The sequence below is a fragment of the Manis pentadactyla genome, chromosome 19, assembly GCF_030020395.1.
Source record: "Manis pentadactyla isolate mManPen7 chromosome 19, mManPen7.hap1, whole genome shotgun sequence".
Lineage (NCBI taxonomy): Eukaryota > Metazoa > Chordata > Mammalia > Pholidota > Manidae > Manis > Manis pentadactyla.
The window spans coordinates 20,481,828-20,553,916 of NC_080037.1; positions in this window are offsets into that span (position 1 = coordinate 20,481,828).

Below are 72,089 nucleotides of genomic sequence, written 5' to 3' on the forward strand. Positions count from 1 at the left end.
TTTTGGTTTGGTTATTTGGGGAATGGCCCAAGGAAGCCAGGGTTTGGATAGGATTCAGGGATAATTACAGTTGAGTATCTCAGTAAATCTTGCTCTGAGGAGAACAAGCTAGAGTGAAACTAAACTATAATTTGTAAAGACTCATCAGTTAACCACTTATACTATCCCTGAGAGGGGATCTTGGTATTTTGTATCTTGGAAAATATTTAATATTTATTTTTTCAGACATAATTACAGGGAGCTCTAGTTTGTGTCTTGATCCATCATGGTCACAGAAAGGTCATTTCTGATGCTGATCTTTTGTGAAATTATTTTTGACAGCAGAAAACAAAACCTAGCTGAAGTACCAGGCCACCTCCTAGATCTCAGGGGCTGCTTTTCTCTTTCTAAATAACATAATTTAAAACAGTAAAATCATATTTATTTTTGTTGCTAGAAATTGCTCTTGACTAACACTGCACATAACACCGATGTGCTCAAAAGTGAATCATTTTTTATCTGAGAGATATAAATAGAAGGTAATTTTGAATGTAGTAAACAGAAACATTTATTTAAAAAAATAAAATTCACAAATAATTGTTCTTATTGCATAACTATCTTTACAAAGCATTCCTCTTAAAGCCCCTTAGGTGGACTCATTCAATATGTAGAAATAACAACAAATTGATTCAACAGCTTGCATTTTACACTTTTGTTCGAGTAGTATCTTATAATATAGATTTAGCCATAGAAAATGTATTTCTTCCTAAAGGCATGTTGCTGTTTTGATGCTTAAAATTAAATCTGGTATTGTATTTATGTAGCATGGGTTATTATTCTGATATTTGGAATGAGAAAACTGAGGATTAAAACAGTTATATATTTTGCTACAAGACCCAATGATCTGACAACAATCTATTGTTGATTTGCTTTATATATTCAGTCTTATTAAAGAGTTTCCATTATTAAAAGTGAAAAACATTTCAAAAATATTGTGAAATTGTTAAAGACTAGTTAAATTAGTATAATAGAAAAATAATTCTGTGGCTTTAGAACCAGTAATAAATATTTTCCTGTGCTTTATTTTTATATACGTACAGAAGTGACATAATGAGTAGGCATACTTAAAATTTAATTATCAAAATTATTTCCTTTGAAAGGGTGTATATAATTTTACAACTTGATATTGTTCACTATCCATTAAGTGTCTTGTATTTGAAATCTTGGAACCAATGATTACATTTTCCTAGGCACTGTGATTTGAGGATGAATATTTTCACATTTTTTTCAGTGTAAATGCATACGTACTTTGCCAGTGACCCTCATGCAATACCCTTAATCTTGTCTCACAAAAAGTTGATTTTAGAATCAACACTGCATTATTTAGAAATCAATGAATGAAATAATTGATAATTTTCAGAACTACCTCTCAAAATAATGATCTACTGTATATAAGTTCACACATAATTGTAAAGTATAATAAGATTTCAAGATAATTGAGAACTTCATATTTGATTTTAAAAAGCCAGTAGATTCAACTACATTTAATTAATAATAGTATACTTGAACCAATGGTACAATGTTTAGTATAAATTAATAATAACACACATGCTAAGTAAAACTCCAAAAGAAAAGATATTGGAATATTTAGCACTTATAAGTGTGGGGTATATATAGATAGACATATCATCTACATGAAAATGAATTACTTTGTTCCTCATTCTCAGTCCAGTTTTCTCTAAGTCAGGAAATGTCCCCATTATCCATTAAATTGTTGAAAGTAATTCTGTGTGTGGGGTCATGGGGAAGACAGTGTAGCTCAGAGAGGACAAATAGGGGATTCAAGAAAGATTTTTGATTAACATTTTACCTACACACATCCAAATATATTAAGTCTAACATTATATATCCAAAAGGTATGTGAAATCTATCTCCTTCTCTATACACTGTTGTTTAATACAGGTCACTATTTTATCTGGCTGATCTATTACAATCTTATCCTAACTTCTTTTTCTGCTGTCTTCTTATCCACCTGTTCTCCTCCACCAGAAACATGAATGGCCTATTAAGGTATAAATCAAGTGATAGAAGTTTTCATCCTAAAACCCTTCAATATAATTCCATTCAATTTATCACAAAATCAAATATCTTACCGTAATCAACAAAGGCTACTGTGATATGCCACCTGCACATTTCAGAAACCTCATTTTACTTGCCTTACACTTTTCACTACTATTCAGGTACATTATTGTTCTGTTAACTTCTCAAGTAAACCAAATTGAAATTGAAATTTTTATTGAAAGTGGACCCAAATTCAGTTTAATGAAAAATTGTCAGAAACTCATAGTCTTTATAAAAAGCAAAAATACCTCAAAGGTAATATTATGCAAAATTATAGTATAATGTCACTCTAAAAAATGATATTAATGTAATCCACCACTGTGTTGTGTATATTTAGTTATATACAGTTTTTATTGTGTATATAAATATGTGCAACCACCACAGAAAAGATACAGAATAGTTCCATCTACACAAGCATACCATATTTTACCCTTTTATAACCAAACCTACCCCCCTCCCACTACCCCATATTTAATCACTGGCAAGCATTAATTTTGTGTCCACTTCAGAAATTTCATCTTCTCCAAAATGTATGTAAGTGGAATCATATAGAATGTAACATTTTGGGATCATCTTTTTCACTAAACACATTTTCCTGGAGATTCATCTAAATTGTGTGGACCAAAGCTTTACTCTGTTTTGTTGCTGATTCAATTGAGTTATTATAAAATTTAAAAAAGGCTATGAACATTCATGTATAGGTTTTAGGGTGTTTTCATTTCATGCAGGTAAGTATCCAAGAATGCAAAATCTGGGTTTTATGGTAATCATGTATGGATTTATTTTATTTTATTTCTTATTGAATTATAGTTGATATGCAATATTATATTCTTTTCAAGTGTACAGCATAGTGATTTGACAGTAAATTATTAAATGCTCCTCCCAACTAGTGTAGTTACTACCTGTTAACATAGAAAAATGTTATAGAATTATTGACTATATTCTCTGTGCTGTACTTTCATCCCCATGACTAATTTATATTACAAGTAAGATTTTTTGCCTCTTTATTCCCATCAGATATTTCAGTCACACTGCCACCCCTACCCCGTGGTAACTACTAGTCACTTCTCAGTGTCTCTGGGTTTATTGCTCTTTTGTTCATTTTATTTTGTTCTGATTTTAGATTCCACATAAATATGAAATCATACAGTATTTTTCTTTCTTTACCTGACATATTTCATATAGCATAATGCCCTCTAGGTCCATCCATGTTGTCACAAATTGAAGGATTTTTTTTCTTTGTATGGATGAATAATATTCCATTGAATATATATACCACCTCTTCTTCATACATTCATCTATTGGTGGACACTGGTTGCTTCCATATCTTAGCTATTGGAAACAATGCAGTGATAAACATAGGGGTGCATATATCTTTTTGATTCAGATATTTGTTTTCTTTGGGTAAATTCCTAGAAGTAGAATCACTGGGCTGTACTGTATTTCTATTATTAGTTTTTTTGAGGAACCTCCATCCTGCTTTCCACAGTGGCTGCACCAATTTACACCACCACCAACAGTGTTTCTCTTCTCCCCACATCCTCTCCAGCACTCGTTATTGCTTGTCTTTTGGATAGTAGGCATTCTTACTGCTGTGAGGTGATATCTCATTCTGGTTTTGATTTGAATTTCCCTGATGATTAGTGATGTGGAGTATCTTTGCATATGCCTGTTGGCAGTGGTATGTCTTCTTTGGAAAAATGTCTGTTCTTTTTAATTTTTTTTTTGGTGTTGAGTCATATGAGTTCTTTATATATTTTGGATGTTAACCCTTTTCAGATATATAATTTATAAATATATTCTACCATACTATAGGTTGCCTTTTATTATGTAGTTTTATGATAAACTACTAACCTGTTTTCCAGAGGAACTGTACAATTCTCACCAGCAGTGTATGAGTGATCCAGTTTCTCTGCATCCTTGCCAGCATTTAGTATTGAGACTACCTTTTACTTTCAGTTATTCTGATAGGTTTGTAGTATTTTCTTATTACAGATACAGTTCACAATTTTCTCTTGGCTAATGATATTTAAAATCGTTTTGTGAGCTTATTTTAAATCTGCATATCCTTTCTTTGAAACTGGTTGTTTGCTCTTACTGTTTGTTGAGTTTAAAGAGTTCTTTTTGAATTCCAAACATGTCCTTTCTTAACATAAATGGTTCACAAATAATTTCTCCCATCGTGTTATTTCATCCTCTGTCATCCTTTTTATCCTTTTTCTTTCACAAAACAAAAATCTTGAGTTTTGGTTTTGAGATTGAGTTGAGATTTGACTCGAGATCCAATTTATCAAATTTTCCTTTTATAGAGCATGCTTTGGTGTTAAATCTAGGGAAATTTTTTGATTTAAAAAATTTGTAAGTTTTCAAGTTTTGATTCCAAAGAGTTTATCCCCCAAAAATTAATTTTTACATTTTACATTACTCTATGATCCATTTTCAGTTGTATTTTTGGCATTAGGTAGGAGGTTTGAGATTTTTCCATGGCTTATTTAGAAGTTAGTTGTTTATTTTTCACACGTTTAGAGATTTTCTATTGTCTTTCTATTATTAATTTCTAGTTAGATTCCATTATGATCAGAGAATTCACTCTGCATTACTTCAATTTTTTTTGTGTGTGTATTTGTTGAGGTTTGTGTTGTGGCCTAGGATGTGGTCTATCTTGGCAAACATACCATGAGAGCTCAAACCATTCTGCATTCCTTTGTTGTTGGGTGGATTGTTCTACTATGTTAGATCCTGTTGGTTATTGGTGTTCTGATCTTCTATATGCTTATTTTCTGTGAAATAGATTTATGTTTTCTAGAGTGAGTTATTATAGTCACGAACTACAATTGTGTGTGTGTGTGTTTTATATTTCTACTTTTAGGCCTAACCGCTTACACTTCCTGTAATTTGAGACTCTTTTGTGCCTAGTAGAGGATTGCTTTGTCTTTCTAATGGTTTGGTTCTTTTGCCATTATGTGATAGTCCTCTTAACTCTAGAAAGTTTATTTGTTTTGAAGTTTACTTCATTGATATTAATATAGATATTCTCATATTCTTTGATCATTGAAGTTTGTATGACATGCCATTCCCTCTTCTCTGGTTCATCCTACCTGTGTCATTGAATGTGAAGTGAGTTCCCAGTAAACAGCATATAGTCCTATGGCGTTTTTTACTTCATTTTATCAATCTCTGCCTTTTTGTTGATGTATTTAGACAATTGGCACATAAGGTAATTATTTGTATATTAGAGCTTAAGTGGGTCCTTCTGTTCCTAGTTATATTACTGTTTCCTCTTGTTCTCATTCCTCTGTTTCTCTTTTCTTACATTCCAAAGGGTTATTCAAACATGTTTATTACAACTCCATCTTGACTTATCTATAGTGTTCTTGAGTATATCTTTTTGAGTAGTTTCATAATTATTCTATGCATGACAATATACGTATATGACTTATGTATTACTGTCAACATTTTATTGCTTTAAGCAACTTTTGAAATTTTATTTCCCTGTGTCTCTTTACTTTTACTACTTTTAATAATCATTGTCAAGTATATAAGGTAGTTTTGTAATCTTTGTCTCAACTGACAAATATGCTTTTTAAAGTTGATAGAGATAAGGACATTCTGCTGTATATACCCATATTTCCTTCCTAATTAATCAAGATTTCTTCTTTTATTATTTCCTTTAGTTTGAAAGTTTCCTGTTAGACCTTCTTTAAGAATATATTTGCTAGTGATAAATTATTTTAGTTTTTCTTCATTTTAGAGTGTTCTTTTAAGTCCCTTTCATTTGTGAAGGATAGTTTCACAAGCTATAGGTTATGTGGTTGATGTTGGCTTTCTTTCGGTATTTGAAATTGTTGTTCCACTTCCTTCTGGTCCTTGGGTTATTCTCTCTGTCTTATACTAGATGTTTTACCTATTATTTCTCCATTGAGATTTTGGGGATTTTTTTCCAGTTGTTTCAAAGAACTTAAAAACAATAATTGTTGAAGCATTTATACGATGGCAGCATTAAAATCCTTGTCAGATAATTCCAAAGTCAGATTTACTTTGGTGTTGGTGTCAGTTGATTATGTTTTCTCATTCAAGTTGTGATTTCCTGATTCTTGGTAGGTTGGCAACATTTTTATTGCATCTGGGATATTCGTTTATTATGTTAGAAGACTCTGGGCCTTATTTAAATATATTTAAACATGCAGTCACCTGTTTAAGTTTAGCATGCAGGTCTTGACCTATTTTGTGTACTGTGGTTCCAAAAAGGGTATAACTTTCAGAGTATTCGTAGTATTATTTTTGGACTGCTTAATTTATTTGATGTTTCAGTGGTTCCACTTGCTTTTACTGATGCTGCCTGAGGGATGGAAGGTGTTCCCCAGGCTGAGCCACCAGTTATCTCTCAATGAGAGAGCGGGGTCTTGGATCTGAGTGGACCTGCTTCCCTGGCCAGGCACTTACTGTGTAGCATGTCCCATGCCTGCGGGGAACAAAGAACACTTCCTGGTCATGTGCTTGTTGTAGTCAGAGTCCCTTTATTTCTCCCCCCAGTCGCCTGGATGTCTCTGCATAAGGTAAGTGAATCTTGAGGACTAGATAACAAAGTGACTCCCAGGAAAGGGGACTTGTTGTACGGGTCGTTTTAGAAGTTGTCACCCACTTACTCCAATGTTTCCCAAGCAGAGAAGGATAGCTTCAACCCTGAAGGAAATCAGAGGCTTCTTGAGTCACCATTCTTGTGGCATGTTACCCAGTGTCTCTTGATGGCTGTACATTTTCTGGATGTGAGGAGTTTCAGATCTATAGAGACAGTGAGATTTCTCTGGTGAAGTTGCTTATTGCAGCAGGGTTCCCCTTGCCAGCCTCCTGGATATGTCTTGGAGCAGGAGTGTTAGGACTGGTGGGGATTAGAGAATACTTCCTCTGGATACATATTGTTATCAGGGTGCCAGATCTACCCACCCGGCTGGTGGAATCAAGCCTGCCTGGTGGGACTCCTGTTCTGTTCAAACTTCCAGGGAATGTCGAGCCTATCTGGGCTGCCCTTGGTGTTTGGGGAACAACAGGCCCTGGTTGCCTTCTTATTGAATCAGGGCAAAGTGAGGTGTCCTGCTACTGGGTTGTTCCTCTAGTTCTGAGGTCCCAGATCATCGGCCTCCTCTGAAACATCTTTTGGACTTCTTCTTTGGTAACCTCTTGGTTTTCCATAGTTTTACTCTGGCATCTATCTTCTCCTGAACAGAAGTATAGCTTCTCTTTTGGGCACACTACCTGGCATATGGTTTATGTCTGCTTGGGATGCATTTGTACCTGTGCTGGGTCACCTCCTATTCAGTGAGCTATCAACTGACATCAATGATTGACAAATTAATTTTGTACTTACATATGTAAAATTTAAATTTCTATTATGTAGGAACTCTGAGGTAAAATAAGTGATTGTATGTCTTTTAAAAAATTTTAAATCCATTTTTCAAAGGAAAACTAATTTTTAGATTCATTAATTAGACTGACTAAAGTTTCTTCAGGAATAAAATGTGAAGCTGGATTTGACCACAGCCATTGTTCATAATCATTACTCCTTGAATTTGACCAAAACCAATTTGAATGAGTAGATCAAAATTCAATATTATTTCTTAATGAGACTATTAATTTTATGATATTCTTACTTCTCAGATAATATTAATGGCAATTTTATAGCATACATTGTTTCTCCAAAATTGAACATTAGCATAACTTGCAACAAAAATATTTTTAATTTTTTCTCTCTTTAAGTGCAGATATGCTCCATGAATAAAGCATCTGTTCTTTATTCTTTATTTCTATGTACTAATTCTATCTCTACAGCAAATAATTTCAATCTTCCCTATCTATTCATTATGACCCACTAATTTTTATTTGATGCAAATCCACCAAGACCAAAACAGACATCACATTTATCCCAAACCACTATTTCTAATATTCCCTTTATAAGGTAATACTATCATTATCAATTCCATTATGCCGATGGCAAGTTTTAACTCTTTAAATACTTTCGCTAATATAGTATTTAAACTTGAACTTATTCTTAATTTCTTTCTGTATTTTTTAGATCATCAGCCACTCTTTTTTTATACAATTCCGTATCTGAGATGTGTCTCAGGTTTGTCATTTTTCCCTGCCCTGAATTATTCATATTTAAGAATATTATTGTTTATTTCCTAAACTTTAACCATTCATTTAAAACTGTCATAATTTTGTATAACAGCATTCTTATGTAATGATATACCTGTACTTTAATCTTTATTAAGTAAATCTATTTTATTAAATAAAATATTCAAATTTTGAATATTTCATTATTATAATTAATAGAAATCTGTTTCAATTGCTTTAAAATAAACTGAAGTCTTTACTCCCTTTAAGAAAAGTCTTTCTTTCCCCTTTACATATCTCACCTTTTATCTCCTTCCCTCTATCTTATTTCTCCCCAGGGGAGGTGAATTGATGGGTTTAGGTTGAAATGCAGAGCAGAAGTTCCTTTCTTCCTCCTTCTGAACAGAGAAAACATATTCTTGCCTTGCTACCTCCAAGCCATAAACTTAACAAGGACATAATCTCACCTGGAGGGAGATCTGCAGAATTTTGAGTGTTATTTTCAAATCAAATGGATATTAGGGTCTGGTTCATTGGCCTGAAACCTTAAGAAAGAGACTAGAAGTGGAATCTAAAATAAGAACTATGAAGTTAAATGTCCTAGGACTAAGCTAATACATGAGTAATGGTCATGTTAAACTTAGGTTACCTGTAAAAAAACTCAGGTACACAACATTCAGGTATTCAGGATTATGTTTCATGTCTAAAGAATGATGAAATCTTTTGAATTAGATAAATTTGTACACTTAGAATAGGTAAAATACTGTAGACTGGTCAGTAGATACTATACCAAGGTTTACTAGAGTGAGTAGCTGTTTTTAGGTAGACAAGGAATGATTTGCATAAACAAGGCTGCACACAAAGGACATTAATCTCACAGGCAAAGTATGCCTGGGATTTAGTAAAACTCTTGTCACAAGGAATCCAGCAATTAACCTTGGGTTAAGGGGTCTTTAAAATATAAGTTGATGCATTTTGACCTTAAACTTCTGAGGCACAACTTGCTTTGATATGTAAGAAAGGCTGAGGTGAGGGAAGATATCTGTACTCCTTTTATTTGTGTGTATTATTTTCTGAGGCAGGTCTGTATTCAGATTCTTTGGAGTGCAGCAGTGATACAGATTGCTAACGTGTGACAGTTTCACATTCAACAGTTAGTGAGAGTTGACAAGCCCCAGAATAGCTACCTCCTAATCTGTTCTTGTTTTATGTTATTTTGAGCTACATTCAGAGTCAAGTAAGGTAATTCCTTGATTCATATGTTTATATGCAGGATCTTTATGTCTTGGCCACCACACTTGCCTCAGGGTGGTTCTGGCCAGGAGTTTAAACTCCTAGGATGCAACCTGAAGTTTCTCCAATAGAATGGTAATAAAAATATAAAAATCATTAGAAATTCTTAATTAAAGGGGCATATATAATATAAAACAAGCCTCTTGGCCAGAAAGTAAGAGAAATTAAAGTGAAATTTGCATTTAATTTTAGAAAATGCCACTATCCTCAAGTACATTGGAAAGATACCAAGTTATTCAGTAAACAGAACTCAACTTTTGTGAAAGAAGTTTTCTGACATTATAGAAAAACTATGTGCCAGGATGTATGTTGTTACAAAGAAAGAAAGAAAGAGAAAAAAATAATACAGATGATAAATCAAATATAGCCTGCATTAGAGGCTTCCGTAAGCTGAGTAAAGCGTTAATTGGGTAAGTTGCAAAAGGAGTCCTCACTAGACTCTGAGAAGTCGTACTTCAAAATCTGTCAACTTCAATTTAGAAATCAGCTGCAGTTGATTTTCCAGCTGAAACAAAGTTAGAACTTGTTTAAAATCATATTTCACTTGTCTAATGTATTTTAAAGCAATGTATGTATCACTAAATATGCAATGCTTACTAGTGCACTGGAGTACTAGCACTAAAAGCAAAAAATGTAGACGATCAATTAGTTTTTCAATATTCTGGATAAAAAAGAATGACTCCTTGAATAAAGACTTATCGGGACTATGGCTGTTTAAGATTTCTTTACTTTGAAAGAATTTTGAAAGTCTTAAATACATGTCCTTGTACCTGGAAGATTCACAGACGTATGTTTTTGCAAAGCCAGCAACAGAGAGAGAAACAGGCAAGACTGGTGCATTATATGCATATGTGATTGTGTATGCACAATTGCATATATCCCATCATCTTTGCATAATTCTGTTGACTAAAAGAAAGGCATAGTTCCTGACCACAATGTGAGAGGGTATTACTCTGTGAGTGAACTCCAGGCCATGGGAAACATGTGTGCCACTTTAACATCTGTTCATTCTATCCTCTATACTTATCTATAGTATAATGATCTCATCTGCATATTTAGTTATCATTGTTTGACCTGACATCAAAAACCTGACAAATTTTGTAATGTTTTCCTAGAGAAACTTATACTTACATGAGTTTTCTTTTCCCCAGATTACAGTAATTTTATATAAAAGTATTAATTACTTAAATAGAAACAGTGTAGAATCTTCAAAGAGGTAATATTTAATCTTTTGTGTCTGTGTGAAAATGTAAAATATTACATTTTAGCTGCAAATATACATATATGTATTTTTTGGACTGTTTTATTTATTCTTATATTATAGCTAATTATAGAAATAAGAAATAAAACAGTCCAAAATGTTTTCTTTATATGCCTGTTTAGTTAATTTTCAAATGAAATATAATTGCACAAAAGCTGAAACATGTATTGCTTCAATATCTATTAAAATTTTTTGAAAATTATTATTATTTTTTAGATGTCAGATACTTAAAGACCCAAGTAGCACAATTCTTTAGTGTGAATAAAAGTACGAAAGGAATTAAAATGCTTACTGAAATATCCCTAAGGCTTAAGTGATTTTAAGGGCATGTTTTTTTAATGCCACTTTGGAATTAACATATTGGATAGAATTGGTAGAGTTGTAAGACAAATTGCACTTTGTCATTCTTAAATTAGAAAAAAAAGAAAAAGAAAAAAACCATACTTACATGCTTAAATTTTTTATGTGTAATTCAGCCCAAGATTTTATAGTGTATTGGGCTATACTTGATAACATTTATGTGATTAACACTATTATAATTTCAGGCAATTATATGAATGTTGAATCAGAGGTAAATACTAAAAATTTTATTATAGCTAATTATAGAAAGAGGAAATAAAGCAGTCCAAAATGTTTCTTTATATGCCTGTTTAGTTAATTTTCAAATGAAATATAACTGCAAAAAAACTGAAACATGTATTGCATCATGAATAAGGGTATTATTTGCACTAATATTAAATAATTTCTAAGTTGTTATATTTAAAGATCAATTAGTAATTAATTTTATACTATAATTAATATGTTTATTTCACAGTACAAAATGTAAAACCATTTAGAAACATTATGAAATATAACCCTTATAATAAAGAAACAAATATCTTTCAAAGTCAGTTCTACTTGACAGAAAACAACCATACTTCCACAGTAATTGTAATATGAATGGTTGCTAATGAGATACTGGGATGTCATATGGGTTAAGTACCATTAGCTTTAACAATATGAAGTGAACCAATAAAGAACAGCCCTGTAATCACAATCATTAATAAAATACATATATTTTAGCCACCAGGGAAATTACTGTTGAAACATTCTAGTACGTTTAGAAAAATATAAGTAGAAAATCAGGGTGATTTTAAGAGAATGAAAAGACAAACCATAAATGGGGAGAAAATCCTTGCAAAACACATATACCATAAAGAACTGGTTTCCCAAGTACACAACTTTTCATTCTCAAAAGGAAGAATATTTTTTAAAATATTAAAATGGTAAAAGATTTGGACAGGTACTTCATCAAAACAGGTATGAAGATAGTAAAAGAGTATATGAAAAGATGTCCAGGATTACATGTCATCAGGAAATTACAAATAAAGATAAAAGGGATAACACTACATGCCAATTAGAGTATTAAAAAAAATGATAATATTTAATACTGGAACAATAGGAGTTCTCACTTGCTGTTGACAGAAATGCAAAATGTTGTAGTCACTTTGGAAGACAGTTTGGCAGTTTCTTACCAAGTTTAACATTCACTTATCATATCATCCAGATATCACACTCCTTGGTATTTCCCAATGAGTTGATGACTTATGTCCATGCAAAACTTGCACATGAATGTTTACAGTAGTTTTGTTCACAATTGTCAAACTTGGAAGTAGCTAACATGCCCTTAAATAGGCAAATGGATAAACAAATTGTGGTACATACTGACAGTGGAATTTTATTTAGAAAGAAATGAACTATTAAGCCACAAAAAGACATGGAGGAAGCTTAAATGCAGATTGCAAAATGAAAGAGGTCAATCTTAAAAAGTTCCCTGCTGTATGATTTCAACTATTTGATATTCTGGAAAAAGCAAACTATAAATACAATAGAAAGTCAGTGGTTACCAGGAGTTCTGGAGAGGGAAGAAGGGCTGAAGAGGGTGGCAGGGGATTTTTAGCCCAATTAAACTATTTTGCTTGATATTGCCATGATAATACACGTCTTTATACAATTATCAAAACCCACAGTATGTACAAAACAAGAATGAATCCTAATGTAAACTATAGGCATCAGTTAACAATAATGCATTAATAATGGTTTATCAATTGTAACAAATGTGCCACACTAATGCAAGATATCAGTAATAGGGGAAACTGTGAAGGGTGGGGGATGAGAGGATTACATATGAATTTTCTATACTTTTGGCTCAATTTTATATAAACTTAAAACTTCTCTAAAGTTTATTAATTATATGGAAAAGGTTGGCATGATGAGAGTTTTCTAAATTGCTTTAATAAATATACATCATATTTATTTCCTTTTTTAGCCATTTTAATGAGACTAAATTATACTGACTTCTCAACTATAAAATAAGAATCTTATCATGATAGAAAATTGAATATAATATAAGCATACTTTATTTAAAACTATTAAATAATTTTAAAGTTTTTCAAATTTACATCACTTATCTCAATGTTAGCTCAAATGAAAGACTATTTTATATGTATAGGAGCTGAAATATTTATCACCTAGAAATAAACTACAGGAAGTACTAAAGGAAGTATTCAGGCAAGGTGGAAAACTGCACATATCTGGGTACATAAGAAAGATTTTCTCTAATATATAATATTTCTTTAAAAATAATCAATGGTGAAAACATATATACAATAATAACAATATGTTGTGTGTTTTATAAGATATATATGGTAATCTTGACATCAGTATCTTAAAAGCTGATAGGTAGAAAATGGAAGAATATTATTGCATTGTTTTTTGAAATAGTACACTAGCAATTCCAGGTAGACTGTGATATCTTAAAAATATAGGCTATGAAACCCTAAACTAACCACAAAACACTCATATGTACAGATCAAAAAGTGTAATTGTTAAATCAAGAAAGGAGAGAGATACTTAACCCTAACAAAGTTGGAAAAGGGGGGAAAAGCAAACAAAGAACAGGTAAGGAAATTAAAAACAAATGGGAAATCATAGAATTAACCCCAAATATATAAGAAATACATTAAATGTAAATAGTTAAAATTTACTAGTTTAAAAGCATAGATTATCAGAAAAATCCAATTTAATGCCACCTAAAAAGAAACCTGAATGTACATATCCATTATAAGTCAAAAATTGGGAAAAGGTGCACTGTGTTAGTACCTATCGATATGAACCTTGGGTGGCTATATTACATTAGACAAGTTAGATTTCAGAGGAAAGAACTTTACTATGAATAAAGTGGCCATTACACTGAGAAGACATAACAATCCTCTACCATTATGCACCTAACAACAGAGCTTCAAACTACATGAAATGAAAACTACTTGAATGGCATGGAAAACTTATTAATTGCCTTTGACTGCTAAAACAAATTACAACTAACTGGGTGGCTTAAAACAACAAAAATTTATTCTTGCTCAGTTCTACAGGCCAGAGGTATAAAGGGAAGGACTGCAAGGAAGAATCCTTCCTTAGACCTTCCAGGTTCTGGGGGCTGAAGGTGTTTCTTGGTTTGTGGCAGCATGTCTCCAATCTCTGCTTCTGGCCTTATATTATGTGTGTCTGTGTGTCAGATATCCTTCTGCCTTCTTCTTATAAGGACATTTGTTTTTTGATTTAAGGCCCATCTAGGTGATCCAGGATGATCTCCTCTCAAGATATTTAAGTAATTTATACATGTAAAGATGCTTTTTTCCGGTTAAGATCAGCATTCACAGGTTCACAAACTTAGGGTATGGATTTATTTGGGTTGGGGATAGGTAACCTGAGAGACAGAGAGAAACAAATCCACAAATATAGTTAAAGATCTCAATGTTCCTCGCTAAAAATTTGTAGAATAGACATATAGTCAATAAGCATATAGAATACTTAACTAAGATTATCATCCAACATGAAATAATTGTCATTTATAGAAAAATTGACTCAATAGTAAAAAAACTGTGTACATTCTTTATAAGAACACCCAAATGTTAACCAAGAGTTTTTCCTGAGTCATTAACCAAACATCAATAAATTAAAACTAAAAATAGTTAAAATTCATTTACATGAAAATAAACTAAAAATCAGTATCAAAAGGAACTGTAGAACATTTTTGAGGAATTATAAAATAAAGAACACATTTCCAAATAACCAATATGCAAAAGGACATACAAAAATGATAATTAGAAATAATTCTGCTTTGAATGAAAAGTAAACATAACACTTCAAAACTTGTCAAAATAACAAACATGTTTATTTCAAGAAAATCTATAGCCCTGAATGTGTATCTTAGAAAGGAATAAACATCAATATAGTTTATTTGTGTGTATATATGTCAAATGATATAGACAGAGACACCAAAAAGCAAGGTAGACATCTTCGAAAAATAGAAACAAAACAGAAACAAAATAGTAAATGGCACTACATTTAGATGGCTAAATGCATTGAGTGATAGTCTATGAGAGAACAGTTCAAATTTCAATTCCTGCAAAATAACAGAGGCTAAAGTCCTGTTTGTCACATAAGGAGTAGAGCTTGGCTCACTTTGTAAAAACCATTAACTGGTGCAAGTCTTCTTCATTCATTTACAAAAACTGTGATATACAACTCCTTTTCAGATATTATTATTGAATTATATGACTGAAATGTGGTTAATGGGAATAAAAACCATCAAATAGGAGGCATTTATATGTGAAATTGCTTTTTGGCTCAAGGACTACATCTGAGATACACCTGCAATTTCAGCAAACTAGAGCACAAATGCAAAAAGACGTTTGGTGCTGTCTGCAGGGTTCTGTGGGCCTGCGTGATAGCATCTCTCAAGCCATGAAATAAATTGATATGAATACAGAGATACAGAACCCTCTAAAGAAAGACAAAAAAACAGTAAAATTTATCATTTGAACAAAGACAACCAAGACAAATTTCCAAGTGCAGAACTCATAGCTAATGACATAATCTAATGTTTTGGAAAATAGCAATCTCAAGAAAAAAAGTGTACCTTCATTCTCAAGGGAATAGATATTTTTAACTATGAACAGGAAGTTGAAAGAAGAGATGACTGAGCACTATGCCTAAGTTGAAATCTAAAGGCATGAAAACATTTGAACAGTTAAAGACAGATATACTGAGATTTATCAACTAATAAGGTAGTTCTGCCTCCAAAGTGCCCTGAATGTAACTTCAATCTCTTACTTCAAAATGTTAGCCACGAGTAACACATGTAATGGAGTAGACATTTTGTGTTGTTTAAGACACACTGCCCTCAAATCTTTTAATTTCTGAATTTCTTTAAGATGTAATTTAATATAAATCAAATTTTAATGGGCAACTTAATAAAATAATCATTTTTTATTCATACACAATAGACTAAATTATTTGGGTTACCCATATCATTCAAATATTTGTATTTGTATTATCATAACTATGTAAGTGTTAGATGTGTTAGTGTTTTATCAATATAAAACTATTAACTCATCTTTTAACCCAAGAATTCTAATAGTGACAGATCATCTGAAATGACACTGTTAACACTATGCTTCTACTCCTATTCAAAGCAAACAAACTATTGTCTTTTAAGTAAATGTTTTCAATCTGACTTAAACAGTTCTCAGATCTGGAACTACAGTTCATCACAGGTCTTTCTACTAGTAGTTTAAAGGATAAAAATGTTTCTTTGAATTTAATAATTTATATTTGAAAACCAGTGAAGAGTTGTTTCTATATGAAACATTATTAAATCAAGAAATTTTATGTGGCAAATGGAGCTTCAGCTGGGAAAATAGCCTTCCTAAACTTAAAAGAAATAAGTGCCTGTGGTGATAAAAAAAATATATCTCTAATCATGACACAGTTTGTTAAACAAGACTACTAGTTTAATTGCCAAAGAGATGATTATATTGTCTCTGCATATGAGGTCAAGATCAAATTTCAGGTCAGAAGAAAATCTGTAACAATTAAAATATTCAATTGAATTTTCAATGCTTTAAATCAAGACATAAATAGAAGCTTTACATTGTAAAGGCAGAATGACATGGACTCAAGTACCACTAGTTTGTTTGTCTTTGACGCTTGAAAACAACTGAGGTCCAGAATCCTTTAGAATTGTCACTAGGGAAAGTGTACTCAAAAGAAAATTTATATTATTAGATAATGCAGTTTTTTCTGCATGTCATATATCACATTACCTTGATTTTGTATTTTTCTACTCTTTTAAAATCATAAATATTATCCATGCTGTTAAATATTTTGCTAACCACTTAAATATTGTTTAAATTGGCATAAAATTTCCCTTATTCCAATAGTGCCTAAGGTGACTAGAAGATTATTTTATTTAAATTATAAGATCGAGTACCATGAATAAATATTCATCACTATTGAGTACTTATTTTGAATAATGAGTGTACGTCATTATAATTGGTTGTAAATGTAGAAAAAATGGAATTAACATTGACAATGAGAGTAATCTAAAATAGAGTCTTGGGGCCACTGAGAAAATAGGATCTATGCTTGACCTGTTCTCTGAAACTGACTGTTCTCTGAAGAACTTTAAACCTTGTATTCTGTCAAACCATAAACATCCTGGACAAACAGCTGTTGTCTGCAACAAAGTGGACTTTTTGCCTAGTGAATAGCCTCACTACCCAATTACATATAGCTAAATGTAGATTAAATAGCTTTAGCCAATCATTCTTTGAAAACAACTCTTGTAAACCTCTTCCACGTTCTCCTTTTTGCATTTAAAAGTCCTCACCTTTTTTCCCTCTTGGGAGTATATATTTGGGTTTTCTCCTGAATCAATGTTCTCTATACAATCTCTAAAACCCCAAATAAACACAACTAATTGTTTTAGAGCTTTGCCTTCTTTTGGCCAATGTGATTTTATTAAATTTTGAATAGTCTCAAAATATTTAAAAAATTTTTATAATCACTAAAATTAAATAATTAGAATGTAAAAATAAGTATGCTCAGACAAGTTTTTTTAAGAGCTGCTACTGAACCTAGTACATTTAGAGTTGCCTGTGATTTTTTAGTGAAAATTATCAGTGACGTTTCAGTGGATAGTGAAAACTTTTTTTATTATTATATATTAACTTCACTATTTCCTTAGAAGTTACTCCCAATTTAATGCATGTCTAAGAAACAATGCATTTCAGGTGTTCTGTCAGATCAATTTATCAGAAATTAAGAATAAGAGATTTTATTTTAACATTAAGCAACCATGAATAATTATCCACATATTTCTTCTTACTGTTCAAAACTCTACTTCTGTACAAAATATTGTGAAAATTCACCATATTTTTCCCCAGGTAGCATGTATAGATCATAGTTTTGCCCAAGGATATTTTTATAATCCACATTCAAAGATTTTCTGAAATATAGTTTGGACTGCTGAGTTACTCACAACTACAGAGGCTTATTTGGAAGCTCTCACATCCAGATCCAAATGATTCAAATGCAGGCAGCTATCACTTCAGAGAAAAAAAAGACTGTTTACTACATAAGATTAAAAAATACATTTGTAGAACCTGCTGACTTCACAAGTTGTAACATGTTTTGGGGCAAGGGAAAAGTCAGGCAAAAAATAGGTGAAACAAAATAATACTAAAGTTGGTATGATTATAAAGTGGACTTTGGTAAAATATAACAGTGATATGTGGAGTGAACCAAACCTGATACCTGAGAGCCTGTGGCTATACATTGACTAAACTTAATAACCTAGAACTCTAGTTTGATTAATGGAATGGATGTTAAAAATAACTAGGATATATTTCATATAAGCTTCCTTCATTTTTCTTTTTCCAATTTCAATAATTGTGACTTTAGACTATTCATTTGGGATTGTTCTTCCTTCTTTAAATATGCCTGGATTGCTATATGCTTTCCTCTTAAGACTGCTTTCGCTGTGTCCCACAGAAGTTGGGGCTTTGTGTTGTTGTTGTCATTTGTTTCCATATATTGCTTGATCTCTATTTTAATTTGGTCATTGATCCATTGATTATTTAAGAGCATGTTGTTAAGCTCCATGTGTTTGTGAGCCTTTTTGCTTTCTTTGTACAATTTACTTCAAGTTTTACACCTGTGTGGTCTGAAAAGTTGGTTGGTAGAATTTCAATCTTTTGAAATTTACTGAGGCTCTTTTTGTGGCCTAGTATGTGGTCTATTCCGGAGAATGTTCCATGTACACTTGAGCAGGATGTGTATCCTGTTGTTTTGGATGTAGAGTTCTATAGATGTCTATTAGGTCCATCTGTTCTAGTGTGTTGTTCAGTGCCTCTGTGTCCTTACTTATTTTCTGTCTGGTGGATCTATCCTTTGGAGTGAGTGGTGTGTTGAAGTCTCCTAAAATATATGTAATACATTCTATTTCCTCCTTTAATTCTGTTAGTATTTATTTCGCATATGCTGGTGCCCCTGTATTGGGTGCATATATATTTGTAATGGTTATATCCTCTTGTTGGACTGAGCCCTTTATTATTATGTAATGTCCTTCTTTATCTCTTGTTACTTTCTTTGTTTTGAAGTCTATTTTGTCTGATACTAGTACTGCAACACCTGCTTTTTTCTCCCTGTTATTTGCATGAAATATCTTTTTCCATCCCTTGACTTTTAGTCTGTGCATATCTTTGGGTTTGAGGTGAGTCTCTTGTAAGCAGCATATAGATGGGTCTTGCTTTTTTATTCATTCTATTACTCTGTGTCTTTTGATTCGTGCATTCAGTCCATTTACATTTAGTGTGATTATTGAAAGATATGTACTTATTGCCATTGCAGGCTTTAGATTTGTGGTTACCAAAGGTTCAAGGTTAATTTCCTTATTATCTAAGAGTCTAACTTAACTCACTTAGTATGCTGTTACAAACACAATCTAAAGGTTCTTTTTTTTTCTCCTCCTTTTTCTTCCTCCTCCATTCTTTATATATTAGGTATCATATTCTATATTCTTTGTCTGTCCCTTGATTGACTTTGGGGATAGTTATTTTTATTTTGCATTTTCTTAGTAATTAGCTGTTCTACTTTCTTTACTGTGGTTTTATTTCCTTTGGTGACAGCTGTTAAACCTTAGGAAAACTTCCATCTATAGCAGTCCCTCTAAAATGGACTGTAGGGATGTTTTGAGGGAGGTAAATTCTCTCAGCTTTTGCTTATCTGGAAATTGTTTAATCCCTCCTTCAAATTTAAATGATAATCTTTCCAGATAAAGTAATCTTGGTTCCAGGCCCTTCTGCTTCATTGGATTAAATACACCATGCCACTCCCTTCTGGCCTGTAAGGTTTCTGCTGAGAAGTCTGATGTTAGCCTGATGGGCTTTCCTTTGTATGGGATCATATTTCTCTCTCTGTCTGCTTTTAATAGTCTGTCCTTATCCTTGATCTTTGCCAATTTTATTATTATATGTCTTGGTGTTCTCTTCCTTGGGTCCCTTGTGTTGGGAAATCTGTGCACCTCCATGGTCTGAGAGACTATCTCCTTCCCCAGATTGGGGAAGTTTTCAGCAACTACCTCCTCAAAGACACTTTCTATCCCTTTCTTTCCCTCTTCTTCTTCTGGTACACCTATAATGGGAATATTGTTCCATTTGGATTGGTCACACAGTTCTCTCAATATTCTTTCATTCTTAGAGATCCTTTTTTCTCTCTGTGACTCAGCTCCTTTGTATTCCTCTTCTCTAGTTTCTATTTCATTTATCATCTCCTCCACTATGTCCAACCTGCTTTTAATACCCTCTGTCATGCTCTTCAATGACTGGATCTCCTACCTGAATTCATTCCTGATGTCTTTCTGTACCTCCATTAGCATGTTGATGGTTTTTATTTTGAACTCCCTTTCAGGAAGAGTCACGAAGTCCATGTTATTTAAATCTTTCTCGGGAGTTGTATTAATAATTTTACTCTGGACCAGGTTTCTTTGGTGTTTCATATTTGTATATGGCGCCCTCTAGTGTCCAGAAGCTCTATTCTGGAGCTGCTCAGCCCCTGAAGCAATGTCGCAGGGGAGTGTTATTGGTGCCTGGGGAGAGGAAAGAGCTGTTCCCTGCTTCCTGGCTGCTGTGACTGTCTCCACTGCCTGAGCCAGTGGGCAGGTTACACAGGTATAAACTTTTGTCCCAGAGCAGCTGGATATGGATCCCTGCTTTCCACAAGTGGCTGGAATCTCAGTCTCTCCAGGAATTCTGCCTGTATTAGCTTTCCTACCCTATAATCACATGAATATCATGAAAGCACCATGAAATGTAGTTTTGTGATCCCAGAGCAGATCTCTGGAGCTAGGTGTTCAGCAGTCCCAGGCCTTCCACTCCCTCCCTGTTCCCTTTCTCTTACTCCCGCTGGTGAGCTGGGGTGGGGGAAGGGCTTGGGTCCCTCTGGGCCACAGCTCTGGTACGTTACCCTGTTCTGTGAGGTCTGCTCTTTTCTCCAGATGTGTGCAGTCTGGTGCAGTCCTCTTTCCTGTTGATCTCTCAGGATTAGTTGCACCAACTATATTTTCTAATATTACAGTTTCAGGAGGAAGCCTCTGTCTGTCCTCTCACACCGCCATCTTTAATCCAATCACCTTCCTTCATTTTTGCATAAGTATAACCTATGTTTAACTATTCTTCAAGGATGTTTATAGAATAAAAGACAGATTCAAGTATACATTACTTTATAGTTGCCTGAGAGTATTTAATACAAGGAACTGTATAACAAATTGATAGATATCAAGGAATTGGATATTGTTTTTGCAAAGAGAGTGCTGTTTTCACAAAGTTTTGGAATTCATGACCATAGATGTTTATCTTCCAAATAGACATTATTATGTCTCAGTAAGTATGATGCTTCCACCCATAGTGATCAGCATTGTGAAGGTTGAAAAATAAGCCTCAATTTGCAGCATATGATTTTAAGACTGCTGTTAAGATTAAATGTGAGTGTGTATGTCTGTACTTCCCACATTAGAGATGAGCAGCCTTTTTCACAAAAATTATATTGTTTTTTTAACTTCCACAAATATTTGGGACTTTTGTAATAACAGAGATAGTAGCTCATGAAATAAGTCTTTTGAAAAAGGAAATGGAATGTTACAAATCATTTCTCAATGAAAACATTATTGGCATTTGTACAGGCCAATTATTTTGTTTTTCACTTAAAGATCTTCCTATCAGAGTATTTAGCATTAATACTCCTAGATATTTATCTAACTGGTTTGAAATTACATGTATGCACAAAAGCTTATACACATTGGTTTATGGAAACTTTATAATTACCTAAAACTTGTAGTAACCAAAATACAGCTGGATAAGTGAACAGATAAATTAAATGCATGCAATTGAATACTACTCAGTAATAAAAAAGAATGGAGTATCAAACCATGCAAACACAAGGACAGAAGAGTGGAGGAAAAGGTGCTGCTTTAAGTTAACTCTGGAGCTGAGTGGGAACTACGGTTAATGACAAAAGAAACTATGTATAAATATACTCTGGTACTCTGGTTGGTAAAGTTGTTTTTCACTTCAAGGGTGGAAAAACTGACGTGTGGTGCATTAGTTAACTCTGAACTAATATATTGGAATTGAACAATTAAATAAAGATTGTGGGTTATGGACGTCAGCTTTCTTATGATTTGAATTAGAGATTATGGACAAGCAAGGAAAATGGCTAGAATCATCCACATGGAACTGAATCAGACATCAATATGAATTTCAGCTTAGCTTAATATAGCTACATAGAGAAATATTTATAGATAATATACAATTCCAACAGCTGAGAGAGCTTAGAGCAATCATTATTTGCATTACCAATGAACATAACTAGTGCCCAGATCTTGTTTTGTAATACCGTTCATGAATAAGAGGAACCCCAGGACTGCTTGAAGAAATAGCTGATTCTAGGGTTGGGGCAGTTAAAATTCAAGATGAACCTGAGTATATTTAGATCTGGAAAGTGAGGAAGTGTTCAAAAATCCAGTGACTGTGTATGTCACAGAGTCATAGTATGCAACTGAATGATCTCCCTAGAGCCTAAGCAGAAACATTTGAGCAAAAATAAATACCATAACCAAAATTCAAAAAAAAAATCTGTAAGCCCACAAAATACAAATATAAGCTTGAATAGATAGATGATAAATAGATAGGTGGCCAGATAGATACATGTATTGAAGAGATTAGATAAATATCCCAAGCAGAAGAATTCAAAATAATTTTGTAGACACACAGCCCTCAAAGAGATGCAGTATAATATCCTACCCCAGAAGTATGGGCTATGCACAGCAACTGATATCCAAAGTATGGTAAGGGAGAAAAAAATATAACTTTACCATGGAGAAATCGGACAAACAGGTGATCAGGATAAACATGCCATAAAAGTCATGATGGTTGATATGAATCTTTAGGAAGTGATGAGAGTTGGCACTCTATTTATTAGATTGTCTCATCTCTGATTTTTCCATTAAATACAATTTGAAATATAGTTAGCAGATTTCAACAGAATTGACTTTTTCTGGAGACCAAACCAGGAACTGGCTGCATTCTCACTAAGGAACCTGAAGTTTATGCCATGGTACATGTACAGCCTATGAAAATAGTCACATAGTCCTTGGAAAGCACCATTTTGGAGTATGCCATAGGGCCATCTTCAATTCTGGGTGATCATGTGTACCTGGAGAATGTTGTAGAAGATGGTTCCTGGCTTTTGACCTTCAAAGTGAGTTTAGCATGCAAGTGGGGATGTGTCAAATGTTTGAGAACCTGTAGGATTGTAATTCATTGAGACCTAACAGGTGACTGTGTTTTCTGGAGTCACTCTATATAGCAGATAGTGTACTTTTCCCAACCTATTTCATTAGCACATAGGGAGGAATAAAGAAGGGCACAAATCTAAACCTCTGAATGAACCTTTGCTTCATTCGTACATGACACCCCACCTTTCTAGGCTCAGCAAACTTCTGCCCATTTAGTGGTGTCCTGCAGTCCTAATTTTAGACTCTGGGATCCTTTTACTTTCCTCTACTTCTGGACATATCCTGTGTATTTAGAGGACAGAGCCAGCTTCCCATATTGGTTTACTATTTTACCACTACTGTACTCTGTACATGAAAAATTGTGAATGACTTTTAATAAATTCAACTATATTTGATTTAGAGGAGGATATTGGGTTGATACTTAGTTTTACTATGTCATAGCAGAGAATGTAGCCTATGGATATACTTGTTTATTTTTCAACTTTTTAAATGAGTTTTTCTTCAGGAAAAAGCATAGCTTTGCAAATATCATTAAATCAATATGTACATAAAATAATTTAAGTACACTATGTGTTTATACATGGACATATTTTCCCTTACTTTTCCTTTTCAGTATGTAAGTTAATTCTTCTTAATTTTGCTGTTCAGATCTTCTATACCACAGTTCTCTTGATTTGTCTTTTTAAAGTCATTGTTAATTCATATTGGCTTAAAAATTAATCAGAAATATTTCCTGTTTGTTTTTGTCTACATTCTGGTAGCATGACAAAACGCATTTAAATAGATTTCAAAGCAGAATCAAAATAGATTTACCATTTGCATAAATGGTATAGGTTTATTTACAATGTGGTTAGTTAATATTGTATTAGAGAAGAAATATTTGAGTCAGATTTCAATGAGTATAAGTAGGAAAATAGGTGAGGTGTTCATGGCAAAACAAGTGAAGAGAGAGACAAGGAGAAAATTGCAAGGTCTATGGTGACATTTATCTTTTTTTTTTTTGGTGTTAGTAAAAGAAAAACTGAACCATGTATACAATAAGGAAAGCTATTGATTATCACATGTCAAAGTTCATTGCTAGGGTGGATTTCAGTGCTACTGCATTTAGTGTCTTTACTTTTATATTTGGACAGGTCCTGTTACAGACACTGAAGGAAGTTGAGCTATTTGGAACAAAAGAAAGTAGTTTTCACGTCCCAGTTGTTTTTCATAAGATGAAGGGAAAATGTTCTGAGGTATCTCCATTAAATGTGTCTTTGAAGTCATAAGCCCATATTGAGTCACATATGCATATTAAAACAATTCATGACACTATGTATCTGACTCTCCTTGGAACAAGGCACCTTATCTTTGAGGCAAGGTCATATCTCTAAATCACATCTTGCTGTTGAGGGTGAATGGATTTTGGAAAGTTAACTACAGTGTCCAACATTATGTCTTTTGGGAATTGTAAGTTTTGATTTATCTCACTAAGTTGCCTTTTTAGATGCATTAATTGAATATATGCTATTAGATGCGCTATTTTTAATGATCTAATGCATATATGAAGGGTCATTTAATTCCCAAGATTTCATGATTCCATGTTTTTAAAAAACAACAAATAAATGTTGATTAACTTAATTTAATTGAAAATACTATAAGAATCTAAGTCAGAGAGTCACTGAGATGTGTTTCTTGGGAGTTCACTGATTGGTACTTGTTACTGTTGTTCAAATAAAACTAGTTCACAGGGTAGGTATATCAACTGATTGTAGAAGTTCTTGTTCATCTTTTTTTTTTACTTATATCAAAGGCAACTTATTTCAAAAATCATTTAACTGCATGAATAAATTTCACTTACATTTTTGTCTTGATTAACTTTTTCCATTATACTTATGAAAAAGAAAGTGTTAAACTGTATTTTATATGCCTGTATCACTATCAAACTCATTTGGCAATCACCTTCCTTAAACTGACACATTTTAATCCATCAAATAAGAAATTATTAACTAATCTGTACTAGTACAGTATCTATTAAACACTTGTTTACTAACACTAGGAAAGTGGTCAGTGTACCTGGGGAACTGAATATTTAATTTTATTTAGATTTAAAATTTTATTTTAATTTTTTAAATCAAAATCAAAAGAGCCACACATATGGCTACATTACAGAATGAGCAGAGACTTAGACTGAAGGGGAGATGTTGGAATGCATGCCAAATAGAGTACTGTTAAGAATGCCCAACCACCAATATATTGAAATGGCATGTGTAATAATATTAATGATCTATGGAATTACTGATCTAAGGAATAACATAAATAAGCAGATTTATGTTATTCCTTATATGGAATTAATGATCTAAGGAATAACATAAATAAGAACGGGATTATATTATGCTTTTCATTATGGACCATATTTTCTGAACATAACAAAACATATCATTAAATTGTATATTATAATAGCAACATATGACCAGCCAACAGTAATTGAATCCACAATTGCCTGCTACAAGTATAATAACATGCTATCTGCATCATTTTTAACAGGTACAGTTACTGTTTTAAAAATGTCTTCTGCTTACTGTCTTCATGTATTGTGACTGTCATGTTATTGAATTGACAGTTATTCCAAGTAAATAAAGTTATTAATGTACATTAACATGGGAAAAAAAAATCAATCTGCTATATTTAAGCAGACACCCAATTGCTTGCCAGAAGTATTTAAATAATGTTAATTTTGTCCTATGCTACTGTGTTTACAAATATTCACATACTTATGTTAGAGTACTACATTCTGTTTTTCAATGAAAATCATTTGCATCCCAAATGCTGGTCTCATGACAGATATATAGCATGTGTTCATTTAATTGTATTTGATAGGATCTAAATTTATTTATGGAAATTCACTATAATATTCTATGATGGATCTTTACAAATAGAACAATTAAGAAAATTTGAATGATTAAAAATTCAAAAACACCCACCAAACAGAATGGTTAACTGACACTAGAATCCTGCATATTGTTTCGGGAACTACTCCGTCTTCTACTAGCTCAGGGATATGGTAGGACTGCTTAGTGTAGTTTGTCTGAAAATACACTCATTAGTTTACTTCAATAATACCTAGAAATGCATATTTAATATCATCAGTTTACTATGATGAAAAGTGATGGAAACTTAACAATATTAAACTATTTTCCCAATTTTTAAATCATTTCATTTGTTGCATTTTTGGAATCAGACCTGAAAATGTCTTTATAGGTCACAAGGCTATATATTAAATTATAACATGTAAATATATAAATAAAGTTGGGACTTAAGTGCCTCGTGCAGTACCGACACATTACGATTTTGATGGAGATGCTTTCCCTCAACTGACTTTTGCTTTCCTTTTCCTCCGCAATTCTCTGACTCACTCTTCTGCTTTGAAGGGCTGAGTGATATGCTGAGCCCTCCTGCATCATCTTGGCTAATCTTCTATTTTAAATTCACTTGATTAGTAACCTTAATTCCATCTCAAAGTCTTTCCACATCAGTAACTATATCAGTGTTTAGCAGAATAAGAAAAGGATGGGGATTTTGGAAGAATGCCTTTAGTTACCTCTGAACATATGTGATATCCATTCCCAAGGGGAGGGGGCAGATCTTATTTATTATGTGCTGATCATTGACTAGAGTTTATTCTCTTGTGCCTTAAAATAAAAGTATAACTAATAGTAGCTATTATATTTTTCTAAAGGTAATCCTTTATAAAGTCAGCAGGAACAACTAATTACTATGCCATATGAAATCCTTGGTATAAGTCGAAAAAAAGACTATTTTACTCTCATTTGGAATCAGGGTAGAATTTAACAAACTTTTTAATTATACATATAACTAAAGTGGATTCTGTAATTTGTGATTTTTAGGGGCACTCTATATGGCAGTCAGCTAGGTTCTAGAGGTCAATAATACACACCCTTCCCTTCTAGGCATAGACAAACAAATTGCTGTAGAATTCAAATGACCATATTGTATTGAATCCAGGCACACCAATTTATTCTAGATGACTTTAAATCTGCATTCCGTGCATCAGTGGTTTCAAATACACCAGCTGTCTGCTTTCCTAAAAATACATCTAATCATCTTCTTGTGGTGGAACTGGTCCTCACCTATTGTCAAAGTACACATTCTCCTAGATTTAAATAAATGGATTTTAACAAGCCATTAGCTTATTCCTGTGCATGTCTACAAAATTTGAAAATGTGACTTTTAAAAATATGGCACAGTACAACAGATTTTTAGACTCCTGAATCTAATGAGGTATCAGCTACATGAAAAAATTTTAAGTCAATTCTGCACACATATATAACTGCTTACACAAATATATAAATTTGTATTTCCATGGTCTCTTCATGTTTTCAGTTTTCTTTAAGGTGTGTGGTTTGAAACTAAAGAAAGGATAAAAGTTACTTTTAAAATGTGCTCTGAGATAAAGGAACTGTTTATTGTAATATACTTTTGGTGAAAACATTGATTTCCAAGTAAAACGTGTATTACTTGATTTGATAAAATCTTAGAGAGTTATATTACATAGTAAAGGTAGATATTGTTAATTTTGTATTTTTATTCTATTGAATGAATTTGAGATTATGAGTAATGTCAAAGGAATCACTAATTTGAATTAAAATACATTTTTATTCTTTACATTTACTGTGTTGTTTTTTAATGTATCTGATTTTAAGCTGATTTAACATGAGTTAATCATTTGGTATTATATGATGTAAAATTTGTATGTTTTAGAAATAAAATCTGTGTGATGGGATCAAACTATTTTTAAAAAATCATTATGAGTTCAGTTGCAATTGGCTGGATTCAATAAGAATCTATAAGAATCTTTAGAGAAATAGCCACTTTAGAGCAGAATAAAATATAAAACTTTGTTTTCTCAACATTTCATTCTCATTAATTTTATATTTCTTATCAATATAGATTGTGTGATATTGTTTATGGTTGACAAAGATTATATACTCTGCTTTTTCTAGTCCTCTAGGCATGTTTCATGATTTTCATATTTAGAGAATAAATTGTCACCCTTTCTTATCTTTGATCACATAAAAGATTTTAATTTTATATAAATGGCTTCCCAGATATTCTACTTTTGATGATCTGATAGGAATGGAGTTAAAAAAAAACTAATGGGGCATATTTCCTGCAATACCTGGATGCTGAACTACACATTTTAAACCCAAAGCAACAATATCCTTAAGCTCCTAGTTAATGAGCCAGGTAAGGAGACTTTCCTTAAGGTGAAAGTCAAGAAAAATGAGCTCAATATTGAAATAGTGTTTAAATCTTACTACCTGGGGATTTATGTCATGTGTGAGGTATCAAGATTAGAGAGACATGAAGATATCTAAATCTATAGTGAATAATGAGTGGGGCACAAAGTAAGGATATTTTCAAAATTCAATTTTAGTGATACCCTTGTCTCTTTAATTATACCTGTCTTGGCTAATAGAAAATTAGAATTATGTTAGATTACTTGCAATCTATTGATCCATTTGAAGTGTTTGTTAAATTACAAACAGATTGATGTTTACCTTTCTTTGTTTTACCAAAAGGTCTTAAAGGTTGATAAAGTTGTCTTTTTATGTGGTTTCAAAGATCAAGCTCTGTTATTTGCTTCAATTTCTAGTCATTAATATCATTATTATTATTAATATTATTTTATTTTTTAAATGAGTAAAGTTAGCAAAACAGAAAATATAGGAACGGGAATTTAAATTGGAGAAGATGATGTGAAAGATCTAAGGACCAAAAGCCACAGCCAAGTGTGGTAAAAACAGACGCACTTTCATTTGAACTGAGCACCAAACTTTTGGTGCAGCCTATGGACCTTTCCATCTTCAAATTGCCATGCTGATCTGCACTTGGATGAGCAGGTAGCAGAATTCTTAAGAGACGTGTTCCAGGATGAATGTGATTAGTAGATTCGTGTGGAAGTAAAGAGTACTTGCAGGTGTGCAGCACTGAGAGACATTAGGTAGTGCCACCACCTGGGAATAGAAATAAGGCTGTCATTTTGAACCATTTAATGTCATTGCTTTATGAACTATCCAGAAGAGGGAAGATTCTCAAGAGGATGAAAATGGATTTGCTGCCTCCCTGGTAGCCAACAACTGTAACCCATTGTAATATATTTTGTAGTAATAAAAGTGAAATGATTAGTCTTGAACCGGAGTGCTATGAAGCAAAGCTTTCAGTTCCTAAGTAAGAAATGATTGTGGTACATTATAGTCTCAATACTGAAAATGACTTCAACTATATCTTACATGTATATTTGCTCTATCTTGAATAGGGTGTCTATGTCATGGACAGTAGTCCCTCCTCATCCACAGTTTCATACAACCACAGTCTGGAAGCAGATGATCCTTCTGACATATTGTTAGAAGGTCACAAGGCCTTGGTCATTCACTCACCTTATTTCATCTCATGACACAGGCATTTGATCATCTCACAAGAAGAAGATGAGTATAGTACAATAAGATATTTTGAGAGAAAAAAGAATATTCACAAGTTTTATTACAGTATATTGTAGTAAATGTTCTATTTCATTGTTGGTTATTGTTGTTAATCTCTTTCTGTATATAGTTTGTAAATTAAAGTTTGTCATAGGTATGTAAGCATAGGAAAAACATAGTATATGTAGGGTTTAGTACTATTGCACTGTCAGGCATGTGCTGGAGGACTTGGAACATATCCCCACAGATAAGGGGAGACTATTATTACTAGGTGTAATACTGGGCTATAATGCTATCTGGGAAATTTTTGACAATTTATTTCTCCCTCTGAAAGTTATCTTACTGAAAGAAAACTAGGCTTTCGAGCTGAACATCCCAGAATTGGAAATGAGGTTTTTGACCTTACTTATTCAATAGTTTTAAACAGGTTCTTCAAAATCACTGGGCACCCTTTCACTTATCTGGAAAAACAATGGGACTACAGCACATAGCTGCCAAATATGTAGGTCATTTTAAATAGTTATGTTTCCCTGTAATACCATAGGTTTGGTCCCGTACTTTCAAATCTGGGTTAGTTTCTGATTGCTTGAAACAGTGTGTCATAGAGAAAGGATGATGTTCTATGACTTCTGAGACTAAGTCGTAAAGGGCATTGTCTTGCCAATGGGTTTCAGCCCTGGGCAAGTTTGCTATGGATTCAATGTGACCAAAGAAATTAACAGCAAAACGTTCTTGGGGTGAAAGATGTATACCCAACTTTATTTTCAGGTGGCAGGTCAGTCACTAGAATCCCATTCATTCCCTCAGATTGAGTCTGCATACAGCAAGCTGGTGGTCTCTCCCTCTGGGCCCCTCTGTCTGCACAGCCATCCTCTGGGCCTCTCTGCACAGTCATCCTGCACAGCCATCCTACACAGCCCTCCTCTGGGCCTCTGTCCTTGGTGCTGCCACCACTCTAGCCTCTGCTCTGCTCTCCTGCAGCCTTGCAGCCCTGCCACTGTGTAGCGCCCAAAGCACTGGACAGAGCTCTGTATATAGAGTCAACAGCCATGCATTGCCCACAGGTGTGCAGTGAGCTAGTCAACCAGGGCCAGGTGAGAATTCTGGCCACAGGAACTCTCATTTTATCCACAGGGATGTAGCTTCTGCATCATCTTTTGGTATCCTACCTGGAGGCTCTCTCTCTGGATATGCCTTACCAGAACTCAGCATCCATGTTGTGGGACATACAAACCACATGGGTCAGAAAGATGTGTCCTCCAGTATGGAGTCCCAGCTGAGCCAACTCAGCCCATTTAGCAGACACTTAATTAGAGGATATGGCTTTAAAGTGCCTCAACTAGTTTTGAGGGTTTTAGCCCTCAGAAACTCAATTCTTCTTATGTTCCAATGGATTTCCTAAGTACTACAAAATGGTTGCTATTATGCCACTAAAATGTTACTAACCCATATATATAGTTATTGGGAAAAATAACAAATTTATGGAAAAGTATTTAACAAATGAAATACTGTCTTGCCAATGGATTTAAGCCCCAGGCAAGTTCACTAAGGGTTCAATGTGGCCAAAGTAATGACAGTAGAATGTTCTTGGGGTGAAAGGGTTATAGCCAACTTTATTTGCATGGTGGCAGGTCAGTCACTAAAATGTCACCCACTTAGAGTGAGTCTTCATGCAGCAAGCCTGTCTCTGCCTCTGGGCCCCTCTGCCTGCACAGCTGTCCTGTGGGCCTGTCTTTGACACTGCCACCACTCCAGCCTCTGCTCTGCTCTCCTGCAGCCTTTCAGCCCTGCCACCATGTTGCCCAGAGCACTGGGTGGGGCTCTTTATATAGAGTCAGTAACAATGTATTGCCCACATGTGTGTAGTGAGCTAGCCAACCAGGGCCAGGTGAGAATCCTGGCCACAGGAACATTAATTTTATCCACAAATACACATTACAAATGTTGTGAAAATAAATAAGAGTATATGAATCCATGTAATGGGGTCAACAAATAAATACATTTAAAAATATATGAGTTGTGTTAATTAGTAACAGATTGGACCATAAAAGGTTATTTAAAAAATATGACAGTTTAAAACATGTCCTGTTATTCTGAGCTTATTATTTTATTAGGTACATAATATTCCTTTATGTAATTTCATATTAGCGCCATTTTCAAATACAAAGAGTAACCTAACTGGAATATTAAACAATATAGAATCTTTACTAACTGTGAATTGAATTTCCCTTTTTATCCTGAATATTATATATTTATCTCCTACAGGGATAGGGATGGGGAGAGAACTCAGCTCTAGTATTAAAAGTAGGCTAATATATTAAAAATAAAATCCAAGAACTAATGCTCAGGAACAAATTATGTTCCACACTGTAAGTATGGATGTAAGTTATGCCAAGAGAGAGCTGAGATGCATATTATTCAAGTGTGCAAAATGACTTCTTCATGAGGGTTTTGTAAGGGATGAATACTAAATTGGCCAGTGTACAACAGGCAAATCCAATGTTAAATCAGAAGCAGAGACTTTAGTTTCATGAGTCATTGGCTTGGAAAACTGTCTTAAAGGTATTAAGGAAGGAAAAGGAAAAGAAGAAAAAGCACAATAAAAAATAGAATATCTATCACAGACTAACTATGTCAGCAAGAGTGAAAAAGTAGTCTGATGCATGGAATAGTAGAAATAGAGAATCCAATTTATCAGGAAAAACTTCTTACACCTGCCACATTTTTGACACAAAAAATTACAATGACAGAATTTCCTCCCTAGTTAAGATGCCAACATCTATGAAAGATAACAGTGATCAAACATGAGATATGAAAAAGTTTTGTATGATTAAACTAATATTTTTAAGTTACAACTTTCTCACAAAAAGTTATCATTTATGTGATTAATTCATCAACCACAATACATCAAAGCAAAACATTTCAATACATATAATTTTTTCAATAGTGGTCAAATTAGGTAACAAAATAACTATGCAGTTTAAAATATGGTTCTGAAAAGTTGGTACAGTGATCTGAAATTTAAAAATAAAAGAGTCAAAATCACTTTAATAAAATTTTAGCCCCTACCGTATTATGAATAAACATTAGGAAGTAAAAAATTATATGTGTGTGTGTATATATATATATATATATACATATATATACACATTTTTCCATATCAACAAAGTTGTTCTTCTCAAATTGTTTTTATTTTTTCCAGTTTTAATGAGATATGACTGACAAATAAAATATTGCATATACTTAAGGTGTGCAATATTGTGTTTTGTCATAAGTATACCTTGTATAATGATTATTATAATTAATCAGTATATCCATTCCCTCATATGTAGTTACCATTTGTGTGTGTGTGTGTGTGCTGAGAACAATTAACATCTACTATCTTAGCAAATTTCAAGTATAACATTGTAGGAACTATTGTAACTCAATAACAACCAAACAACAAAACAAACAAACAAACAAAATCCCAGACATTTCATCAAAGAAAATATGCAAATAGCCAACAGGTATAGTAGAACGCTGAACATCACTAATCATCAGGGAAATGCAAATCAAAACCACAGTGAGATGTCACCTCACAGATGTTAGGATGGCAATTACCGGAAAGAGGACAGATAACAAGCTTGGGCAAGTATGTAGAAAAAAAGGAACATTTGTGCATTATTGGTAGAAATGTTATGTTGGTGCAGCCATTAGGAAAAACAGTATGGAAGTTCCTCAAAAAATTAAAAATAGGACTGCCATATGATCTGCAATTCCATTTCTGGGTATACATCTAAAGTAAATAAAATCAGTATCTCAAAGAATTATCTGCATTTCCATGTTCATTGAAGCATTATTTGTAACACCCAAGATAAGAAAACAACCTAAATTGTCCCAGTAACTTAGTGTCCTAAGTGAATGAATAAAGACATTGTGATTACATATATAGTGGAATATTATTCAACTTCAAAAAAGAAGGAAATCCTACCCTTTGCAACAGCATGAATACACTTGGAGGACATTATGCCAAGTGAAATAAGTTTGACATGGGAAGAAAAATATTGATGATATTCCTTATATGTGAAATCTAAAACATTTGAACTTAGAGAAACAGGGACTAGAATGGAGGTTTCCAGGGGCTGGAGGTGGGAGAATTGGGTTGACAGTCAAAAAATACAAACTTTTAGTTATAAGAATCAGTTCTAGATATTTCAAGTACAACATGGTGACTATAGTTAACAATAATGAATTGTAAACTTGAAATTTGCAAAGATAGTAGACCTTAAGTGTTCAAACTATTTTTAGAAACATGAACATGGAAAAAGAATAAGAACAAATAATATTGTCTAGAAATAAGAGAAAAGACATTAGCTGTAACTTCAGAGTACATAAGTACATAAAATAAAGAACACTGAGTCAGGCTTATTTTTATTAATAATTTGTTCCTTCTATATTGTGAAAAGGGCAGGGAATTTTTGAAGCCACATCAAAACTATATCAACTTAGTACAGCAACTATTTCTGATACAAATCAAGTACTTCTTTGATGAGGTTACTTTTTTAATGGGGTAAATTAAACTCTAATAGTACTGAGAGAATAAAGACAATATCAGTGAAATAACTATGCTTGTGTATATGTATGTAGATGACTACATGTAACTAATTAAAGAAAAATCACACCTTCAACTAATATAAGTGATTCAAAAATAGTTAAACATTTAAAACTATGCCTTATTTGCTTAAATAGAAAAATAGAGTTAAATAATTTGTAAAGACATTAACATTACCATTTCTGTAATGTTATAAATGATCAACTATAACTCTTGTACCGCAGTCCAGAAATGTAACCCACATTTTTTCAAAGTTATTGTATGCAACATGAGAAAGATAATTAAAACGTCAGCTGTCTAGTTTCTATAATTTATTCCCTGTGTTTTATTTTGTATATGTTAGTACTATACTACATAGTCCCCAGCTTTGAAAATTCGATTAGGAAGATTATCATATCCATGACTAGGCTGTCATCTTTTAAGAATGAATTCAGCAGTAGTCTCAATACAGCTTGCTGTGAACAAAATATTACATAGTTAAAGTAAGGATTTAAATGTGCTCCTTAGCAACCTTCCATAATACAGAAGATTATAAACAAAGTAAGGTAGGAGGGAAATTTTAATTTGTTTAAAAACAAACATTATTTAGGCTCTGTGCCTAGAAGAATGGGGATTTAATGTAATAAATCAATAATTAAGTTTCATTGTGATAAGTGCCATGATAGATGTAGCAGAATGCTAAAGAAGGCAGAGCATGGACATCTAACTCATATCCAGATCAGGGAATCTCTTCCAAGAATTTAGATGCCTAAACAATTCCTTCTAGTGTAAAAAGTAGCTAGATGAAGAAATTCTTGGGGCAGGAAGGGTTACTGACAGAGCAAAGGGCATGTAACGAGAGATAGAAGTGTAAGAGTTTTTTGAGGAAGCTGCAAATAACTTGGCATGTGGAAGGATTGAAGGATAAATTTCTGATAGGCCAGTGGAACGAAACAACATAAAAATATTTTTTTAGAAGCTGTACAGTGAAACCATTATTTGCTAAGCTAAAGAAATTAAATGTAATGCTCAAAAACTTTGGAAACTCAACTCTATAAGGAGCTAAAAATCACATGATGGTAGATGTTTTTAAAGTGCTTGGACAGAATTTAGAGTAGTGCCCTCCACACTGGATTTTGCTAAGAAATCCACTGAGTGGGGAAAGAAAATAACTGAACTATTGTTCACCTCTTGCTATTTACCCTGATGAGTTGAAAATCTATGTTCATGAAAAATTCTGCACACAAATGGTTATATATCTGTACTCCCAGTTGCCAGAAAATTGAAGCAACCAAAATAGTGTTCAGCAGATGAATGGATGAAGGAATTGTGGTACATTTAGATTGTAGAATATTACTCAGCGCTTAAAAATAAATGAACTATCAAGTTATGAAATGACATAGAGAAATCTTAAATGCATATTACAAAGTGGAAGAAGCCAATCTGATAAGGCTACACACTGCATGATTCCAACTATCTGATATTCTGCAGAAATCAAAACTGGATAAAGTAAAAAGATCAGTAGTTCCCAGGGGTCAGGTTGGGGGGAGATGTAAAAGCAGAGTAGAGAGAATTTTTATGACAGGGATAATGCTTCATATGATACTACAAGAATGACATATGATAATTTGTCCAAACATGAAGAAGTACATCAAGAGTGAACTGTAATGTAAAGTGGCAACTTTAAGTGATTATGATGTATCAGTTGTAGGTTCAATTGTAGCAAAAGTACCAGTCTGTGGGGTGATGCTGATAATCTGGAGGCTATGCCGGATTAAGGACAGGAGGTATGTGGGGAGTCTCTGTACCCTCCTCTTAATTTTGCTTTGAACCTCAAACTGCTCCAATATTTTTTTTTTTGGATGGAAAGGTTATTCTTTGTCTAGGGTGGAAGTAGGAAAGGGGATTCACTGCAAATGGGCACAGAAATGTTTCAAGGGTGATGGAAATGTTCTGAAACTAGATTGTGATTACTTACACAACTGTAAACTTACTAAAAATCATTGAATTATAGCCATAGAATGGGTAAATTTATTGTGTAGAAATTATATCTCAATAAAGCTGGTCTTAAAAAAGGGAAAAAAGTCTGAAAAAAAGAAAGGTGTGAAAATCATGTGAGTATTTTTATTGCTCAGAGGCTTGCTAATTTTTTGCTGAATGTTACAAAGTATTTTGAAGTTTAAAAAATGTCATGCACGTTTTCTTTCAAAAAAATATAAACAATTCAAATTTGTTGGCCAGTACTTTGTTGTTGACTAACAGATCTCAGTGTTGCAGTAACTTGCAAAAATTTTTGAAAAGGGAAACACACCTGAAGAATCTCTGTCAGATAAAGGTACCATTTTTTTAAAATAATGGATAATAAAGTATTTCCCTGAAAAAGTCTGTGGAGAGGACATTTTAAAAATTATTCTCTGGAAATGTTTCAATATTTTGTAATTTTCTTTCTGGAAAGGATTAGCTGACATTTCACTAAACTTACAGAAGTTAACAAATTTTCATAAGATTGAAAAATTCCCAAATGAGTAATAATGGTGGTTATTTAATGAAGTTACAACAAATAGTATAAAATAAATATTTTAATTTTAAGAACAATTGGCATCAGGAGAGATTAGAATCTACTAAAAGAAACATAAACAGTCTAATAGTACAGTCAATAATGCATCTTTCAACTGTTTAAAATTCTGATCTATTTATTTTTTTTATGGGTGACATTTAAAGAGGGAGACATATTTTTTCTTTGTTTCTACAATATTGCCATGTCATATCCCATTGCTTTGCACTTAGTAAGTCTTCAACAACAAATGAATAAAGTAAAGGAATAAGTACCATTAGGTTAGTTATGCCTAAGGGGCTGGAGGTGACACAGAACTTGATAAATCAGGCAATTAAGCAAATCTTATGAAAAATCTGAGAGCTGAAGATGTATCTGTAAGCTACATCAATATTTAAGGGATGAAATGATTAAAAATTTACCATACAGAATACTAATAAGGAAGAACAAATTATGAAAAAATAAAGCTGCCTGAAAGTAGTAGCACCAAAGAAACAGTTGAGTGAAATTTTAAGAAGGCTAATTTGGTTAGAATACAATATAGAGAAAATAAGATAAGGACTAGACATTGTTCATTTGTTTTGGTCATGTGTGGTCTATAGTTAGAGCATGTCAATGCTGTCTACCAAATGAGATAAAAAAAATCAACTGGCTTAAGAAATCAATTCAAAGTAAGAAATTGTAGACAAAGTACAGATAACATTTTTTTTCCAAAATGTTTTGCTAGAAAAATCAGAGATAAAATAGAAGTTAGAATTTATTTTTCTTTTGATTTAAAATTTAGAGGAAATATTTAAATATCCTGATATTACAAAAGCTAAACCTCAGTACAAATGGAGTAGTTGAAGAATTGTAGGTTAAATTGATTTAGCAAGGCATCATGGAAGGTTGGCAGATGTGAGAGGTAACTGTGGATATGAAGACACATACCTTTGAAAGAGGAGAAGGACATAGGAGAGGATCTATCACAGATTGTAGGTGATAAAGAAATGATGATATTGGTGAGTCTTGATTTTTCTGAATAGTAGACATAACAACAATTTTACTGAAAGTGAAGAGGCAAGAAATGAGTTTTGCAAATAAATGCAAAAAACACAAGTAAGGTGTTGAAATAACCAGTGAATAGGAAAATTAAAAAATAATTTAATTCTGTCATGTAAAAGGATATGTGAAGACTCGTTGCACTTTCTCTAGAGGTGCTCAGCCACCTCAATATTGTAATAGAGGGGTCAGATTTTTGTATATGTTGAAGTTGATTAAAGAAAGATTACAGAGTCGCCGTGAGTGGATGGGATTCTAGTGATTGACCTGCCACCGTGGGAATAAAGTTGGGTTATAATCCTTTCACCCCAAGAACATTCTACTGTCATTCTTTGGTCTCACTGAATCCATAGTGAACTTCTCTGGGACTGGAAACCACAGGAAAGACATCACGCAATGTAATTTATTGTTACTAGAATAATGGGAAATAATATAATCATTTCAATAAATGCAAAAAACAATTTTGGTAGTGTTAAAAATTCATGCCTGGGGCGGAGCCAACATGGCGGCCTGAGTAGGACAGTGGGAATCTCCTCCTAAAAACATATATATTTTTGAAAATACAACAAATACAACTAATCCTAAAAGAGAGACCAGAAGACATAGGACAACAGACAGAATACAACTACACCAGCGAGAACCCAGCGCCTGGTGAAAGGGGTGAGATACAAGCCCCGGCCCGGCGGGAGCCGAGCGCCCCTGCCCCCAGCTCCCGGCGGGAGAAAAATAGGCAGAGCGGGAGGGAGACGGAGCCCAGGACTGCCGAACACCCAGCCCCAGCCATCCGGACCAGAGCGCAGACACAGTGCATGCATGGAGGGCTGGTAACTAATGAAATAGGGCAGCAAGACCTCTGAGCGGGTGCTGAAGCTGATGCCCTGTGACAAAGAAAAGCGGAGGCTTTTTGAAAGTCTTAAAGGGACAGGGATTTAACAGCTGGATGGAAACAGCATAGGTCACAGCCCAGTGGCAGGAAATTACAGTGAAAACTGGGCACACTAACCCTCTGGGCAACAGCTCTGAGACCCCTCATGGAGGTAAACAGCCAAACAGCACCCCTACGCCCTGGTCCATTACGCCTCTGGGTGCTGCAAAAGCAGATAAACAGCCAAAGACAAACCCGCCCACAAAAAGGGAGATCCATCCATATCAGCCGGGCAAGACACAAAGACCCAGGTTACTCGCAATTACGCAACACAAGCCACTAGAGGTCGCAGTTGTACCAGTAAAGAAAGACAAGTAGCAAGTGAAAAGTTTGGCCCTCCCAGCCGACAGTCAATAGCACCTGTCAACATGGAAAGGCAAAAAAATATGATCCAGACAAGACTAACCCAGACAGCTTCCGCATCTGTTACATCTTCTCCTGAGAAGGAACCTGGGGAGATAGATTTAACCAGTCTTCCAGAAAAAGAATTCAAAACAAAAGTCATAACCATGCTGATGGACTTGCAGAGAAATATGCAAGAACTAATGAAGGAGAATACAGAAATAAAACAAGCTCTGGAAGGACTTCAAAGCAGAATGGACGAGATTCAAGAGACCATTAATGGACTAGAAAACAGAGAACAGGAACGCAGAGAATCTGATGCAGAGAGAGATAAAAGGATCTCCAGGAATGAAAGAATTTTAAGAGAGCTGAGTGACCAATCAAAAAGGAATAATATATGCATCATCGGAATAACAGAAGGAGAAGAGACAGAAAAAGGGATAGAAAGGGTCTTTGAAGAAATAATTGCTGAAAACTTCCCCAAACTAGGGGAAGAAATGGCCTCTCAGACCACAGAGGTACACAGAACTCCCATGACAAGGGATCCAAGGAGGGCAACACCAAGACACATAATAATTAAAATGGCAAAGATCAAAGACAAGGACAAAGTATTACAGGCAGCCAGAGAGAAAAAAAAGGTTACCTACAAAGGAAAACCCATCAGGCTATCATCAGACTTCTCAACAGAAACCCTACAGGCCAGAAGAGAATGGCATGATATACTTAATGCAATGAAACAGAAGGGCCTCGAACCAAGACTACAGTATCAAGCACGAATATCATTTAAATATGAAGGAGGGATTAAACAATTCCCAGACAAACAAAAATTGAGGGAATTTGCCTCCCACAAACCATCTCTTCAGGGCATCCTACAGGGACTGCTCTAGATGGGAGCACTCCTAAAAAGAGCACAGAACAAAACAACCAACATATGAAGAAGAGAGGAGGAGGAAAAAGAAGGGAGAGAAATAAAGAATCATCAGAACGTGTTTATAATAGCTCAACAAGCAAGTTAAGTTAGACAGTAAGATAGTAAAGAAGCTAACCCTGAACCTTTGGTAACCACAAACTTAAAGCCTGCAATGGCAATAAATTCATACCTTTCAATAATCACCCTAAATGTAAATGGACAGAATGCACCAATCGAAAGACACAGAGTAATAGAATGGATAAAAAAGCAAGATCCATCCATATGCTGCTTACAAGAGACTCACCTCAAACCCAAAGACATGCACAGACTTAAAGTTAAGGGACAGAAAAAGATATTTCATGCAAACAACAAAGAGAAGAAAGCAGGTGTTGCAATTCTGGTATCAGACAAAACAGACTTCAAAATAAAGAAAGTAACAGAAGACAAAGAAGGATATTACATAATGATACAGGGCTCAGTCCATCAAGAGGATATAACCATTATAAATATATATGCACCCAATACACGAGCTCCAACATATGTGAAACAAATATTAACAGAACTAAAGGAGGAAACAGAATGCAATGCATTCATTCTAGGAGACTTCAACACACCACTCACTCCAAAGGACAGATCCACCAGACAGAAAATAAGTAAGGACACAGAGGCACTGAACAGCACACTAGAACAGATGGACCTAATAGACATCTACAGAACTCTACATCCAAAAGCAACAGGATACACATTCTTCTCAAGTGCACATGGAACATTCTCCAGAATAGACCACATACTAGGCCACAAAAAGAGCCTCATTAAATTCCAAAAGATTGAAATTCTACCAACCAACTTTTCAGACCACAAAGGCATAAAATTAGAAATAAAATGTACAAAGAAAACAAAAAGGCTCACAATCACATGGAGGCTAAACAACACGCTCCTAAATAATCAATGGATCAATGACCAAATCAAAATGAAGATCCAGAAATTTATGGAAACAAACGACAACAACACAAAGCCCCAACTACTGTGGAATACAGCAAAAGCAGTCTTAAGAGGAAAGTGTATAGCAATCCAAGCATATTTAAAAAAGGAATAACAAGCCCAAATGAATGGTCTAATGTCACAATTATTGAAAATGGAAAAAGAAGAACAAATGAGGCGTAAGGTCAGAAGAAGGAGGGACATAATAAAGATCAGAGAAGAAATAAATAAAATTGAGAAGAATAAAACAAAGGCAAAAATCAAAGAAACCAAGAGCTGGTTCTTTGAGAAAATAAACAAAATAGATAAGCCTCTAGCCAGACTTATTAAGAGGAAAAGGGAGTCAACACAAATCAACAGTATCAGAAACGAGAAAGGAAAAATCACGACGGACCCCGCAGAAATACAAAGAATTATTAGAGAGTACTATGAAAACATATATGCTAACAAGCTGGGAAACCTAGGAGAAATGGACAGCTTCCTAGAAAAAATACAACCTTCCAAGATTGACCCAGAAAGAAACAGAAAATCTGAACAGACCAATTACCAGCAATGAAATTGAAGCGGTAATCAAAAAACTACCAAAGAACAAAACGCCCGGGCCAGATGGATTTACCTCGGAATTTTATCAGACATACAGGAAAGACATAATACCCATTCTCCTTAAAGTTTTCCAAAAAATAGAAGAGGAGGGTATAGTCCCAACCTCATTCTATGAAGCTAACATCACCCTAATACCAAAACCAGGCAAAGACCCCACCAAAAAAGAAAACTACAGACCAATATCCCTGATGAACGAAGATGCAAAAATACTCAACAAAATTATAGCAAACCGAATTCAAAAATACATCAAAAGGATCATACACCATGACCAAGTGGGATTCATCCCAGGGATGCAAGGATGGCACAACATTCTAAAGTCCATTAACATCATCCACCTCATCAACAAAAAGAAAGACAAAAACCACATGATCATCTCCATAGATGCTGAAAAAGCATTCAACAAAATTCAACAACGCTTCATGATAAAAACTCTCAGCAAAATGGGAATAGAGGGCAAGTACCTCAACATAATAAATGCCATCTATGAAAAACCCACAGCCAACATTATATTGAACAGCGAGAAGCTGAAAGCTTTTCCTCTGAGATCGGGAACTAGACAGGGATGCCCACTCTCCCCACTGTTACTTAACATAGTACTGGAGGTCCTACCACGGCAATCAGACCAAAAAAAAAAAGTACAAGGAATCCAGATTGGTAAAGAAGAATTTAAACTGTCACTATTTGCAGATGACATGATACTGTACATAAAATCCCTAAAGACTCCACCCTAAAACTACTAGAACTGATATCGGAATACAGCAAATTTGCAGGATACAATATCAACACACAGAAATATGTGGCTTTCGTATACACTAACAATGAACCAACAGAAAGAGAAATCAGGAAAACAACTCCATTCACAATTGCATCAAAAAAAAATAAAATACCTAGGAATAAACTTAACCAAAGAAGTGAAAGACCTATACTCTGAATACTACAAATCACTCTTAAGAGAAATTAAAGGGAACACTAACAGATGGAAACTCATCCCATGCTCGTGGCTAGGAAGAATTAATATCATCAAAATGGCCATCCTGCCCAAAGCAATATACAGATTTGATGCAATCCCTATGAAACTACCAGCAACATTCTTCAATGAACTGGAACAAATAATTCAAAAATTCATATGGAACCACCAAAGACCCCGAATAGCCAAAGCAATCCTGAGAAAGAAGAATAAAGTAGGGGGGATCTCACTCCCCAACTTCAAGCTCTACTATAAAGCCATAGTAATCAAGACAATTTGGTACTGGCACAAAACCAGAGCCACAGACCAATGGAACAGACTAGAGAATCCAGACATTAACCCAGACATATTTGGTCAATTAATATTTGACAAAGGAGCCATGGACATACAATGGCAAAATGACAGTCTCTTCAACAGATGGTGCTGGCAAAACTGGACAGCTACATGTAGAAGAATGAAACTGGACCATTGTCTAACCCCATATACAAAACTAAACTCAAAATGGATCAAGGATCTGAATGTAAGTCACGAAACCATTAAACTCTTGGAAGAAAACATAGGCAAAAACCTCTTAGACATAAACATGAGTGACCTCTTCTTAAACATATCTCCCCGGGCAAGGAAAACAACAGCAAAAATGAACAAGTGGGACTATATTAAGCTGAAAAGCTTCTGTACAGGAAAAGACACCATCAATAGAATAAAAAGGAACCCTACAGTATGGGAGAATATATTTGAAAATGACACATCCGATAAAGGCTTGACGTCCAGAATATATAAAGAGCTCACATGCCTCAACAGACAAAAAACAAATAACCCAGTTAAAAAATGGACACAGGAACTGTACAGACAGTTCTCCAAAAAAGAAATACAGATGGCCAACAGACACATGAAAAGATGCTCCACATCGCTAATTATCAGAGAAATGCAAATTAAAACTACAATGAGGTATCACGTCACACCAGTAAGGATGGCTGCCATCCAAAAGACAAACAACAACAAATGTTGGCAAGGCTGCGGAGAAAGGGGAACCCTCCTACACTGCTGGTGGGAATGTAAATTAGTTCAACCATTGTGGAAAGCAGTATGGAGGTACATCAAAATGCTCAAAACAAACGTACCGATTGACCCAGGAATTGCAGTCCTAGGAATTTACCCTAAGAATGCAGCAATCAAGTATGACAAAGACCAATGCACCCCTATGTTTATCGCAGCACTATTTACAATAGCCAAGAATTGGAAGCAACCTAAATGTCCATCGATAGATGAATGGATAAAGAAGATGTGGTACATATACACAATGGAGTACTACTCAGCCATAAGAAAAGGGCAAATCCTACCATTTGCAGCAACATGGATGGAGCTGGAGGGTATTATGCTCAGTGAAACAAGTCAAGTGGAGAAAGAGAAATACCAAATGATCTCACTCATCTGTGGAGTATAAGGACAAAGGAAAAACTGAAGGAACAAAAGAGCAGCAGAATCACAGAACTCAAGAATGGACTAACAGGTACCAAAGGGAAAGGGACTGGGGAGGATGGGTGGGAAGGGACGGATAAGGAGGGGGGAGAAATGGGGGGTATTAAGATTAGCGTCCATAGGGGGGTGGGAGAAAGGGGAGGGCTGTACAACACAGAGAAGACAAGTAGTGATTCTACAACATTTTGCTATGCTGATGGACAGTGACTGTAAAGGAGTTTGTGGGGGGGACCTGGTATATGGGTAAGCCTAGTAAACAAAGTGTTCATCATTTAAGTGTAGATTAATGTTAAAAAACAAACAAACAATTCCTGTGTGGTGACCTCCAATGAGCTCTACACAATAAAAATGTAGGCAAAGGGTCTGTTTGTGTTTATACAGAGGATCAAAGCCTAATTTGGCTATCCCAAATATGAACTAAGATATGATATGAAAAAGAACTTCCAACATCAGCACTCTCAGGAAGACTCATGCCAGAAGATGATCATCAAAAAAACCCCAACAAAGATCCAGGCACTGCTACAGGTATAGATGCACTCATCCCACCAGTTCCTGGACTTGCCATAGGAATGAGGAAGGAGATATCTAAGCTGGCCTGTGCATACAGTAAAACAACAAATTTGACTGGATCTATATGGTTGGAACTCAACCAAGAATTAGGAGAAGTGCAAATTGTAGCACTCCAAAATCTTACAACTACAGACTATTTACTGTTAAAAGAACATATGGGATGTGAACAGTCCCCAGGAATGGGTTGTTTTAATTTGTCTGATTTCTCCCAGACTGCTCAAGTTCAGTTGGACAATATCCACCATATCATAGATAAGTTTTCACAAATGCCTAAGGTGCCTAACTGGTTTTCTTGGTTTCAGTGGAGATGGCTGGTAATTACAGGTATGCTTTGGTTACATAACTGTACTCCTATTATGTTAATGTGTGTGCACAATTTACTTAGTTGTTTAAAAACTATACATGCTGAAGTTACTCTACAAGAAGATATGTCAAAGAAATAATCAATCTCCCCAGGTTTTCTTCCGCCTGCTACTTCTATAGCTTTTCTTCTTCCGTCTTAATTACAACCCTTAAATAGAATTCATGCCATATATCGAATTTACTGAGTATCATAATTTTTCCAAGTGGTAAAGACACCTCAAGACAAATGCTGGGCATAGAAGCCACAGGGCATAAATATGAAAAGAATTAAAAAGCTAACGTTTTCAAACAATAAGGCTTCTCTCTCACTTACCAACTTTACATTTCCCTGTATGGCCCCGGAAGATGACTGGTTAGCCAGAGACGGGTAAGATTCCTCAAGGGAGGAACAACCTAACACAGACACAGTCGCAGGGGGGCCATAAGGTGAGAAATTGGGGATCAACAGAGGTGAGGCTTAGAACCTCACCCCCCCCGTTCTGAGAGAAATATTCTGCATACTTGGATGTTTTATTGCCCGTGACTAGCGTGGGTTAACACATAGGCTACAGGCACACACCTGATCATCTACATTTGCTCTCTTACAACACTAAACTATGTTTTTCTACCTTTATCTTGTATCTACCTACCACTTCAGCATTTTATTAAAAATAATAATAATAAAGAGAGAAATGTGGTATCCACATATAAATGAAGTATAAAAATCAAATGAATATTCATATTTGAACTGACTGTTTAGAGTTAATAATGCATGAGCAAAACTGAAAGTTTCTGTGATGACTGCCCGTGTAATGTTCACCATGTTACTTATTCACTATGTTAGAATTTGTACTCCATGTAAGAACTTGTTCGTTAAGCTTCAAAAGATTGGAGACTGACGAAAATTAGGCTTGGGGTGGATTAATGATTGTGCATTGAGCATTGACCCCCCTATACAGAATTTTATGTTGTCAACAACCATTTGATCAATAAATATGAGAGATGCCCTCACAAAATATATATATATATATATGTGTATATATATATATATATACCCACACTTCCAATTGTAAAATAAATAAGTAACCGGGATGTAATGTATAGCATAAGGAATATAGGAATATAGTCAAGATATTGTAACAGCTTGGTAGGGTGATAGCTGGTACCTAGAATTATCATGTATATAAATGTTGAATCACTGTGTTGTATACCTGAAACTAATGTAATACTGTGTGTCAACTACCCTTCAATAAAAAAAATAAAAGAAAAAGAAAAAAAAATTATTCATGCCTAAGATTTTCAGCACAGTAACTATAGACCAGTAAGGGACTATCTCATCATCAGCAGTGATGGTAGTATTAGTAATAGCAGTGTTAGCATTAATATCAGCAGGCATAACAACAATAGTATTAGCAATAGTTGTCATAGCAATAGTCATTTCAAATTATTGATTTACAGATGTGTATATATATATATATATATATATATATATATACATATATATGTGTGTGTGTATATATACATACATATGTGTATATATATACACACATACACATGCATTCATTTCTTATTTCAAAAATCTTTTGGGTCAGTATATACAAAAATAGTCATGTGTGATTATCTATGCCCTAAAATCCTAAAATAACAAGGAAAAGGGGAAAAAGTATAAAATCAATAACTTGTAAATAATATTTGCAACTCATATACTTTTTGAAGTTGGGTTTTCATTAAATTTTGACCTAAGAAGAAATTAAATTTAAGAGCATATCTCAACAATTACAAAACACAAGTCTATTACATGTAATTGTATCTGTTTTTCCAGAAACACAAAAGTCTTGTTGTCTTTATGTGAGAGACAAATATCCCACACTAGTATTCCTTCAGCAAATACTATGTGAAAAAGGAGACAATGACTAACATTATCTATAGCATAAATTCAGTGACTGTTTTTACAAAAGTGCTTCTTACAGTTTATTTAGCTAACAGACAATGTCCATCCTTTACTCCTGAGATATTGATTAAAGAGGAACATCATGAATCTTTCTCCGTCCCTTGTAGAAAATAAAGGAGGGAATCCAAATCTGACCTAGCTGAAATGCCAAGGAAGGAAAATCAATGCATTTAATGCTGCCTCTAGGTTTTGTAGTTAAAAGTAAGTTATCAATTCGTGGGATGCATGTGACAATCCAAATTTCATTTAGTGTCCTGGGTCCTGATCTATAGTAGCTTCCTGAGAATGTTCATTCTCCTCCACTTATGGCTGCAGGAAAATTACTAAAAATGTCCAGTGAAACTTACTGAATTTCAGGTGTTTGTTTTGTGTCTTTCTGGAATCTTGTTTTGATTGTGTCAGCTTTGTTAATCTCTTCATCATCTAAAATTTGGTTTAGACAAGTCGTATTGACTAGAAGATGGAAAAAATAAAGGCCATCAGAAAATTCACTGTGTTTCTTTATGTTGGAAACATTTGAGAATAAATGTGAAAAAGTTCAAATGTACATTAAAGGCTATCTATCAAAACATTTTTAGTAATGATGAACAATTGAAGAAATAAAAATATGTGGGAAGACTGGGATTATGTTGAAAAAATGTTAAAAGCACTGTGGTAATGAAAGAATATTTAATGGCTTTGAAATATCCAAATGGTAAATTTTTCTGAAACATGTAGTGTATAAATTTAGGGTGTAAAGTTTGTATTTCATAAAGCATTCAGTAAACTTTTTATAATATATATCTTTGTTTATATCTAACAGTAAATTTATTAGGAGAAAGAATGTTTCTATTTGTTGATTGATTTTTTTTGTTTTTTAGTTTTCATCCTTGAGTTGTTTGGCTTACACAGGAAGAAATTTTGTAAGGGTTTGACAAAACAGGGACTAAAAATTATCACATCACTTTTTTTTGCCATCATGCACCCATATCAAACTTATTTTTACTCTTCTCTGTTATTAAGATGAGAAATATTGTCTAAATTGTAAAAAGAATTGTATAGGTATGTCTCTAAAATGGCAGTGTGATTAGAGTGGTGGAAATCTCCTCCCAAAACCACATATATTTTGAAATTACAGCAAATACAACTATTCCTAAAAGAGAAACCAGAAGATATAGTACAACAGCCAGGCTACATCTACATCTGCGAGAACTCAGCATCTCATGTAAAGGGTAAGATACAAAGTCGTGACCTGGCAAGACCCAAGGCAGTCCCCACACCCCAGCTCATCAGTGGGAGGAAAAGAATCAGAGTGGGGAGGGAGTGGAAGCACAGGACTGCTAAATAACCAGCCGTGGTAATCTGCACTGGGAGCACAGACACACATTGCATGGTGTACTGGATATTAGAGAAACAGAAAAGTGAAATCTGAGACATAGACTATGAACAGGTCCCCACAGCCAGCTCCCCTGGGAAAAAAAGAAAAGCGGGTACTTTAAAAGTTTCAAAGGGACAAGGGTTTCATAGGTGGACAAAATTGTCCCAGCCTGCTCTTTATTCCCCCGCACTGGCACATCAAGTGACCCAGCTGACCCGCCATTGCTGAAGATGAGCTGGGGAGCAGCCCTGCCCACAGCATCCACAGAGCCTACTCCCAGTATGCAGCTAACCTGTCCAGACCCAGAGGCTGCCGCTGGCACGAAGATGCCCGACACAGAGGAAGCCAGAGCAAAGTCCAGAAAGCACAAAGGGGTGCAGTTCTCACAGGAGAACACATGCCACATGCCTGAGAACCGCAGCAGTGCTCTAGGCCATCCCAAGGGCTGCACAGCCCACCACAGCTCAGAGAATTAATGAACAGACTGTGCCCTGGGTGTGGGTAACAGGCACAGGCAGTGGAGAAGGACAAGGTGACCAGCAATCAGGAAGGGACTTTGTTCTCCCAGCTGACACATGCACCACCTGTGAGCAATCACTTCTATTGCCATGAAAAGGCAGAAGAACCTGGTCCAGGCCAAAACCACTCAAAGAAGCCAGAGAGAAGGCCTAGTGAGATAGATATAACCAATCTTCATGAAAAAGAATTCAAAATAAAAGTCACAACCATGCTGTTGGAGCTGCAGAGAAATATGCAAGAGCTAAGAGATGAAGTCCTGAGGGAGATAACAGAAATGAAATAATCAATAGAAGAGCAAACTGGATGAGGTGCAAGAGACTGTTAATGGAATAGAAATCAGAGAACAGGAATACAGAGAAGCTGATGCAGAGAGAGATAAAAGGATCCCCAGAAATGAAAGAATATTAAGAGAACTGTGTCACCAATTCAAATGGAACAATATTCACATAATACCTGTACCAGAAGAAGAAGAGAAAGAAAAAGGATAGAAAGTGTCTTTGAAGAAATAATTGCTGAAAACTTCCCCAAGCTGGGGAAAAAATACTCTCTCAGACCATGTAAGCCCACAGATCTCCCAACACAAGGTACCCAAGGAGGACAACACCAACACATATAATAACTAAAATGGGAAAGATCAAAGTAAGGAGAGGGTATTAAAGTTAGCCATAGAGAGAAAAAAAGATCACCTACAAAGGAAAACCCATCAGATTTCTCAACAGAAACCTTACAGGCCAGAATAGAATGGTGTGATATATTTAATGCAATGAAACAGAAGGGCTTTAAACCAAAAATATTGTATCCAGCAAGGTTATGATTTAAATTTGAAGGAGGGATTAAACAATTTTCAGATAAGCAAAATAGTTGAGGGAATTTGCCTCCCACAAACCACTCTACAGGGTATTTTAAAGGGAATGCTCTAGATGGAATTAGTCCTAAAGCTAAATAGATGTCACCAGAGAATATAAAATCACAACAAAGAAAGCAGACCAACAAAATACTAACTAAAGGCAAAAAATAAAATCAGCCACCCACAAAAGCAGTCAAGGGAAACACAAAAGAGTATAGAATAAAACACCTAACATATAAAGAGTGGAGGAGGAAGACTAAGAAGGGAGAGAAATAAAGAATCATCACACTGTGTTTATAATAGCACAATAAGTAAGTTAAAGTTAGATGGATAGATAGTTAAGAAGCTACCCTTGAAACTTTGGTAGCCACAAATCCAAAGCCTGCAATGGCAGTAAGTACATATCTATAGATAATCACCCCAAATGTAAAAGGACTGAATGCACCAATCAAATGACACAGAGTAATAGAATGGATAAAAAGCAAGACCTATCTATATTTGCCTACAAGAGACTCACCTCAAACCCAAAGACATACAGAGACTAAAAGAAAACAGATGGAAAAAGATATTTCATGCAAACAATAGGGAGAAAAAATAAGGTGTTGCAGTGCTTGTATCAGACAAAATAGACTTCAAAACAAAGAAAGTAAGAGGAGACAAAGAAGGACATTACATAATGATAAAGGGGTCAGTCCAACAAGAGGATATAACCATTATAAATATCTATGCACCCAATACAGGAGCACTGACATATGTGAAACAAACACTAACACAAATAAAGGAAGAAATAGAATGCATTACATACATTTAAGGTGATTTCAACACACCACTCACTCCAAAGGACAGATCAACCAGACAGAAAATAAGTAAGTAAGGACACAAGGCACTGAACAATACACTAGAACAGATGTATCTAACAGACATATACAGAACTCTACACCCAAAAGCAGCAGGATACACATTCTTCTCAAGTGCACAAGGAAAATTTTCCAGAACAGACTACATACTAGGCCATGAAAAGAGCCTCAGTAAATTAAAAACAATTGAAATTGTACTAGCAACTTCTCAGATCACAAAGGTATAAAAATAGAAATAAATTGTATGAAGAAAATAAAAAGGCTCACAAACACATGGAAGCTTAACAACATGCTCCTATATAATCAATGGATCAATGACCAAATTAAAACAGAGATCAAGCAATATATGGAGATAAATGACAACAACAGCACAATGCTCCAACTTCGGCAACAAAGATCTAAGAGGAAAGTATTTAGCAATCCAGGCATATTTAAAGAAGGAAGAACAATCCCAGATGAATAGTATAATGTCACAATTATTGAAAATGGAAAAAGAAGAATGAATGAAGCCCAAAGTCAGCAGAAGGAGGAACATAATCAAGATCAGGGAATAAATAAATAAAATTGAGAAGAATAATACAGTAGAGAAAAGCAATGAAACCAAAAGCTGGTTATTTGAGAAAATAAAGAAAAGAGATAAGCCTCTAGCCAGACTTATTAAGAGAAAACGAGAATATACACACATCAAAAGAATCAGAAATGAGAAAGAAAACATCACAATGGACCCCACAGAAATATAAATAATTATTAGAGAGTACTATGAAAATCTATATGCTAACAAGCTGAAAAACCTAGAAGAAATGGACAACTTCCTAGGAAAACACAACCTTCCAAGACTGACCAAGAAAGAAACAGAAAATCTAAACGGACCGATTACCAGCAATGAAATTGAGCAGTAATCAAAAAACTACCCAAGAGTAAAACACCCAGTCCAGATGGATTCACCGCTGAATTTTATCACACATATATAGAAGACATAATATCATTCTCCTTAAAATTTTCCAAAAAATAGAAGAGGAGGGAATACTTCTAAACACATGCTATGAAGCCATCATCACTCTAATACCAAAACCAGGCAAAGACCCCACCAAAAAATAAAATTACAGACCAATATCCCTGATGAACATAGATGAAAAAATACTCAACAAAATATTAGCAAACTGAATTCAAAAATACATCAAGAGGATCATACACCATGATCAAGTGAGATTCATCTCAGGGATGCAAGGATGTTACAACATTGGAAAATCCATCAACATCATCCACCACACCAAAAAAAAGGACAAAAATCACATAATCATCTCCATAGACGCTGAAAAAGCATTCGACAAACCTCAACATCTATTCAAGATAAAAACTCTCAACAAAGTGGGTTTAGAGGGCAAGTACCTCAACATAATAAAGGCCATATATGGCAAACCCACAACCAACATCATACTGAACAGTGAGAAGTTGAAAGCTTTACCTCTAAGACTGGGAACAAGACAGGGATGCCCACTCTCCCCACTATTATTCAACATAGTACTGGAGGTCCTAGCCATGGCAATTAGACAAAACAAAGAAATACATGGCATCCAGATTGGTAAAGAAGAAGTCAAACTATCACTATTTGCAGATGACATGATATTGTACATAAAGAACCCTAAAGACTCCACTCCAAAACTACTAGAAGTAATATCTGAATTCAGCAAAATTGCAGGATACAAAATTAATACATATGAATCTGTTGCTTTCCTATACACTGATGATGAAGTAGAAGAAAGAGAAATCAGGAAAACAATTCGATTTACAATTGCATCAAAAAGAATAAAATACCTAGGAATAAACCTTACCAAGGAAGTGAAAGACCTATACCCTTTAAACTACAAGACATTCTTAAGATAAATTAAAGAGAACACTAACAAATGGAAACTCATCCCATGCTCTTGGCTAGGAAGAATTGATATTGTCAAAATGGCCATCCTGCCTAAAGCAATCTACAGATTTGATGCAATGCCTATCAAAATATCAGCAGCATTCTTCAACGAACTGGAACAAATATTTTAAAAATTCATATGGAACCACTCAAGACCCCAAATAGCCAAAGCAATGCTGAGAAGGAAGAATAAAGCAGGGGGATCTCACTTCCAAACTTCAAGCTCTACTACAAAGCCACAGTAATCAAAAGACAATTTGGTACTGGCACAAGAACAGACCCACAGACCAGTGGAACAGAATAGAGAGTCTAGATAATAACCCAACCATATATGGTCAATTAGTATAAGATAAAGTAGCCATGGACATACAATAGGGAAATGACAGCCTCTTCAACAGCTGTTGTTGGCAAAACTAGACATCTACATGTAGGAGAATGAAACTGGATTACTGTCTAACTCCATACACAAAATTAAATTCGAAATGAATCAAAGATTTGAATGTAAGTCATGATACCATAGAACTTTAGCAAAAAACATGACAAAAATCTCTTGGACATAAAAATGAGCAACTTCTTAATGAACATATCTCCTTGGGCAAGGGAAACAAAAGCAAAAATGAACAAGCGGGACTATATCAAACTGAAAGATTCTGTTCTGCAAAGCACACCATCAGTAGAACAAAAAGGCATCCTACAGTATGGGAGAATATATTCATAAATGACATATCCTATAAAGAATTGACATCCAAAATATATAAAGAACTCATGGACCTCAACAAACAAAAAGCATATAATCCAATTAAAAGATGGGCACAGGATCTGAATAGACACTTTTCCAAAGAAGAAATACAGCTGTCTAATGGACAGATGAAGAGATGCTCCACATCACTAATCATCAGAGAAATGCAAATTAAAACCACATTGAGCTTAATACCCTCTAGCTCCATCCATGTTGTTGCAAATGGTAGGATCTGTTTTTTCTTATGGCTGAGCAATATTCCATTGTGTATATGAACCACATCTTCTTTATCCATTCATCTACTGATGGACATTTAGGTTGCTTCCATATCTTAGCTATTGTAAATAGTGCAGCGATAAACATAGGGGTGCATCTGTCTTTTTCAAACTGGAGTGCTGCATTCTCAGGGTAAATTCCTAGAAGTGGAATTCCTGGGTCAAATGGTATTTGGCGAGAATGTGGAGAAAGGGGAATCCTAATACACTGCTAGTGGGAATTTAAATGTGGAATGACATGGTCACAAGTTCAATCATTGTGGAGAGCAGTATGGAAGTTCCTCAAAAAACTAAAAATATAGATATAACATTTGACCAGGAATTTCTCTCCTAGGAATTTAAGAATGTAGGAGCCCAGTTTCAAAAAGATATATGCACCCATATGTTTATTGCAGCGCTATTTACAATAGCCAAGAAATGGAGGCAACTTAAGTGTCCATCAGTAGATGAATGGATAAAGAAGATGTGGTACATATACACGATGGAATATTATTCAGCCATAGGAAGAAAACAAATCCTACCATTTGCAACAAATGTATGAGCTAGAAGGTATTATGCTCAGTGAAATAAGCCAGGCAGAGAAGACAAGTACCAAATGATTTAACTCATCTGTGGAGTATAAGAACAAAGAAAAACTGAAGGAACAAAACAGCAGCAGAATCACAGAACCCAAGAATGGACTAACAGTTACCAAAGGGAAAGGGACCTGGGAGGATGGGTGGGAGGGAGGGACAAAGGGAATAAGGGGCATTATGATTAGCACACATAATGTAGTGAAGGGAGCACTGGGAGTGTAGTATAGCACAGAGAAGACAAATAGTGACTCGATAGCATTTTACTACACTGATGGGACAGTGATTCTAATGGGGTATGTGGTGGGGACTTGATAATGGGGGTAGTCTAGTAACAATAATGTTGCTCATGTAATTGTACATTAATGATACAAAAAAAAAAGAGTTGTATATATGTGGTTTACATGACAGAAATAGATTCTTATGTCTGATGGATTATGGAAATCTTTTAATAAAAATCCTCTTGCTTCCTAACTTAAAGGAAATTGAAAAATATTCTAGAGTTTGAATGAGACATAGTAGTCAATGCATAAAGTAATCAGATACATGAGAAATACTGGGTAAAATCAGTAAAAGGTAAAGGGTTAAAAGAGCAATACTGGCTTCCAAGAGGGTGGTTAATTGCCAGCTGTGATTCAGGTGTGGTAGGAAAAGGAAATGGGCATAAAGAAAGTCTGATAAAACTGTCAAAATTCAATTTGCAGTAAATTGAAAAGCCATTGTCTCTGTCAGTGGTAGAAGTCTAGTGGATATTTGTTGTTTTCACCTAAGTAGCTTACATTTTCACTTCTTCTGGAAAAAGTTATTTGATTTACTTCACAAAAATCTTTTTCTATACCTCATTCTCAAAGGACTAAATTCACCTTGATCCTAATGATTGGCTGAGGTACAAAACCTGTCCCAAATTGCCCATTTGGGGCTATGGTTTGGAAGAAAATGCTTCCCAAGTAAGAAAACCATATATTTAATTTAGGTAAGTATAAAAAAATCTACCATGGTGTAAACTGCCTAGAAAAATATTGGAAATATTCAGTTTCAGTAATTGACATTTGTGACTGTGCTAGAAATTATACTAAGTAGATTATATAAATTAGGTCAATAATTTTTCAAATTAACTATATTTTTTTTTCCAAATGAGTAGACTAAGTCTCAGAATGATGAGGCCATCTTTCTTCAGTTATGAAACTGTGAATGGCAGATCCATTTGTATAGAGTATATATTCCAGGGCCACTATGCTCTACAACAATCTCTACTGAATTATGAACATGGTCACAAGTTCCTCCTATGCCAGGACACTCATTTGTAATGTGACTTTGCTTACACCTCTCAACAAGATACTTAAACAGTTTTCCATGCTTTTAAATCTGGGCTGGATTTCCTTTGATCAATAGAATGTGACAAAAATAACATTTTGTAAGTTTTGGACCACTGAAGAGAACCTGCAACTTCCACTCTCATCCTTTGGAAATATTGCTACCAGCCTGGAAAGAATCCTTGGCTAATTTTAGCACCAGGGCATCAGGGGATTATTTTTTTTAGAGTCAAAGAAGTATTCTGCCTGATACTATAATGGTGCTGTAATGCAAGTCTGTATGATAATGACATTATGCATTTGTCAAAGCCCACAGAGTTTTAGAGCTCCAAGAGTGAATCTTAATGTGGGCAAGTTAAAAAAAATTGGGAGGTTGTGGATCTCAGGCAGAAGTGAAAAATGTGGCAGAACAATCCAAATACATTGCATCTATTATATATTCCATATATATGAAACAACCTCACTGAAGGGAGTTGGGGAGATGTGCAGACCTAAGTACCTCTGGAGATAAATATAGCCTAAAAGACTAAAGGCAAAAGGAAGTTTATGCAAGTTAAACCATGATATTATTATTATCACTTTTATTTTATTTATTGAGTTCAATCATTTATATTAACCAAATGATCTCCAGAACACCGTATGTACTGATATATGTGTTCAGATAACCCGTGTATTGGAAAATAAGTGAAACAGTCCATGCAAAACATATTTAACTGCAAATGCAAAATCATTTAGATGACCAACAGGAAAATCAGTAAACATTCATTATTTATCCTTTCTTCTCACTTTAATTCATTTAATGTTTGCTGTATACTTTTAATGTTAATTTAGAGTTAATTTTGTTTTAAATGGATTATTTAATTAAATTCTCATGCAAACCCTATGATGTATCTGCTATTACTGTCCACCTGACAGAAAATGGAAAAGAAGAATAAAATTAAACCTGATTCCAATTATCCAGTCTGCCTATTGTCTCCTCCATACAAATTATGCCTTTAAAATGCCATTCTTCTGGTTATTTTCAGTTCTTATATTGTAATGCCCATCTTTGAGCAGTTGCACATTTGGCTTTCTGCATATTTGCAGATAATTTGCAAAAAGAACATGTTAATTTTCAGAATATCTACAGCCTGTGTTCAAACAGAAAGGTTTTATAAAGTTTGCTAGCAACATACTCCAAATGTGTTTTGTATTATTTAAGCAATTTCTACTATATATAACATGTGTAGTTAATAATTTTATACATTTCCCATCATTGTTTAGAAACAATAAAACATGCTATAAACCTGAAATGATCAATTTCTCTCAGTTCTATTTCTTTTATACTCATTGCAGAAAAATAGTTCTAAGCCATCTGGCTGTTCAAAGAAAGTGAAAACTTGCATTATGTTTTGTGTTCTCTTTTGATAGCAAGCTTTGCTTTTTGGTTTTTAAGCATATTGCAGAATTTCAAGCAATGGGTAATTGAAAATTACTAGCAGCAGGTGCACAGACTATTCACTTACCAGTTATATAATGTAAAAAATATATCATAAAAATGGTTAATTTTTAATCATTCAGTTATTCTCTCATGTGTGTACATTATCATGACAATTTTATGAGAGATAAAGGCTTTATTTTTAACATTTAAGAAGCCAAATATCCATTATTATTTTCCAAGAAAATAAAGGATGACATAGATAGATAGATAGATAGATAGATAGATAGATAGATAGATAGATAGATAGATAGATAGGTAGATAGATACAGTGTCATGGCTGGCATAAAGGGATCTAATTAATGGAAGCTGCCATATTTATGGTTATAATACAAATTAATAAAGTAGGTACTAAACAATAATTATATATACTGTAATATATTTTAAATACTTTATTTTTGTTGGTTTTATCTCATTCAGCCATCACCCAAATTCATTAAGAAAGAACTTTTACCTTTTAATTTACATGTATATAAATATGAATAGAAAACAAAAATTGAAATAAAGAGTATTATTTAGAATGGAAAACAGCAGAATAAAGTAAATTCCCAATGATTTCTTTACAACAAAGTGAAATATTTATTTTAATGAGTTAAGGGGCACTCACTCATGTTTGTAGGATACCAGCAGGGTGTCCAGGAATTTAATTTTGACACTCTCTACCGAGAAATAACATCAGATCCCACAGATAAAGGGATCATTTCCAGAAGACTGTCCCCTCCCAGTATACACTTCAGAAGTCAGTCACTACTGTGAATCAGAGATTCCCATGACATCCTTCCTGAGGTTCAATTAATTTGCTAGAGCAATTCAGAGAACCATATTTTACTTACTAGATCCCTGATTTATTAATAAAAGGACATAATTCAGGAGCAGGCAGATGGAAGAGGTGCACAGGGTAAGGTATGAGAAAAGGATGTTGAATTTGAAAGAGGCCTTAGGGCTCCCCAAGTTTCTGTGTGTTCACTAACCCTGAAGCTCTTGGAGTTTTTATGGCCGCCTCACTACATAGGAGTGATTGATTAAATTATTGGCCATTGGAAATCGATTCAACCTCCAGCCCCTCTTCCTTCCCTTTTAACAGAGGGCTGGTTCTCCTTGCAACCAGCCACCATCCCTCGGTGGTCCCAAAGGTCACCTCATTAGCAGAACAAAGACTTATTTATACTCTCATCTCCTAGGAAATTCCAGGGATTTTAGGAGCTCTGTGCCAGAATGCAATGAAGACCAAATATGTATTTCTTATTATAAATCACAATATCAAGTGAGTTAATCTACATCAGTGACAATTGCTAGCTTCCTATCTACAAATTCATCTTTCTTGCCCAGCTTTTTATTCATAAATCATTTATATTATGTCACTATATAATTTAAAGGTATATACTATGAGACTATGATGGTTTGACTTATATTGTGAATTTATTATCCCAGTAAGTTTAGTTAACATACATCAACTCACAGAGATACAATAAAAAGAAAAAGTCTGTTGATGAGAAGTCTTAGCATTTATTCTCTTAACAATATTCTAACAGTATTGCATTCACATGTATAAATATTTTAAAGGAGAGTAATAAAATTAACATCTTTCTAATTAAAGATAAACCAAAACATCTGTGATCGGATACCTCCCCCTTCCTCCTGTTCTATCAGGCTTAGTTATGTATCATCCATTATGATCTCATCGCTTTGATTCACTATACCTTCAAAATCATTATCGATTAGGTATAATAAGAACTTAACGTGTTCTTCATCTGATACCTTCCTATTTTTACCTTTTATTTCATCTTATTCTGTTTGAGAATTATTTATCAAGTTCTATAAAGCATGTTGGGGCTTTAACTGGAATTACCTTAAGTTTATAGTTTAGTTGCTACTAATAACTCAAGCTTTCATCATCCGTCACCATAATTTTAACAAACTTATAACTAATACTTTGTGTGTGTATGCATTTTCTTCAATGACTTCTATTGTGATTCAGAAAAATAATTTAAAGAAAAAGAAAAGAAATCCTTAAGATGGTCTAGACTATAAAATGTGCATCCAGTTCTGCCTTTACTTCCTGCAACTCCCTGTCTTGCATAGTCCAGCCAATGAGTATCCTTTGATGTTGTTCGTGCCACATTTCTGGAATGTTTACACCTCAGTAGCATTTTTCTGTTGTGACATTTTCTTAGTGACACTAAGGTCTTGCCCGATAATTTTACTTAAAATTTCACTCACCCCTGGCAGTATCTTTTCCACTATTGAGTTTTAGTTTCTTCCATTAATACATGAATAACTAATAAAAAATATATTTGACTTATTAATATGCTTTTTATCTGTCTCCTCTCACTAGAATAAAAAGTACATTAGAGTAACAACATTTTGTGCTTTTTATTTCATTTTGGGTATTCAGTATCCTCATACACAGTATTTGACAGATAGTGAACACTTTATAAATGTTAAATGAATGAAAACACAAATGAATAAGAAAAAATGTATGAATGTATGGATATTTTGAGTTAAGGTAAAAGAAGTTACCTAATATTTAACATGCTACAGAAATACTTTGATTAAAATAAGATTTAATGACTTCATTTGTATAAGAGATTTATATAGGATCTTAATATAAAACTCTATTGAAATATTAAAATTATTTTTAATTAGCTATATTTAGCTATTAATTTCTAATATAGCAAATATCAATGCACTTTATCAAAAATTATATTTTTGAGATGAAATAATAGCTTAAGTAGCATATATTTAGCATATGATTATATATCAAAGCTAGAATATTAGACAATTTTTCTGTACTAATATTGGCCTGAGGTTTTGTGACCAGTAGACAAACTTATTGTCTGTCTCTCTCATTTCCTGTCATCACTAGCTAAAGTTAATCACCATGTTCTCACCAGGTCTGTGGAGAAGCTCTCTTGAGAGAAATTGAAGTCATCTATCAAGAGTCTGAGAGGAATGGGGAATCAGGGCCTTCAGCTAACAGTCATGTGAGTGAATGGAAGGTGATACTCTAGTCATAGTCAAACCTCCAGATAACTCACTAAGTATCTGAACTGCAACCAATCATCTAAGCCACTCCACTTAAAGACTACTTAAGATAATAAATTTTTCAAGTCACTAAATTTTGGTAATTTGTTATGCAATAATGAGTGATTAATAGACTATGTTATGGCTATAAACAGTAATATAATCCCTTTTTATACTAGGCTCAAATTGAAAATAAAAACTTTCCAGTATTACATATATTTAAAAATCAGAAATCATTTACATAGATTTTATTTTTAGATTTTTATAGATGAAAAACAATTATACTTGTTTTGCCCCATTTTAATTTTAGGTGAAACATTTAATTATCAGTGGAATAATACATATTGTCAAATGATTCTTATACTACTCTGCATAGACCTGGAGGGGCAGATGGCAAAATTAAATCTTAAACGCAATTGATTCTCATTATTTGTGGATTCCATATTTGTGGATTCATATACTTGCCAAAACTTATTTTTAACCCCCAAATTGGTATTTATGGTACTTTTATGATTCTTCAAAGGCATGTTCAGCGTAGTGAACAATTTTAGTCAGCCTGTGCTCAATTACCAGCTAAGGACAAACAAGGGAACAGTCTCTCATCTTGTTTCAGCCCCTACATAACAGACAAGTGTCTTTTTTCTGGTTTATTTTGTGCCACATTTTTCACATTTTTGTGCTTTATATTAGAGATTTCACTATTTAAAATGGCTCTGGAGTGTCGAACTGACTGAGATGTCCCTTAAAGAGAAAATGCATATGTCAGTAAATACAGGTATATTTAAACAGGAACACATACAAACAAGGTTATGTATAAATAAGTGTATGAAAATATGGCTGGAATCTCACAGGAATCTAACCTTATATTTCCACAAGAAGCAATGGTTCAGTATTTGCTAATTTAGTATTTGTAGCAATTCCATGTAATATTGCTACTGTGAATAATGAGAATTGGCTGTGTTAGTTTTGATTTTTAAGTAATAGCACATGTACACACTGCATACATTTTTCACATCAGTCTTACAGAAGCCATTGACTTTTACTTTTACATGGAATATCTATATGGTATGTATTATGATGTTTGAAGAGAAAATGTAAAAATTACTTGAGATTATTACATTCAGGAAAATCAAGAGTATTTGTGTCCCATTTTTTTATTGAAGTATCATTGATAAACAACCTCATATTGGTTTCAAGTATACAACACAGTGGTTCAACAGTTACCCATATTATTAAATCCTCACCTCCATTAATGCAGTTACTGTCTTCATACGAAGATGTTACAAAATCATTGACTACATTCTCCATGCTGTCCTACCATTCCTGTGAACAACTTATATTGTGATTGAGAACTTTTGTGCCCCTTTATCCCCCTCAGCCTCCCCAACCACGCACCCCAATCCCTCTCCCATAGTGACCACAGTCACTTTTCAGTGCCCACTGAAAACTTTTGAAATGTCCCTTACCTTGGCATAATATTTTTGATAAACTTGGCATATTACACATTTGTTGTAATTTAAATGATTTTAAACCATGTTTACGGTAATAATCTAAGCTAGTCACTTCTAATATATAAAACTTGGCTTTCATTGTTTAGGGAGGTGTGTTTACATACAAACTGTGGCTTCATTATCAATTAACCATATTTCAAACATTAGCTATCCCACCAAGCATCCAAAGAAGTAGTACTCTTTAGAATAATAAATAAAAAGAAAGATATTTAGATGAAATTGTCTATACATGACATTAAAATGAAAATAGTCATTTATAAGTCATTTAATATGATAAGGTGTTAGTAAATAATTAGGTTTGAATTAGCTACAAAAGCTAATAGAATATATTTCAAAGTCATTGTTCGGAATATTTTTTAATTGGGAAACTTTCTTGTGACAAATTATAGGAATAATAATTTGGAGAACTAGTAATGAGAAGGCAAAAAAGACAGAAATGGGATGGTTCACAAGTTTAAGATCCTAATACATTTCAAGACTGTAAAGCTTAAAAAATTTTAGTAAGAAATTAAATGGTCTTCCATAAGAAGGAAGAGGAACATTTTTTCTTACCATTTCATGGTTCAGTAGCACATTTCATTGATGCTGTATTTTTCCCCCAGAATCACCATAATCCATGAATCCTTCCTCAGATAGCAATATGACAGATCTCCTGGAAGTGTTGCTTATCTGCATATTTAACATCACATTTATTTTCCCTTTTATTTTTTCACCTCCTGATCACATTTTGATGTAATATTTCAGGCTAAAATCTTGGATTTTTTTTCCCTCTTAGCCTAAAATAATATGAGTAATTAAAACTGAACAGGATTTTTAGTATCAAGAAGCCATTATAGCTTTTTGTAGTACCTGTTTTAGTAATAATAATAATAATAATAATCCACACATTTTCTGTCTGAAGGTGTATGTATAGTGGGGAGGAGTGTGTGTGTGTGTACTTGTGTGCCTTAAGATCATTTTTTTAAATTAATATATTTAGTCAGTCAGTCACTCAGTCATTTACAAATGGTCACTGCTAAGGATTCTTTTAGATACACATTCCCAAACCACAAGTAAGTATAATTTTAAAGTTTTGAAATTCTACTACTTTACAAGTCAAGCAAAATCATATATTACTTTAACTATGTCTCTAAAAGATAGGTTACATAAAACGATGATTGTGGTTAATACTGGAGTGCTCTAGGCTAGTATTTCAACATCTAACATTTAGATATGTTTTGCATGCTGTGTACTAAACAAATACATACACACACACACAATCACATATACTCTTAGTATGTATTTTAAGATTATCTTTGGAAATTATATTTATTTATGTTTGGTATCATGAACAGAGACTCTAAGACAGCCATCCATGATCCTTCTAGTATTCACACCCTTAGAAAATCAGGACCTGTGACTTGCATCTAACTATTGAATATTATAAAGATGATAGGATGTCACTTTTGTGATTATTTTACATTAAAATAAGACTACATCTTTCTGTATGACTTGCACTAAAGGCTCTCTTTGCTGACTGGATAAAATAAGTTTTCCTGTTGGGAAAACCCAGGTGACAAGGAACAACAGGCAGCCTCTAATTGCTGAGGCAGCCTACAAGAAGCTAGTCCTCTTGATCATACAGCTGCAAGGAAACGAATTCTGCCAAAAACCTGAATGAGCTTCAAAGTGGATTCTTTCCTAGTATAGCCTCCAGATGAGAACACAGTCCAACTGGCACCTTGGTAGCAACCGAATGAGAAGTTAGGCAGAGGACCCAGGTAAACCATGCTAACGTCATACTACAGGAACTAGGAAATAATTAAGAGGTAATATTTTAAACTGCTAAGTTTGTGGATATTTATTAGCAATAGAAAACTAATGCAGTTCAAAAAATAAATAATTTCATGCAAAATAGAAATGAAAGTGAGAAAAATTATTCCCTAGGCTTTAGTTGTCAGGCTTCTTGAAAATCAAAAGTAAAATAAAATGAAAGATAAAAGTGGTGTGATTAGAGGTTGATTTGTTGGAAATTTTCTCCATTTTTTACCATTATAACTATTTAATGAAAAAGGAAATTACTGACAATATTTTAAAGCTCTTAACAATGCTAAATTGAGAAGTCACAAACACTACCTACACAAATTCAACCAGCATTTTCCATGTCAAGAAACAAAACAAAAAAGGAAAGACAAAGAAAGGAAGACAAACTTGAATATTTCTTAAAAGTTTAAAACTAAGAAACAAGTAATAACTCCAGTCTTGCATATAAACAATTCCCATTATGATGCTTTTAGGATACTATATAGGAAGTAATTCCTTGTGGCTAAAAATTAATAAGTTGAATGAACTTTTAATAATATGTTGTAAATAAATTATTTCAAGGTGTTTTTATGACTGAACATATATTATGTATCATATATTTTACATACATATGTATCATATGAATGATATATATTTTATTGAAAATGTATACTCAGGTATATGCCTGATTGCATTTACTCAATCAGTAGTGATATTATATTTTTAAAGATTGTTCTGAGAAAGAAAGTTAATATATTCATACTTTGAAAAAGATCAGATATTTTACAATTATTGTATTGACAGCAGACATGGCAATGGACACTAACTGCAAGAGAAAACAATGTCTGTGTTGACGATTCAATTGCACAGTAATCAAAACTTGTTACAAAATAAAAAACAGGAGTTTAGGTATGTGACTATATTCAAAAATAGGACTGCTCTACTATTTTTTTTACTAGGAAGTAGTTACCAATTATTAAAAGCAAGGACTGTGAGCATGACTTCAGTTGCATGTTCTAATTCTCTTGTAAAGTCTTGGATACGCCACTTCTCTAGTAGTCTCAGTTTTCTGAACAGCAAGGTGGGGTAACATCTAGAGAATGAATTGCTGAGAATATTAAATTAAACTTAGGCATATAAAGTTTTTGGTATAATTCCTGACAATGTTCAGCAAATCGGTGTTGTTATTGTGGTGTTAATATTATTATTATAACCTTCATCAAATTAATGGTCTCTCTAAGACTGAGTTATTCCAGATGACGACTAATATGACCAAGTAAACTACTCATTATTCCAGTATTTTAAAACAAAAACATAAAACAATTAGTCTTCACTCTGCTCCTAAGGTAAAATGTAGATGACTTCTGTTTTTCAGAGCATTCCAAAATGTATGTCATGATTCTTTGACTGAAGAAAATACAGTAAAACGTATTTGAGGGGAATCTAAGGAGGTTTTTATACTCTTATTTAAACAGGTACCTCCCAAATAAACATGCTGATGACTACTAAGCCCCCTGAATTTTCCATATTGCAAAATATGTACACATTTCTCAATTTATGAACTGTTTGTATTGCATTCATGTTTTCAGTTATTGATTACCAGCATAAAATTAGTTTAACATAATAAAGAAAATAAGGGAAAGCATCTAGAATTATGAATCATAGGATCATAAGCATAAAATGCAAAAAAGAACTTAGAGATTCAACTGATGAATGAATTTCAGATGGTAAGTTGGCATTTCTTCAAACTACCCCCATACTTCATGTTGAAGCATCTTAATCTTTCATAGCAAATTCAGCTAGAGTTTTATATAAAGGCATTTCCATTTAATTTAAATTGACTGAAACAATCAGATAGCTTTTTCTCTACTAAACGACTTGCTTTTGCAATGGATGTAAAAGCTATTAACATTTTTTTAAGTAGGTATGAGGTATGAGGATTTGTCTCTTGAGATACACACTGATTTTTAATAAGGAGGTTGTGAAAATTGAACATGACTTTCAGTCAATTCAGGAACACAGACTGTTAAGTGACAAGTGACATTAAGAGCCCTTGAGAGTCAAGTCTCTGTCAGAGGAAGGGGATTTATGTTAATGTAAAGGGAATAAAGCATTACCACTACAGAAAAGTTTAATTTCATTTCTTACCTGAAGATCATAGTAAACTAAGGAGAACTGGTTGTTGAAAAGATTGTTATGACATGTGATTTTGTTCACCTCTTGCCTGACTTGTCAGTTATCTAAAGAACTCCATGACAGTTTTCTATTTTCTTCAAATGCTTCAAAAGTTTCTTCATCAGTTTTCAGCTCTACTCTATGTCTTGTAATGACAACATAAATATCTCTATGTTGATTATCTATTTACTTTAACTTATGGTGTCACAAAACTCTTCAACTCCACGGTAACTTGATTCCTGCCTGGGCTCTCAGCATTGCTAAAAACTGTGGCATCTCTCAAACCCCACGTTCACTCATGGACTTACTTCTGTCTTCTAGTTTTTCTTAAAATAGCTCCTTTTATCTCTTCTTAAATGCTCTTCTCTCCTTCATACCAGTTTCTTTGAATATATAATCTCCAGTTCCATCAAAATAACATAAACATTTCATAATGCATTTGCCTCTTGAATCCTTAACCCACTACAGATTACCAGTATTTTGCATGGATATCCATCAATTCTCTAGTATTGTTGGTTACTGAGAAGTTTAAGAGAAAGAGAAAATAGAAATAGGCTAGTGAGACCTACAATCATTTAACTTTCTCATATTCTCTGGGATTTTTCTATTATTTAGTATTAATGAAATGAAGTAACTTCTTTATGTTTTATGCATAAGGTCTTTCCTGTCTCTCAAATTGATTCAATTCTCACTTCTGTAAAACTCAGAGCTCTAACATTGAATTCTGAATGAACTCCCTAGGTTTTGGCCACACATACACTCAGTCACACATGATATCTATTGGTTGATTCTAATCCTAAATTTTTAAATTAGCATCTACTCCCTTCTATAACCAATTCTTACTATACATATAACCCAGTATATTTTTCTGTATAGTTTTTAGGCAGAATGATCCATCGATCTATCCACTTGTTCCTTCTTTATACCACTATTCACTATTCAACAATATGTACTAAATGCCTACAAGCTGCGTATTTAGCTGATACAATGACAGTAAGAAAAGGAAGGCATATTACCTGTACTACATAACTTAGTAGTCTAGCATAGAAAATCTAGAGAAAAGTATTTATAAAATATCATAGCGAGTTCAATAATAAAGCCACAACCAGGAATTGTGGGTAATAGAAATAGATACAGACTGCAATGTATAGAATAAAGAATACAAAGTGAAAGTAAATGAAAGAACATAATCATACATGTGGAAAAAGATAATATTTGTAGAATCTTCTTGTAGAGAATTGGTTATATGTCATCAAATGTCAATTTTCTTTCCTGTCATCTGCTTCATACTGTTGGAGTCTTTTTCTATGCTCCTCTAGCTCCTAGTATGTATCTTTGTAGTCATCACATCTCACTGTAATTACAAATATGGAGTATGTATCATTCATTGTCTTCCATGATATAGATGATTAATGTTAAGGGCAACATCATATTTGACTTTTTATGTCACTATCTAATTCAATGTTTTGAACATATTTGACAGTGAGAAAATGTTTGCTGAATGGAACCATTAATCATCCAAGTTTCAGTTTCCTAAACACCATGGATTCTAGTGTCACAATGCCAATGGTAGGATGTTTGACTCTGTATTTCTAGCACCACATACCTGAGCAATTATTTGAGCTATTTAACTCCATTTCCTTATGTATAGAATGGAAAAGTACCTATGTCTAGGATTAGTGTGAAGATCAATTGATTTGAACATTAACAACATAGTCTAACAACAATCAGTGCTATATAAAACAGCTCTTTTATTTATTTGTTTTTTAAATGTTACCATTCAGGTGTACACACATACACACACACACACACACACAATCTGATTTCCTGTGTCTTGCAATAACTGTCTAACTGATCTTTGTACCACCAATATCTCTCTCTTCTGATATATTCTTCACATGCCATAAGAATTCATGACATAAAACACAGATTTAATCACATAATTTTCATCATTTAAATTTATACTGGTTACAATTCAATCCCTTCAATCTAGTATTCAAGGATCTACATTAAATATAGCAAAATATTTTTTCAAATATTTTATTTTTCAACAAGTTTTGTTGAGATATAACTCACATACCATACAATTAACAAACTTAAAACTGTACAATTCAATGTGTTTATTGGTATATTCATAAACATGTATAGCCATCACCACAATCAATTTTAGAATATTTTAAATATCTCAAAAAGAAACCCCACATCCTTTAGGTATCATTCCACTATGCCTCAATCCCTTCCCATCCATCCATAAGCAAACACAAATCTACTTTCTGTCTCTACAGGTTTCCCTATTCAGTACTTTCATACAAACAGAATCATATAGTATGTGGTCTTTTATCACTGGGACTAGATTGTTCAAGTTAGCATGTTTTCAGAGTTCACCCATATTGTTGCATGTTTCAGTTTTTCATTACTTTCTATGACCAAATAAATTTCCATTGTAATGAATATACCACATTTTGTATATTCATTTGTTCTTTGATGAATATTTTGTTTTTTCCCATCTCTTAGCTATTATAAATAATGCTGCTATAAACATTTATATACAAGTTTCTGTATGAACATATATTGTTATTTCTTTGGGGAATATAAATAGCGGTAGAATTGCTGGGCCATATGGTAATTATATGTTTAATAGTTTGAGGAACTGCTAGACTGTTTCCCAAGGCTTCTGCATCATTTTACATTCCAACCAGCCATGCATATAGGTTCCAATTTCTCTCTTTCCTTGCCAACACTTGCTCTTATTTGACTTTTTAAAATTCTAGTCATCATAGTAGCTTTGAAGAGATATCTTACTGCAGTGTTTATTTGTATTTCCCTGATGATTAATGATGCTGAGCATCTTTTTGTGTACACACTGGCCATTTAAATATTTTCTTTTGCAATCTATTTATCTACCTATTTATCTATTTAGGTCCATTTCCCAATTTTTTATTGGGTAATTTTTTCTTTGTTATTTAGTATAAGAGAGTTATTTATACATGCTAGATACTAGTTTTATAAAACGCATGTTCAGCAAATGTTTTCTCTGATTGTGTGGGTGATCTTTTCACTTTACTGATGGTATCCTTTGAAGCACAAACCATTTTAATTTGAATCAGATTCCATTTATCTATTTTTTCACAGCCAGATAAATTTACTTTAAAATGGAAACATGCATATATTAAGTTTTAAAAAATCAAAATTTAAAGAAATAAGAAAAAAGCCATTTGACCCCAGAAAATCTATATAGGATGAACTTACAAAGAAAATTGAAATTCACAAAAAGAACAGCTAAAAACAACAGCAATTTGAAATGGAAAATTAGCATCCTTCCTCTCTCTGATACATAACTGCAGTGTGCCTGTGCTCTTAAGTATCTGCTGCTGGGGGAAATATGCATTAAGGGTGTCCCCCACAGGCAACCAGAAGCATTCCCACACAGAATGATGCCTTACACAAAAGGTGACCACTAATGCCCCACAGCTCTGTGGCCCAGACAATGTTTTTAAATTTTGTGAAGGGGAGGCTTAGCAAATGCCAGCAGTTCTTTCTCAATGCAATGTAAATGAAAATCAGGGGATCTCTGAGAAATGTTCAAAGCAATTTTAGTAATGTTATAAATGTTATGTCCAAGGAAATTGCATGATAGTTTTGAGAAATACTTGATGCGAGCTTTGTTCAACTCATGGCTAACCTTGCAGAGTGGATCCTATAAAAGAATATTTAGTCTGCCTGTGCTTCCACTTGAACATTTCATCATAAGACGTGTTGAATACATTCATTCTGCTCTTATCCACAGGTAAAAGCTATCTTTGGTACAGTTAAACAGGAAACACCACATTGTCAACCAAGAAAAGGAAGTGAAACCAAAAAAGAAAAGGCCTTTTGAAGGATTAAAGATGGCAGCGTGAGAGGTGAGACAAAGGCTTCCTCCTAAACATGCATATAATATGAAAATATAATTAATACAACTAAACCTGAGAGAGCAACAGGAAAGAGGACTGCGCCAGACTGTATACACCTGGAGAAAAGAGAAGATCTCACGGAATAGGGTAACGTACCAAAGCTGTGGCCAGGTTGGATCCAAGCCCTTCCCCCACCCCAGCTCACCAGCGGGAAGAAGAGAAACAGAGAAGGGAGGGAGTGGAAGGCCTGGGACTGCTCAATACCTAACTCTGGAGATCTGCTCTAGGAGCACAAACCTGCATTTAATGGTGCTTTCATGACACTCTCATGATTACGGGGTTGGAAAGCTAAGACAGGCAAAATTCCTAGAGAGACAGATTCCAGCTGCTTTTGGAAAGCAGGCATCCATATCCAGCTGCTCTGGGACAAAAGCTTATGCCTGTGTGCTTGGCACACTGGTTCAGGCAGTGGAGACAGGCCCAGGAGCCAGGAAGTAGGAAACGGCTCTTTCCTCCCCCCAGGCACCAATCCCACTCCCCTGGAATCCCCAACATTGCTTCAGGGGCTGAGCAGCTCCAGAGAGTAGAGCTTCTGGATGCTAGAAGGCACCATATACAAATATGAAATGCCAAAGGAATCTGGTTCAGAGTAAAATTAATATAACCCCTGAGAAAGAGGACAAGAACCTCATGACCCTTCCTGAAAGGGATTTCAAAATAAAAATCATTAACATGCTAATGGAGTTACGGAAAGATATTCAAGAACTCAGGAAAGAATTCTTGTCAGAGATCCAATCATTGAAGAGCACGATGGAGGGTATTAAAAGTAGATTGGATATGATGGTGGAGACAATAAATGAAATAGAAACTAGGGAAGAGGAATACAAAGAATCTGAGGCACAGAGAGATAAAAGGATATCTAAGAATGAAAGAATATTGAGAGAACTGCATGACCAATCCAGAACAATATACCCATTATAGAGGTACCAGAAGAAGAAGAGAGAGAAAAAGGGAAAGAAAGGGTCTTTGAGGAGGGAATTGCTGAAAACTTCCCCAGTCTTAGGACAGATGGACCTAACAGAAATTTACAGAACTCTACACCCAAAAGCAGCAGCATACACATTCTTCTCAAGTGCACATGGAACATTTTCAAGAATAGATCATATACTAGGCCACAAAAAGAGCATCAGTAATTCAAAAAGATTTAAATTGTACCAACTAGTTTCTCATACCACAAAGGAATGAAACTAGAAATAATTATGCAAAGAAAATGAAAATCCCACAAACACATGGAGGCTTCACAACATGCTCCCAAATAACCAAAGGATCAATGACCAAATAAAAACAGAGATCAAGCAATATATGTAGACAAATGACAACAATAATTCAACACCACAAAATCTCTGGGACACAGCCAAGGCTGTGCTAAGAGGAAAGTATATTGCAATACAGGTCTACCTCAGGAAAGAAGAACAATCCCATTAAGCAGTCTAAACTCACAATTAATGAAAGTAGAGAAAGAAGAACAAATGAAGCCCAAAGTCAGTAGAAGGAGGGACATAATAAAGATTAGAGCATAAATAAATAATATCAAGAAGAATAAAACAATAGAAAGAATCAATGAAAGCAAGAGCTGATTCTTCAAGAAAATTAACAAAATAGATAAACCCATAGCCAGACTTATCAAGAAAAAAGGAAAGTCAACACACATAAACAGAATCAGAAATGAAAATGGAAAAATCATTACAGACAACACAGAACTACATGAAATTATTAGAGAATACTATGAAAAATTATATGCTAAAAAATTGGATAACCTAGAAGAAATGGAAAACTCTCTAGAAAAACACAACCTTCCAAGGATGACCAAGGAAGAAACAAAATCTGAACAGATTAATTACCAGCAACAATATTGAACTGGTAATCAAAAACCTACTAAGAACAAAACTCTTGGGCCAGATGGCTTCACTGCTGAATTGTGTCAAACATTTAGTGAAGACCTAATATACATACTCCTTAACATTTTCCAAAGAGTAGAAGAAGAGAGAATACTTCTAAACTCATTCTCTGAGGCCAGCATCACTCTAATACTGAAACAAGGAAGAGGCACCACAAAAAAAGACAAATACAGACCAAAATCCCTGATGAACATAGATGCAAAAATACTCAACGAAATACAGGCAAACTGAATTCAAAAATACATCAAAAATCTCATCCATCATGATCAAGTAGAATTTATTCCAGGGATGCAATGATGGTACAACAGTTGAAAATCCATAAACATCATCCACCACACCAACAAAAAGAAGGACAAAAAACACATGATCAGTTCTATAGTTGCTGAAAAAAACATTTAACAAAATTCAACATTCATTCATGATAAAAACTCTCAAAAAAATGCGTATAGAGGGCAAGTACCACAACATAATAAAGGTCATACATGACAAACCCACAGCCAACATCATACTTAGCAGCAAAAAACTGAAAGCGAAAGCTTTTCCTCTAACATCAGGAACAAGACAACGATGCCCACCTTCCTCACTTCTATTCATCATAGTACTGGAGGTCCTAGCCACAGCAATCAGACAACACAAAAAAATAAAAGGCATCCAGATTGGCAAGGAAGAAGTTAAACTATCCCTTCTTGCAGATGACATGATATTGCACATAAAACC